This window comes from Aspergillus bombycis (assembly GCF_001792695.1).
Source record: "Aspergillus bombycis strain NRRL26010 chromosome Unknown contig00134, whole genome shotgun sequence".
NCBI lineage: Eukaryota > Fungi > Ascomycota > Eurotiomycetes > Eurotiales > Aspergillaceae > Aspergillus > Aspergillus bombycis.
Window position 1 is genome coordinate 1 of NW_019170136.1, and position 67818 is coordinate 67818.

Consider the following 67818-nt stretch of genomic DNA (forward strand, 5'->3'; position numbering starts at 1 on the left):
TTTTTTTTTTTAGAGAACTGAACGGTTTATTGTATGATTTATGGGATATGAATGGGTTCCATGTGTGGTTATCTAAGAGTTTATGTATGTATATGTGTGTGTGTATGAATCAAGCTAGGCTTGTCCGATAAACCCTCTGTAGATCTCATCCAAAACATCCCGTTTGCGTTTCCGATCCGCTTGCTCCGCTTCCTCAGCCTCGTCCGGCTCCCCCTCTGGTTCCCTCGACACCCAGGTACGGATCGTCCCGTCCCCATGCGCAGAGAACATCTCCACTCCCTCTCCCGAGGCGCCATTGCCACGCCAAACGAGGGAATTGATCCTCGCGGCACTGAGCGCACTAGACCGGCCCCGGAATTGCTGCTGCCCGCCCATGAGACCTGGGACCTTGAGACGCTTGATGAAAGTCCCTTCCCGCAGCTCGAACATAAAGATCTCCCCGCGGTCGTCGTTCTCGCTGAAATTAGGCCACAGCAGCGTCTCCTGCCCAGGACCCATGACGCCTTTGGGGAGGACCAGTGGTGCCCGTTCGGCGAGGTGGGAGGTCGCGGCGTTGCGGACCCGGGGACCGAAGTGGGCGAGGGTGTTTGCGCCCGTGGAGGCGTCCCACACGCGGATCCGCGCGTCTTGACCGGTCGTTACCAGGTGTGAGCCGTTGGAGGTCCACCGTACGCCGGTCACGGCGCCGTTGTGCGCCCGTGCGTGGGGGGAGAATGCGGGCCGGCTTTGGTAGTTGGGTGGTGCGCTGCGTGCTGGTAGTAAGCCCACGGCGTCGTCCATGTCCAGGGCGGCAATGGCGGAGTTGTGGCCCCCGCGACGGATATCGAATAGAATCACTCTGTGGTCGGCCGATGCGGATGCCAGGATATGGGGTCTGTGAGGGGCCCAGGAAACCGAGAGCACCGACGAGGAATGTCCGGGTAGTCCGTGGGTTGATAACCCCGAGCGGAGGTCGAGTAGTCGCACTGGGCTCTCGGACGTGCCGACGGCGATGAGGAGAGGTGAAGCGGGGTGTGAGGACATCGAGTGGGCATATGGTGTGCAGTCGAGTTTGAATGTATGGACTGGGGTGATGGCGCCGGGTTCCAGGGCTGAGAGTTTGAGAGTCCCATCACGCGAGGCTGTCAGTATGGTCGAAGGGACTGGGTCGAAAGGGTATATTGATACAGAGGTGATGGCGTGCGTATGGGCATCTTTATGCGACGATTTTGTGACCGAGGCGATGGATCTGTGGACATGGCCTAGTTCTGAGCCTCTGGATTCCAGGTCCCAGAAGTGAATCGAGGGGTCTGCGCCGCCGGAGACCATACTGGTTTATTCATTTAGTACGGTGGCGGACGGTAACAGCTGGGGGACATACAAGCGTCCGTCATATTGATCTATCGCCAGCGCATTCACCCCGGCCCTGTGGGCATAGAGCCCATCCTCGGAGTGCAAGTGTACATCTACAGCGGACACTGGCTGTTCAGGTTTCTGGAGACTGGAGAAACGGATACCGGGGGCCGGTTCGAGGTGCTGAACGAGACGGCTCGTTTGCGCGACATGGAATGTGTGTGGACTGATGGACCCAAGGGTCCTATTCAGAAGATAAGAATTCATTCATTAGGAGGGTGACCGCTACGATCGTTGTTTGTTCATCGTTGATCGTTGATCGGCTTTGATGTTATCGCCAGATGCGGGGCGGAGAAAGGTTACACCGAGAATTTGTTCTGGGGGTCAACCGAACCCTATACACCATACTGCGCTTCAAGTGTCCTAGATATCCGTGGGAATTGTAAAGGCCAGCGCGGTGCGACTGTTACTGCAATGCCGACGTGGAATATTTCGAAATTCTGCTGTACAGCCCACCGTATCCTAACGCAGACAAGACTACTCCCTACTCGTGCTGAAGCCACCTGGATGTTAGTTAGGGCTTCAAGGGTGGTATGATGTGATTTACGAATGCCAGGCTGTCATTGGTCGAATGTCACCCTCCGCAACGAACATTCACTCCGAACCCCGATGAATCTACTCCGTACGAGCCTGTGCGGAATGATACCCCGAATATCACCTGCAGGTCGGAATAGACTTATAAGAGCACGTCAGATCGACTAACGGTGTACCAGTTATCATTACGACCTGCGCAGGAGATTCTAGATCCTGAGGGGAAGCTGGCGAGGTCAGATTTTAGTCCTGTTGGCTTGTAACGTAGCCATATTTTATAAGGAGCTTGACTGTTCCTGGGCCTGTCATTAGTTAGGACAATCTGATGATTCTAATCAAGGTTAATTCGTCACTATACTACATGACTCCACTGGCTGTATTTGCTGAGACAAAGTTAACCCCATACCCTTGAGCGTTATTTAACTTGGACCACCGCATGGCGATAAGATACCCTGAGTTATATCGTGCTTCTCCAATTATATAATGGTCTCTCAAAAAGTCCAGGTCCGGTCCAAAAGCCACGAAGGTAAGAGGCCAATCCTGCTTGAATCTTACTGTAACTAAGCATGAGCAGACTTACTGCTAGAATACTCATGGTCTCTTCTGGACACCCCATCCACCGGAAATCCATGGCAGTCGGTGGATATAGTCTTCCGGCATGTATTCTCAGTAAATGCAAACGACGCTTCTAATCGCCTCGAGGACACCTATATCCTCGATTCTGGCCAGAACACTGCCCCTCAAAAATATGGACCGGAAGCTTTCGGTTCACATAAAGCATTCCAGTTCTTCCTGCGATGTTTGCGCGCCGCAGCCACGTCCAGGCCACGTGTAGCGAAGCTTATCGTGCCCTTGCAGAAAGGGCATATTGTCCGCTCAGATATTATTCCTCTGCGTCTTCGAGACTCCCAATATGTCGAGACGGCGGTGTCGTTTGCAGAGCCCTTCCAGAGCTACACAGGCTCCGCAATTACACTTCCCGATGCCAGCAACCTACCAGCACTTTTCTCCGCGGCCACGGCCGGGCTTCTTTTGCAACATAATGTAGAGTCTGATTCAGACCCCGGATTTGAGGCAATGTCTCTAGCTGTTGAATCAGACCTTGAGAACAGACTTTCATTTCCGTGGATACTGTCTGAACCCATGCGCCGGAGGATACTGATACTAGTTGATGCGAACAGCAGCCACCCCGAGGACGGAGTGGGCCTTTACCATGCAGCTAGAGTGCTCGGCATCGACATCGTCGTGCTGGACAACGCAGGGCACTGGCTCGAAGGGCCCGAGTATGCGCACTGGCGTGAAGCGTTCATCCCGACACGTCTCACTAATCCACCCGAAGAAGACGTGGTTGACCGGATTGTTGAATCCGTGAAGGCATACGGTAAGCCGGTGGATGGCATTGTTACATTCGCGGACTCGTTCTGGCCTTATATCGCCCAAGCTGCGCCGCAGGTGGGCCTTCAGACAGCTTCACAAGAAGCGCTAAGAATCGCCACGAATAAGTACCGCACAAGTGTATTCGCCGGCCACCAAGCTTATCGTGCGTCGAGTCTAGACGAGGCTCTTGATGTCGCGAAGAAAACAGATATCCCTTATCCACTTATAGTCAAACCGTGCGATGGCTGGAGCTCGGAGGGTGTATCGCGTGTTGATAATCTTGACGCGCTTACCATGGCTGTCCACGCTATCGATGTATCTCGCCATGGAACTGAATTCGTCATCGAGAAATACTGTGACGGCCCGGAAGTTGACGTCAACTTCGTCCTCCTGGACGGCGAAGTCCTCTTTTTTGAGGTCTGCGATGACCTCCCCAAGTCGGCAGATATCAATGGACCCAGCGTAGGCTCGCTGCATAACTTCCACGAACTGAACAGCGTCTACCCGTCCGCACTCCCTTCCCAGGAAATAGACCTCCTTCGAAGAAGCTTCCTGGACACACTACGCAAGCTCGGTCTCAAGGACGGCGTAATGCACCTCGAGGCCGGGTCGAGTATTCATCAGTCGAGTACACGAAACAGAGCAACGTCATCGACCTGTCCCCGCGTGCTCCGACCCAGCAACCACCAACACCCTGGCTTATCGAGATCAATCCCCGTCCTCTCGGCATGACGGGCTCCCAGATTATCGAGTCCACCTACGGCATTGACTACTGGGGTCTGGCTCTGCTCGTCGCCGTCGGTGACAAGGCCCGTGTCCGTGCTCTATCCCAGCCTTTTAAGCATGGACCCCAGTATACCTGTATCATGGCCTTCATTCCGGCTGACTACCCCGTATCTTGCCAAGGCATCTTTGACTCGGAGGATATTTGTGCAGACTTGATAGCCCGCAGACCAGATCTTGCTCGGCATATTAGTCGTTGTGCTTGCCTGGTCAAGCGGGGCCAGAGAATTGCGCATCCGAGTTCGGGGCGCCATACCTTTTTGGCGTATTTTAATATCTTTTCGAGAGTGGGGAGGAAGGAGGCACTGAATTTAGCGAGGGAGGTTAGAGAGGAAGTGAGGTATTCGTTTATTTGAGAGGGATATGCTTTGTATAGCTTGTGATGCTGGAGTGGCTCTAGAGTGACATGGTACAGCTGTAGATGAAGACTTATCAACTAGGGTTAATGCGCTTATAGAAGCTATTTATGGAACTAAGGAGGGGTATGAGAGTTTCTTATTCTAAAACATATTCAAATAGTTGATCTCTGAAATGTGAAATTGATAGTAGATGTAGAGCATGCGAGAGAGGAGAAAGATGGTCTCCTCAGACGCATCTTAACTTCCGCCTATCAGCTCGCTCAAAGATACATGGATAGCTTTGCTGTATACCACGGATAGCACATCATCATGATATAACAAGTGTTTGTCTAGGGGATTAACCCTAACCCCTGGCTTTGAAACATCGTTGCTCAACTATAGTCAGTGGTCAACTCAATCATGACCTAGACCGTCAGCAACGACGTAGAGACAGCCCCCGCTTTCAAGTCAGACAACAAACTGTACTAACATCACAAGTAAACGCTCAGACTTGTTGTCTGTTTGATCCTGGTGTTCTCAAGGAGAGCCTGAGCAAGTCAAAGCCCTACCTCGGCATCAAGTTGGTCTCGTGCGACTGATCCCAAGCGGCATGCGACGAATCTTTACATGCGAGGGCAATAAGGGCTATGCAAGGAAGACCTAGAGCTCACCTCTGTCTAATGGCATCTGCCCAAATACTATATGTCATGGCTGACACGATCCGTCCCTACCTATGGAAATAATAGGACCTGATCATAGTGACCTTTGGCCTAGTTGGGAGCATGCTTGCCCGGCCACGTCACACACGCTCTTGCAATGGTAAAAACAGTTGAAACCAAAACTTGAAGTTTACGGAGTATAAAGGCAGCCATTCTAATGTAAAACTTATCCAACTAACCCCTTTTTCTGATGGAATGTACTTATAATCACAGGCTATCGTAGCTCTGCCGCGCCTCCCATGCTGTCTTGATAGCTGGGGCGGCACGGGTTAGGTCGTCTTCGGTAACGCAGTCGGCTATACTCTTGAGGGTTTTCTCGACAACAGAGATAGGGTTTGCATCTCTCTTGTCATTGCGAAGGCGGTAGAAACACCAGCGAGATTCGCTGTCTTTGTAGCATTCGACGATAGTACCATCTAACGGAGTACGCATCGCTCTTAGGTCATCCCATTCTTCCCGGCTGACGTACATCTCGCCAAAGGGGAGATACTCTTGTGGGGAGAGCATGACAGACAAATGGTAGATAGGGATGACGTTTGTAATCTGGTTCGGTAACGCTGTTGATCTTGCCTTCGGAATCCGGCTTAGCAACAGGAAATTGTAGATGCATGCGGAAGTCAACTGTGTTGTCCGAAGCAGGTTTCCATTTGAGGATATGCTCATCTAGGCCAATATAGTAGGGTGTGTTACAACAGGTGAAGATGAGGCCGTCATTCCCACGAATGCGCTTGACCTTTGGGATAATATCATGGAACATCATTTCGATGTTATAGCTGGGATACATCGACTTCACTTCGATAATAAATGGTCGGCCCTCCTGAGGAAAATCTCGGCACATATCCTTATAGGGCCCAAGTACTTCCGCCTTAAGATATGCTAAGCGCTTGTCGAATGTATCATGCATTACTCTGTGTCCGCCTAACACTAGTATATCGAATACTAGGTACTTCAGCTGCTGCGAGCCGTCCTCGTAGGTATCGAGGACAAGTTCACCGTCTATTATAGTATCGTCATGGATCGACAGGAAAGTTTCATCGTCTGGCTTAGGATAGTGCAGCCCGGATACATAGCGGTAGTCGTTTTTGCGGTCGATCAGGTAATGTATCCCAGATTTGCCGGAGTTAGTGTACCCACGCGCCATGTACATTAGACACCGAATCCCATCGCTCTTCTCACAGACATAATAGTCTTTTTGCTGTAGCTCTGCCAGGTGTAGCGACGAGAAGCTAAGGGGGGCGGCACCAGGGTATCCGATCGTGGTTTGGCCGAGCAGGTTCGCAACCTTGCGGCTGAGGGTCTCAGCTCTCTCGGGCTCGACTTTGACGCCCACCACATTAGGTCGGGGAAGGAGGGGTTCATCGTTGAGAAATGATAGGAGATGTTCCAAAGTGCACTATACGGGCTTGTTCCCTGAAAAGTTACGGCTGTACGGAGTAGAATAGGCAATATAAACAAGGTCAAGTCCTAAGGTGGTGGGGGGTAATGGGGGTCTGTCTCGATCCACTGTGGGCGAAGACTGAAGTACACAGCCCTCCGAATATTCACACGAATTCTGCTACCCATAATGCTCGAACTCACCCAAAGTTGGGGTTTGGTAAGGCAATAAGCCGTAGTATGTAGTCTATACGGCGGAGAAACATAAAAAACAAAACAAAAAGAAAATCTGGCCATTGGAGTTTACATAAAATAGAACCCATCACATACTAAAGGCCACGTGAGATCGAGAGTCTTATAAAGTGAAGGACTGATATCATTTATACAACCTGGTCTATTTCACTCAGGGGTGCGTATTATATCAATGTATCAAAAGGCTTGGATGTTGGATTCGCTTTTTTCTTTCCAAACTTTTTGTCCATGCTCAGCTTTATATGGTGATGGCTTATGTCTTAAAATATATATTCAATGTTAAGTTGCTACCTTCAAAAAACCTCCTGCAGACAGTAGCAGTCATATAGGCATTTTCATTGCCAACGTCCCTTTCACCAGAAACCCAGATAAGGAAGATACAAGAAAGAATGAACGAAGGAGACGCTGTACGGACGTACTCAGTATGGACTACAGACGACAGAGTACAGAGACCGAAGGCTTAGCCTATAATAGAAGGCGGTATTAGTGAGACACCACGCTAGTGGGACCTCCTGGACCTCAAAGCCATGGAAGAAGTACTCTGGAGATCGTTTATACCACTTCTATCTCTACAGAACGGGACATGCCTGACTTTTAAATTGGCCTTGTATAAGTAGTAATCTGGTAGAACACCTATACCACTTAGATTAGGTTCCTAAGCGTTGGCAGACCTACGACAGTGACCCTCGAAAACTATCAACATCCAAGGCGGCCTCTGTGAAAACGTTCAAAAATTCTGCCGGCTGGACTGATCGGAGTAGTTTCTTATCAGCGCCAGCAGCTTTAATGACTACTGTCAACACGTGATTCGCGACAGATGCGTGTCGGACGATAAGAATTGCAATTGACGACTCGAAGTACAATCGCGATAGGTATTTGAGTTCTCGGTGTCAGCGCATGCATCACACAGGCGCACCCGAAGTACCAATGTCCTACGAAAAGCCCCTTGCGTTCAGTCAGAACGCTTTCCAACCTCCGGAGGACGAGGACGACCATGCAGAGGGGCCTTCTTTTAGACGACAGAAGCGACAAGCAACTGTCTACGATGCCGTAGCTGGTTTGGGGGACCAACCCGAGCTTTAAAAAGATTTTTTTTCTGATCGATCTTAGGCCGGATAAATGCACACGGTTTCCTTCCATTAATTCCTTTCTCCTCGCGATACCGTGACACGGCGTCCTCTAATTTTCGACCTGTCCGTCCGGAAGAAGTCCTCTTTCGTCGGCAAAATGCACCGACGCGGTACGAGGAGAATGACTTCTACTTTGCCCATGAATCCCTTCCGTCCGACCGTCCGCTCCCTAGTTCCGACCTGCTAGAAGCTATTCATACCTACTCAGCGGACTACTACGACTACGCGACTCCCGACCGCGGCCAGGATGATTACCAAAGCATGGATGAAACGGCGCTGATTGCCATGGGCATACTTTTGGAGGAGATGGCGAAGGAATCCCTCGGCAAAACGGGTGATTTAGTCCTGGTGGAAGGCGAGGAGATAGGAAGCGAGGAGGAGCAGTCTCGATCCCAGACTGCGAAGCGCGTCGGCCGTAAAAGGGCCAATACTGGTCGAAGTAGCATCCTGGCAAGCTCGGGGGACGAACTCGGGACGATTGTGAGGAGGCAGAAGAGAAAGCGCACAAAAAAGCCGCGACTGGTTCGGACAGCCTCTACGACCGATGCGGACTGAGCCGCGGAGCCCTTGGCGACACATGAATATACCGTGCAATTAATGCCAGCTAAAACCTTTTTTTTTAGGGCATCGGATCATGGATTGGCCTCGTGATCTGAACCTTGTGGCGTTCAATAAAAGAGATTGGCTGTTGGTGATACGCTGCGAAGTTCAAGTTCTCGACTCCCACCCAATTGATCCACCAATAGGCGCCTTGCCTTCCAATATGTTAGCCCCTTATGACCCTTGGAAACGAGCTGTGGCATTCTGTGGCGTCTCGCCTGTCAAATGATACTGACAGCGAGGAGTCATTTGCCTCCCCCCCTCCCAATTCCGGCCAAAGAACGTTGTGGGTGTATTGGGCTCTCTGGTTTACCGTGGTCAAGCATGGGAGATTTTGATCCTTCGGCACTTGGCTTAGCTTCCCCTTGTTGGTTTTTGACGAGTTATCCTCGGTAAACATGGCTTCGAAATGATTTAAGTCTCCTAAGGCAGAAGCTAGAGGCTTGGCCATTACTCGTTCCGGCTTGGACGCCAGGTCTCCATTGGAGGACCGGACGCTAGACCGTCCTTAAATTCCCCGGACTTCAGCCACGGCTCCCATACTGGTCCTTCAGCCCCAGACTTCCTTTGGCGTTGTCCTCTTTTGTGTCTGGGGTACATTCCAAAACAATTAGCCTGAAATCAATGCGCTTTCTTCTCATCGCGTACGACAGCCGCCTTGGCGAGTCCTTTGGACGAATCATCTAGTACTACGTTGTGTGATTCTCGGCCCGCCGAGCCTGTACAGCTCTGGCTCACTTGCCTGCCGGCATCGAGCTCGAGACCAGCTCCCCCGCGCCCTATGGGACCTGCTAGTCGATCTAATCCCATCGTGTCTCGAGAAACCCCATTGGACACGCTTTCTTGGGTCCCCAGCAGTTTAGCCGGACCATGTAATGTAGCGCTTAGCTAGATTTGATAGACGGAAAAATCCCCGGTTGAAACGCGGTCGAACATGGCGTTCTTTAAGGTCGCTTTCCCCCTCATGCAATGTACTGTTACAGGGTACAGGCGTGTGTCTTCAACTCGGTCGTAGAGATTCGCATTTGCCAAACGACTGACCCGTTACTGAATTCACAATGGGTTCGGACACCTTCCAACTTGCCGGTCGGCAGTTCCCCAAGGTGACATGGTGGAAGAATCCAGGCATGAGAAAAACCTATATCTGTCTGGGCATGGTGGTCCTGACGGCGGTACGTTCCCCTGGCTCACTAGTGATAGTCCATCCGACCTCGTGCTCATATTGCATTCCGAATAGGCCACGAATGGTTACGATGGATCCATGATGAACGGTCTTCAAACCCTCGAACCCTGGCAGGAATACTTCAACCATCCCGGTGGCTCTCTTCTGGGAATCCTTAGTGCCATTATGTCCCTGGGATCCCTAGCAGCTCTACCGGTCGTACCGTACATTGCGGATCTGCTGGGACGTCGGATGGGTATCTTGATCGGTTGCTTGATCATGTAAGGTCTTGCCCGTGCGGAGCCTCAATCAGGGTACTTATTATATGCTAGGATCCTGGGTGTTGTCCTTCAGAGCATCAGTGCCAATTACGGCATGTTCTTGGCAGCTCGATTTCTGATCGGTTTCGGCGTCGCCATTGCTCACGGCGCTTCTCCTCTCTTGATCACCGAATTGGTGCACACCCAGCACCGTGCCATCTTCACCACAATCTATAATAGTACGTCTCCGCATCCCAAGTCCTGTCCTCTCGTGTGTTTCGATTAACAAGACCCAGCCACGTGGTACTTGGGTGCCATTGTCGCGGCGTGGCTCACCTTCGGCACCAACAACATTTCGAACAACTGGTCCTGGAGAGCTCCGACCATCGTCCAGGCTGGGCCGTCGGTCATCCAAGTCATCTTTATCTGGTTTGTCCCCGAGTCGCCTCGATTTCTCATCTACAAAGGCAAGCACGAGCAGGCCCTCAAAGTTCTGGCGGACTGTCACGCCAATGGTGACCAAGAGGACGAAGTGGTTCAGCTGGAGATGCACGAAATCAAGGAAACCATTCGGTTGGAGAAGGAGTTCGAAAGCAACAGCTGGATGGAACTGATCCGCACCAAGGGCAACCGACATCGCATGATCATCTGTATTACGGCCGGTTTGTTCTCTCAATGGTCTGGCAACGGTCTGGTGTCCTACTATATCGCTAAAATTCTTGATTCCGTCGGATACACTAGCTCCGTAGAGCAGAACTTGATCAACGGCTGTCTCCAGATCCTCAACCTGATCGTGGCTTTGACGATGTGCTTCTTTGTTGACAAGATCGGGCGACGCAGGCTCTTCCTCACCTCGACCGCCGGCATGTTAGTGGCATTCATCGTGTGGACCATCTGCTCCGCTCGCTATGATATCGGCAAGGCCTCGGGGGCGGCGAATGCCGTGGTCGCCATGATTTACATCTACTACGTGTTCTACAACATTGCTTGGTCGGGCCTTCTGGTGGGTTACACAGTGGAGATCCTCCCGTACAGTATCCGCGCCAAGGGTATGACCATGGTGTGGCTCTGCATTGATGCCGCGCGTAAGTGCCCCTGTACCCTCGTGGTATGCTAGTCGCTGACCCTTGGCAGTTTTCTTCAACCAGTACATCAACCCCATCGCCCTCGATAACATTGGCTGGAAGTACTACATCTTCTACTGTGTGTGGCTTGCAGTCGAGCTGGTGGTGGTCTGGTTCTTCTACATTGAGACCCGTAATACCCCGCTGGAGGAAATCGCTCGGTACTTCGACGGGGAGACCGCCATGATTGGCGGTGCTGCCGCCACCGAGAAGGCTCGAGAGCTGACAGACACATTGCACGTTGAGGAGGTCGTTCCGACGAGTGATACCCAGAAGGAGCAGGGTCGCGTGAGCGAGTTGAAAGTTTGAGGATGGCATCTCCCTGGTGGATATTGTACCTAGTAATCGGTGTTGCTCGGCGGGGATCTCCATGATTTCGATTCAATCTCTGTTCTATATCATCTATCTGTGATTAATGTAGCGACTGCTTTGGCGCATGCGGACCAGTTTTCCCTTCTCCCTCGACGGATGTAATGTAATGTAGAAGATCACGAGTTATCATTGGAACCAGGTGACTGCACCTGACGTCGACTGTCCTACAGACTGAACATCTCCCGGCCTACCACTTGACGAGTACTGAGAGATAATCTGAACCACAGTCCCCCATTCGAACTAACATCAGCTGTACCCTCGATAACCTAGCTCTAGTAACTTACACCATGGTATGTCACTACCCAAGACAAACCCACATAGGTTTCCATCTTACAACAATGCAATGACCCATGAATCACATCAAACTAATGAAAGAAAAGCCCCCCAAACTCACCAAAGTCGAAAAACAAGCGCGCATCGTCTCCCACCTCCGCTCGACCGGAACCTGCCACACGCTCAAAGAGCTCGAGAAGATGCTCCCCTCGATCGTGTCGATCCGTGGCATGCAAGTCAAAGAGTACCTGCACGAATTGGCCGACGAGGGCCAGATCCGGGTGGAGAAGATCGGAAGCGGGAACTGGTACTGGTGTTTCAGTGGAGAGGAGAAGAGGGAACTGGAGCGAAAGGTGGAACAGCTGCAGGAAGAAGTGGATCGACTACGGAGCAGTACTGAAGAACTGGACAGGCAATTGGCGGTCAGGAAACGGGAGATAGAGGATGATGAGAAGGCGCTGGGACCCGGTGAGCGAGAGAGGTTGATCCGGAAAAATGCGGAGTTGCAGAAGGAGTGTCAGCAGTTACGGAAGGAGTGGTTGGCGGTGTCGGCCAGCATGGATGGGGGCAAGGGGATTCAGGAGATGAAGGATGAGGTACAGGAGTTTCAGCGGGAGGCGCAGATGTGGACGGATAATATCTACGTGTTGGAAGGGTTTATGAGGAAAATGGTCGGCGCGATCGCGAGATGATGGAGATGTTGCAACGGGAGTGTTACGGGGAAGACTATGTGGAAGGGGAAGGGTTGCGAGAGTGGGAATGATCAACCTATTCTTCTTCTTCTTCTTCTTCTTCTTTTCTATTTTCTTATTTCTATTTCTATTTCTATTTTCTTTTTTCTTTTTTAAATTTATGTTTGTACTGAATCAGGAGCGCTGACTCCTGAGGGAGTCCGTACTCACTCGAATAACGGGTAGTTATTATAACTCTAAAACCAACAGATGTGGAGGCGCCAAGTCTCAAAGCCCATGAGAACAAAAGCTTGACTGACGGGCCACGCGAATTCGTTGGCTTTTCCACTTCTCCGCCTCTGGCTTATCGCGAACTCATTTCCCTCACTCCACCAAACTCCTCGCCGTTTATCCCAACAAATCACTCGACATCCTCCTGCAGACGGAGCGCTTTCCGACCTGCCCGGCCCCTCGATTCCATTGGCCTTCGCCCTGCAACTCCCGCATTGAATCCTCCCGTGTTGCCTTCGAAAACGCTTCTCTCTCTTTCTCTCGCTCGCTCCCTCACTTCCGGCAATCTGTACTTCCGGGGCTGAGGGCGATACTTGACCCTCTTGCCATTTCTCTCTCAATGATGCGGGCCTGTCATCTCCTCTCGTGATTCTCCTGCGCCTCTTCCACCACCTCCTCCCCTCTCTCTCTCTCTCTCGGTCCCTTCGCCGTCACCCCCCCTCCTCCGTCCGACTCGTTTGTATATAGGATCCCTTTTCCGACCGTCCCCTATCGCGTGTGCAATTCCAGATTGGAGGGACAAGCGAGGAAAACCAAAAAAGGAAGCACTAGACAAAAACAAGCATTGCTCGGTCGCGTGTTTGTTTTCCCCGTCGGCATTTGCGCCCGACGCTGACATTGGGTCTGGTGCGATTGATTGCCCGAAGCTCCCGACTGGCAGATTGCTTGCTCGAGTGATCGATCGGTTTCATTTGGTTGTTAATATCGATCAGTCATTGATTCATCCACACGGCCTTATCTGGCTGCACCGGGGAATTTTGAACGGTCCTTCAGCCATATTGGGCTCACCATCCAACCCCCTTGCGTGGCCGCTCCTCTGATTTCGTTGTCTCTGGTTGGTCGTTCGATACTGTGGATATTGAAGTTGACTCTATTCTTGCATTCCTCCCCTCCCTTACCCTCCCTTCCTTTGTCGCCCCTCTTCGTTCCTCTTTCCCGTTCCTCTCTTCCTCTTACCAACTAGCACCTCCACTCCTCGTGTATGGACTGAGGGAGGTGTGACTGTGGGTCATGTCCGTCAACTCTCCCCCCGCTCAACCCTCCTCGTCGCCGCTTGGTCGGAATCGCAGCTCTCTCTTACACAAGTTTCGCTCGTCACTCGGTCAGCGCAATCGCAGCCTTACTGATTTCTACATCGAACCCGACGACCCCTGGCGTTCCTATTTCCCCGGGGATGTGATCAAGGGGACCGTCGTCCTTACCGTCGCTCGTCCCGTTCGCCTTACACATCTCGTCGTTTGTTTACATGGTTATGTCAAGGTCTTTAAGAATACAGTTCCCTCCGGGGAGACGGCCCCGGATGTGGGATTTCTCGGGCCTGGGCGCGGGCGCCGAGGAGCGGAGTATTTGGGCAATGGGCTGGCCACGCTGTTCGAAGACGAGGTCGTCCTCTGCGGAGAGGGCCGCCTTAAGGAGGGGATCTACAAGTTTCGCTTTGAGATGGTCTTTCCGCCATATGCCCTCCCCAGTAGCATCAGTGTGCGTAATCCATTGCGGCTCGCGCAGGTTCTCCCCCCTCCATTATTCGCTAACGAAATGCGGCGTCTAGTTCGAACGAGGCACCATTACGTATATGCTTACGTCCACCCTAACAAAACCTACCACCATCAACCCTACCGTTTCCTGCCGCCGACGTGTGAACCTCATGGAGAATATCGATATCGCTCCCTTTCCCGCCCCGAAAGCCCGTGTCGTGACACTGGAGCCGGTCTCGAAGCGCACGCGATCGAAGGCAAAGGCGAAGTCGACGAGCTCGGATACGGCACCGGATTCAACGTCGGTCGATGTCTCGGTCAGTGGCGCAGCGGGTTCGGACCATCGCCCTCCGTTAAGTCCCGCTCCCAGTAACGTCAGCTCGTCGAGTCGGATGAGCAACAGCAGCCAAAGTTTCCAAATAGCCAGTGACCCGAGCTCGTCGGCCGGCACTGGACTGCGAAATAGTGAAGCGCGCAGTCTCACGCCCTCCTTAGGAGATAAGACCATCACGCTAAAACAGAGGTTCTGCGCGCGGGCGTCCTTCCTGGAGATACATTACCCATCAAAGTCACCATCAACCATTGCAAACAGGTGCGCAGCGCACATGGGATTATTATCACCCTCTATCGTCAAGGACGAATTGACCTTCATCCATCGATTCCGGTTGGGACCTGCGCGAATGGGAAGAAGCCCGTTTATGAGGACATCTATCCGCGATCCCGAACGGGGTTGGGCGGTCTGACGATCGGCACCAGCCGGACCAGCAGCGTCTTCCGGAAGGACTTGGCGCAGTCGTTCGCCCCGTTGGTGGTCGATCCCACCACATTAACGGCCATCGTGAAAACATCCATCCGCATTCCCGAAGATACCTTCCCCACTATCACGCGTACCCCGGGTAGTATGATTAATTTCCGCTATTATGTCGAGGTCGTGGTCGATCTTCGCGGCAAGCTCACCTCGCCCGAGCGGTTCTTGCCGCGGTTCAACTTGGTCACCTCTGGCAGTAACTATTCTCCCAGCGGCAAGGTCCTGAATCCGACCGATGCCAGCAGCAACGCCATCACGGCGAATTGGGCGGGGAACATCTTAGATACCGATCAAATCCGGCGGGAGAAAGGGGTCGTCGCCGTCGCCTTTGAGGTGGTGATCGGGACGAGGGATTCCCATCGTCGGAAAAACGAACCGCGACGCGCCTCCTCAGCCGCGGCGAGCTCGGATCTACAGTCCTCCGCTGGAAATGCTCAAGGGGATGGGGAACCTTGGCCGGCAGATCAGCACTCCGTGCCCAATGGGGAATCCGAATATCCGTCGCCGGAAGAGTATGGGCCGCAGGAGCTGTTCTGGCCGGAGTACGGGGACGAGTCGCAGCCGCAGTACCAGTCCTTGGGCGAGATTGTATCGACGCCCCAATCGGAAGAACCGACAGACGAAAAGGCGCGCATGCGGCACGCGGAGCAGATGTTGCTTCCCAGTCAACCGCCGAATGAGGCGGAAGCTGGACCGTCGACCGATGTTCCCACGGCTCCTGTGCTTCCCGAGGATGATCACATCAACGGCTACCACCACTTGCCCTCACCGACTGAGAGCACGGTGCCGCAAGCGTTGACTTCGGCTGAATCGGTTCAAACAGTCGTGCCTGGCAGTAGTACTCTGAATCGGCCTTCCGCACCAGGCGATGACAAACAAGAGCTGGAGCGACAACGGTTACTGATGGAGGCGAGTGCGCCAGATGAAAATGGACCGTCCCATAGCAATGCCGCCGATGGACCGAGCGCTCCCGTCTTCCACGACGAAGGCGATCACCAGCTGGTTGGTGGCAATGCGCACGGAGACGAGTCCTTGCCGCGCTATCAACGGTAGCACGACACGACGGGATAGTGATACACTTTGATTTTCTTTATGAGATTTATTTGCATTTACGGTTGGGTTAACCCGGAGATACCACCACGTTGGCATGATTTTGAAGTATATTTATTCTATACTATATTTCTTATTGTCTGAGAACATGGCTTCCCCAGAGGAAGTAGACATCGGCGTTAGGTTTGGCATAGCGGCAGGCTATCTGCTCTGCAGTGAATACATCGTATAGCATACATCTTCACTGTCTCTATTCTGTATGGGTAGCGTCTTCACAAAAGATAGTTCGACTACAAGCTTCACTTATATAATTCACGATAAATACCTTAGGTGAAGAATCTGAATGAATGGCATTTTCTGTCCATATAACCTGGCCTGTAGGATCCAACTCCCACCGTTTCTTCATACTACATCACCCACCCAACTATGTACATTGTCCATAGAACCTTTCCATCAATCATAGCTATCATGACTATACTAGCTCTGAACTCCAACGAAATGCCATCTCATAATGCCCTAGCTGAGAGATCCACAGCCACATACCGAGAGAACCATCTCTTATCGAGACCTAATCCTCCCCCACGAAGGAAAGAAAGGTGTATTCTTTACAAAACCCTAGCCATCCCCAGGGGCCATTTACCAGACGACACACCCATTTCGTCTCCCCAAGGTTCTGCACACATCATAGATCCTGGAGTTTGCCTGATCAAGTCAAACCCAAGTCGAGTCTGCCGAGATCACTAAGTATAACCGAAGACACCGACATCACTACACTGTGACAGTCCACGCCCACAAGAGCTCACTATTCAGGAATCTTGCCGTGTATGCTCTCTTCTCTGGATCCTCTTGCTGTGCCCCGTGAATTAGTGAGTAAGTGTTTGACTCTCGATTGAACGATGGGTAGGTTAACATTGAGCAGCTGCACAACTGGACCATTTCAAAAACATCACTGGTCAACGAGGCACTTTGTCACAGGTGTATATGGCTAGTATGTGCAGAATAGCAAAACCAACAACTCTGGGGCTATACGAGACACCCATATCTTGACTATCCCTTGAGCAAATAAACATCATTTGCCGGGGTGTACTGAACGAGTGGCCTCCCTCCCATGTTAGGTAAACGTATGTAGTCACTGGGAGGGAACGAATGCTGAACCAGGGAGATATTGCTGCTGCCATTGCGGCGCCCCATAACAGCACCTGCAATGGCAATAGCAGCAAGGACAGCAGCCAGAAGAACAGTGGTAGCGGGTTCAACACCTCAACAAACCTACGCAACTTCGATTCTTTGCAACCTTTCCTCAAGGGTAAGGAGCAGTGCAGTGAAGAAATGGCCAAGCTGTCTAGGCTTGATACCAGAAAGAGAGATAGTCGGGTGACATGCTTGATGTTATACTGATGCCCCCCCGCTGGAGGCCCACTCCAGACAAGCCAGCTCCTTCGGCTATAGTGGGTTCTTCATCGGGTGCTGGCCCTGAGTGGCACGCTGACGCTACCGATGAAGAACTTGACCCTCCAGAATTTATCATGGGGTTTGGTATACTTGGTGCAGTGGTACTTGCCGCCAAACAAATTTCTACTGGTATCCGACAGCGGAATGAGAAGAATAGTGGCTATCGCTTCAGCCGGGCTCAACACCCGGTCGACCAGAGAACAGTTTGCTCAGCTCGATGAAGAGACTCTTGAGACTCTGTTGGTCAGCCTCCTCACAGGTTCAGAAACGCTACCCCAAATCCCAAGCAAATCAAACAGAAAAATGGGATTCCCAACCGTGAGGCTACTTGTATTAAGGAGATTGACCATGGGTTTTGGTGAGTGGAACGACATGGAAACTTGGAGTTACTGTTAAGCCTAGTGGAGGTTGGTGGATATATTTTGAACTGAGCCATCAGGAAAGAGACTGAACGACACAACGCATCCATTGAGCTTCAACTTCATATCTACACCAAATAACTATGGACTTGGGTATTTGAGTTGATTCATAATCCGACATTCGTTCTCGAAGCTAGCGCGTGAATCAGAATATGTGCTGCGACTTGCTATCGATGCACGATGGCTAGAAATCCCCAGAACGACAGGCAACTCATACATTGCGATCAATCCTGCCAGGTATACAACCCGACCATCGAGATTTGGAAGCTTGGCGGAAGGGCTATGCTTCTACCCTGATAGGTAGTGTGTGGAGCTGTCCATAATGCATTGTCAACGCACGCTGGCATGATATTTGGCAACGGTGGATTGTTCCACACATTATCCTTTTCTTTACGAAGGACACGAAGATATCTGTGTGAAACGCAGCCTGGGTACCTGTGCTACGCCTAACGCTGGGAAGATCAGGCGGCGAAGGGTAAGGCCTGTACGCATTGCTGCATTATACAACACTTTGTCTTGGACTTCCATATCTCCTCTTTATGACAGCCAGGCCCGACCCCTCAACACTAGGCCCCGCATAGACGTCGAGATAAACCTGGCAAGCCCCCTGTAGTTCCGCTGGGTAACAAGACCTGGGATCTGTCAGGGGTATCCTACTTCATCTTGCGCATGTTGAAGGTGATACAAAAAAGAACCCCGAGGTCCTTATTTCATACTCAGGAAGTCGAGCTTGGGGTCCGAAGCCTTGTGGACAGAGGTACTCGGGACGTATAATAATGTCCCCATACTGAGCATAAGTAGCCGAGACAAAGACTTGGGGGAAGTGACCTACCGACGTTCACGTCCACCCAAAGGTACAGAATGTTGATAGTTCCCCAAGGGTCAGAAGCGGGGGCCGTGATCATCCTGTGCATTGGATGGCTTTTCGCTCATGCCGGGATAGCTCAGACATGTAGGCGTATCCTCCTTGAGCGTCGACCCGATGGCCCGTTAAGGCGTCTTCTTTTCCCAGCCCGAACAGACTACTGGGATGGGACAAAGAAGCGGAAAGACGCCTGGTCACTGCATATTGATCATCGGAATATATCAGCTGGTAAGCTAGCTGAGAAGAACGTTGATCGGTCAGTTTTATGTCTATATCTTCCCCGAGAGTAGGCATTCTCTGCGTGATACAGACAAACACCGCTCTCCCTTCACACTGCCTATCACTAGGGATGGTAGCGTTTATGGCCTGGGACTTTATGCGGTCTACCTATTCGTGCTGTCCAGTCATAGAGGCCATGGGTCATTTCAACATGACCACTCCAGCTGAATGCCTCGGTTCTTGAACCTATGCCCTAAGTTCCGCATGAATAACAAACCACAGTGGCTAGCCGTTCTCCTATGGTGGGCTAAACGCTTTAAACTAGTACGATATCTCTATGGGCTGCTAAACAATGGGGGAAAAGCTAGTTACGTTCATGCAGTATCATGACTTGTCCATCCCTACAACTTGACACATTGTGGACGTGCTTAACAATAGAGTTGCTCAAACAATTCAAACCCCAGGGATACACCAATAGCCTCCAAATGCGATTGATTATACAGATACTAGAAGACGACCAACACACCGATTTGGCCGTATCGGAGAACGTTCATGGTATATCAGCCCACCCGGTAAAATCGATATACTCTACGGCGTGGCATTCACAAACAGACGGATCTTCCGAGATAATGAACCAGATTATTGAGGTCGTTCTTCAGTATGCGGTAGCATCAATGGAGTCAGTTATCGGCTAGCCCAAGGCATTACCACACCTACAGTCTGTGTATAACCGTTCGTCTTACTCGACTACGAATGAAACACCGCACTGTCTAATATATGGCTGGTGCCAGAATAGTGAACGCCAGCAGAACTGCAGCTTATATCAAACTCGGTTTCAAGATGGATCATCAAGGCCTCGAGGAATGTCTCGGCGCCATGAAGAGTAACATTGGTTTATAGCCTGCAAGGGATACTATGCAATGATGGGCGAATACCTGATAAAATGATATCCGTGAATTATCAACAAATCTCTAGGTGATCCGCTCTTGGGCTTTGAGTTGGAGACCGGGGGCTTGCAGTACACTGCCAAATACCTCAATATGGGCGAGCCGATACGATTCCATGGCTTGTCACTGACTATCTTGAACTGGATATGCTGGAAAGACTACCTGGGCTATGATGTCGACTCCCGTACGGCTGTTTATACGCATACTGATGTGAACATTGCGGTACAGCATCCAAGATTTGGCCTCCGTCACGGTCTGTTGCGTGTGAGTATTGTGCTTGTTTTGCATCACGAAGTCTCTGACAATAATCAAGTCAGACGTTGGGTCTTCAACTAATTACAACACGGAACTACGCAATGGCTATATTGGAGACCATTCTCGGTCATGACGAAGGAGCCGTATCGGCGCTTACTGAAGGGTGCTCGTGAGAATAGGCTAGAACATTGCAATCTACCTGCGAAAAGCCACAAATAGATTTATCGAGGCTGTTCGGGGATTACGCTCCCTAACGTGAGTACAATGCATTCCCGACTAGGGAAGTGGGTGCCCTAAGAGGTATTCAAGAGAGATCGATTGGACACTAAATTCGACAATAAGCTGTTTAAATAGCCAGTTGTGGGACATAGCGGCACTTCGGGTATTCGGTAGTAGACACCAGCTGCACCCAGAGAAAAGGTGGAAAGTGGGAATGGATGTTGATGTGGCCAGAACCCACGGCTGCACATGTGTTGAAGATGCATGTGCCACCTTTATCACTCGAGATTTTGAATCCTTTGATATTCGGTCATGGCGAGCAAAGGTTATCTGGGGGCAACTCGTGACAGACACTCACAGGAACCGAGAGACTCGAAGTATTGTTTTCCGCGGCAACTCAGAGTCACCCTACTTGTAATATCCGGCTTCTCTGGCAGCTGGTTGATCTAATCCGATGTCAACTACAAGACGCATTTCAATATAGCTGGTCTAGGCGTATCTGGGCCAGATATAAAGCAAGTTCATGGTTAATGAGTGAAAGCATACCGAAGTTATATAGCAGCACGGTAGGGCTCAGCGCTAGCCATCATACCTGGTCTGGATGGCTTTGACATAGGTCTATAGACCAAATCACCGAGTACATGCAAGATAACCATGTCATATACGGGTTTGATATCAACGTACAACGAAACCATCTTTTTTCGACAGGTGTCCGATCCTACCATAGGCTGGAAACTTGAGTATAGCCCGGTAGTTCTACACAACTATACTTACAGCCAAGGTGTATCCGCAAGTGTACAACAGTCAATCGGTGTTGAAACCATGCAATAAGTATTTATGAGGTTAATTGGAGTCACAAAGGTATTTTTCTCTATCAGTTCCGATTTGGCGATTCCTGTACCACATGCCACAAAACCCTTTATAATGAATATCGCAGAGTTTGTTTGCAGAGGGCGAGTTCTTGATCGGTTCGTTTCCAACGACGAGATGTGCCTTTCGGCTCAGAATGACGAGTGGGAACTCCCTTGGCAACGATACTACGGATTGGATATCCACACAGTTCTTCACCTTTGGCCTACTCCTTGGTCATCTCTAATATGTCCGGTGCATTACCGGGGCACCTTCAATCAGGGTATCTGGCAATCGCCGCCACCCATCAAACACATACGAATCAGGTCTGGACCAGAATATAGGACTCACTATCCCACACGAAGTAACCTGGTGAAACTAGCTATAGGAACTAATATTTCCCGATACTTGTAATTAAACATACTCCCGACAGTCTATAAATTCCGTAGGTCTTGCATCTTATGCTGGTCATGTTACTGTTCCATCGATCGAGGATTTGTCTACACACTGCAGAGGTGTTTCTGCAGAGGATACAGTTGCTATTTCGACTCGGGGTGAATATAGCACTTGCGTGATAATATTGTCTCCTTGTGTAGTTTTATTAAATGGCTGGTTTGCTTGTTGGAGACGATCTATAAGTATATTCATTTGTTTACATACTTTTAAAGCCGTTCATAGCGTCGGTTTATTTTAAACCTGCCGGCAACATTATCCAAGAAGCTATCGATCAAACTCCACCACCGTTATACAGTGGTATAGGACGAGTGAGGGTTGATTGAAACCCGGAGCCTGGGAACTGGGATTGCTGGGTCGTAGATTGGCTTAGGGTTATAGACTTGTTTAGAAACTGTTTAGAAAAAGACATATATATTTGTATCAGACAATTAAATCTTTAGATTTAGGTGTCATTTGCCAGAATCTATATAATATTGTTCTTTCCCGCGCATATATTCTGTACACCGTCCCCTATAAATCATTGAGGATGTCACGTCAGCCACAACAGACCGTCTCAGGACTCCAATGAACCATGGAAAAGAAATAAAAACAAAACTATTAAAAACAGAAACAAGGATAGAGAATAACACCCCAGAAACAAAGCCTCAGCAACGACTACCTGTCCACATAAACATAACCCCAGACCTCACCGTGTAACTCCAGAACCCAAGTACCGAACGAGCATCAACCGAGGCAACCGAAACTCACCAAAGACACCAGAAGAGTATAGGAGAACCTCTTCAGAACTAAGTTAATCTAGGCAACTCCTCTTATCAAATCAAACCCACCGAATCCAAATCCCATTGATAACCGATAAGCCGGGGGAGGATTGTTGGGAACCCAATTCTTCTTGGCAACGCAACCGCATTAAATTAGTGACCACCTCTTTCTTCCTTCCGCCTCGTATACGGGAAATACCACCACCAACCCTCAATCTCACCTCCTCCTTGCACCCACCTTTAACCTCCCACCCGAAACAAACCAACGCGAAAGAAAGCGAAAAAAAAGAAGGCAAAATGGCCTTCCGCACCGGGTCCTTCGCGACCTTCCTGATCGTCTGCCGTACGTTTCCCTCCTCTCTCCGTCTCCCCACCCCCCAGATAACCTGCAATGTAACCCCAGACTAACCCAACACTCCAGCAACGGCCTTCTTCCTGGGAATCATCTTCTCGCTGCTCCCCTACGACTACCCGATTCTCTGGTCCAACCACCCGACGCCGCCAACGCACTATGACTACTTCGAAGCGCACCTCCAGTTCCTGCACGCCTCGCCGCCGCTGATCCCGCGCATCCTGCACATCGTGATCTTCCTGGGCCTCCTGGGGCTCATCCTCAAGCTGTACAAGCCCTCCGAGTCCAACATGCTCTTCGACGGCGCGTCGCTGGTGCTCTACATGTGCGGCATCACGGTGTACATCGCGAACATCGTCAAGGGGCTGCGGTTGGTCAGCGCGGGCAAGTACGGCGAGGATCTGGCCAGTACGGACGAGGATAAGGGCCAGATCTTGGGCCGCGAGGATTCGCTCAAGGTCCTGGCGGCGAGTAATACCATCCTGGCGCTGGTGTTGATCGGGGTGTTGGTGTTGCAGGCGGGGCAGTGGTATGCGGAGCGGAAGGATGCGCAGGAGGTCGAGGATATGAATGGGAAGAAGGGCGGTGCTGCTTCTGGGGAGGAGGCGGTGGTGGCGCAGGGGGCGAGTTCCGGGGTGAAGGGCAAGGGTGCGGCTAAGAAGAGGAATTAAGTTTGTGTTGGCTTGCTTTGGTGGGTGAGGTGATGGTTCTGGATGGTTCTGGATGGATGGATGGATGGGTTGGGGTAGGGTGTGAGAGTACTTGTTCTTCTGTTTACTTTACGGTTTTGTTGGAGGTATGTGTGGCTGGCTTGGGAATATCGGGTTTGATATTTGTGGTCATTGTAAAAGTGCTCGCATAGTAGTCTCCTCGACTACTATCTGTCTATGTACACATACTGTCTCGTTTCACGATCGTCACGCTGTAGGGGAATCATAAGAGAATGAAAGAGCCAACGAAAACATAATTGCACTACATCACCCGCTCCGGCGCAAAGGAAAACGGACTCCGGGGGAGGTCGGGCGATCGCGGACTCAGCGCCTTGGCGAAGAGGTCCTCACCCGAGTCGGCGCTGGACGTGCGCGCCACCGTGCTCATCGACGCGAAGCCGTTGTTGTTGTCGTCGCGGCTCTGCTGCGCTTGGATCGACTCCGGCGGGTAATGCGCCACCGTCCGGACGGGTTCTGGCGCATCGGACCTCGGCGTCGGCTGCTGGATGTTATGGAAAGAGGTGAAGGACGACACGGCGACGTCGGGGGACATGGGGGAGAGTAGATGGTGCGTGGCCGCTGTTGTTCCTGGCTGTGTTAGTGAAACTGTAACGGGTGCATGGAAACAGGACGGCAACCTACCGTCCGACTTGGGAGAGAGCTCGCGCTGGCCCGTCTGTAACCGCAGTCCCTTGAGCTTTTCGCCCAGTTTGCCTCCAGTACTGGGCGAGACGGGCGTGGTCGGGCCCATGGGGTAGCGCGGGTCAGGATTACTCTGGATCGAGTTCCTCTGTGACTCGGCATTCGACCCGACCCCGAAATTCGTCTCAATCCATTCCTTCTCCTGCAGCGCCATGTGCAGGGCAATCCCCTCCGCGTTGGTGAGACATTCCTCCCGAATCTCCTTGTCCAGAGACTGCAATCGTTTCTTCCCCCAGATCGTGTGCAGGACACCCTTCTTGCCGGCGGACCGCCCGTCGGCGCCCAATTCGGGCGGGAAGATGGCCGGCAGGGGGTTCAGCTGCAGGGAGTGTTTTTTGGCCGCCGACTCCGTGGTCGGGGGTTCATACGATAAGGTGACGACCGGAGGGATGGTGACATGCGGTGGGAGGAGGAAGTATACGCGACGGGTGTGGTCGTTGGTTCGTTCGTCGGCGGGCAGCACGGCCTGCTTGCCTTCCCAGGAGACATGCCAGGCGCCGCCCGCGGAGGATCGGGTCAGATCATCGTCCTCCCATTCAATCATCAAGATCTTGGTTCCCTCATTGGCCTTTCCGGCCTCGAATTCGAAGCGAGCTAACGCCGTGATGGAGAGGCTGCCCGTCGGGACGCGGGGCGTCTCGAGGGCGGCAAACTCGCTGTCGGGGGTGAAGGGCGGCGCTTGAGCCATGGTGTCACAGGAAAGATACCACAGGGGACAGGTGAACGAAAAATCAAAAAGGGGAAGTGTGCTGCCGAATCAGGAATAACACGAACTCGATTGCAGGAGGACGCTCAGACTGGCTAACAGCCGGACTGCGAAGATGGACGATACATCGGAGGTAGGAGGAGGAGGTTTGGAGTCAACGAACAATGGGCGGGAAACGCTGGTGGATCACGGGATGGACGTCGGGTTTTAGCGCCACAGCAATTTTCCCCCTGCAGTGGAAATGGCCTTATTATTGCTGCTATTATTCGTCCTTCCAGGGAGGAATGGAGGAGAAAACCTCGCCTTAGGTTTGAGGGGCTGACGATCGTGGGTTCTAATTATAGTTTTATGGTCTCTTGGCACGGCGGCAGCACGACATCATTGTTTGTTTGTTTGTGGCCCAGTCTACGCGCTCTTCTATCCAGAGTACGTATGCCTTGTACAGAGTACTTCCGAGTACAATCGGGAGTGGACTCACCGTGGTCTGTCTGGTTCTAGACAAGTAAATGAAGACAGATCGTCTCCCATCCCACGAGAAACATGTCACGTAGAGCCCCCCATCTATCCGTCTCATGTCAGCAATGTCCGCATCATAGATCGATCCCGAGGCGATGAACCCACCATATCAGCTTCCGTCCATACCCGTCCACGTCATGACCCTCGCGGCCTGGGAATCTGCCTGGGAATCTGCCTGGAGAAAAATCAGGATAGAGGAATTCCACCCCTAGATCTCCACTTCCTGTAACATCTGGCTCGGAAACCCCTTCGATCGAAGTCGTCACGGTAAAACCCATCTACAGGTATGATACCGTATCGTACAGAAAGACCAGAATCTCCATTCACGACGATCCAACGCGGAGACCAAGAAACATATCAGACGAGATGAGCGGCAATCCGTGGTGACAATGCAACCATAGTCGGGGCCAAGAATGTGATGCGATCCAGAGTGAACCCCGTTCTGCAGGGGAAGTGCTTAATTTAGCATAAGTCGGGGCCATCCACGCCATATCAGTCTGGGGATCTGATACAGGAGAAACAATGACACGATCTCATTGGTATGCCCACAAAAGCTCAAGGAGAGGGGAAAGAATTCATCTGCAGTGGACGTGGGAATGATGCACCCCTTATCACAAGTGCTGGCTTGGTATAGCCGCCGTGCGCTGACGGTGATATCAGTTGAAGCACTTGATGAACATGGTTGAACCGGGAGATCTCCACCTAGGGGCTATTTGGCGTTAACAGGAGCTATTCATAGAATTAGCATGCTGACTTAAGGCTTGGAGAAAGCAAACGGTATGCAGGAGAACTGACCATTGCCCGGTTTCTACAATCGTCACCCCGGCACTAGCCATGGAGGGGTCTGGTTGGGGGACCTTCTCAGGACATTTCGATGATATTGACTTTGGTAGGCTGAGGAGCAAAAGTTTGAAGTTCGCACAAGACTCAATCACCCTCATTGGCCGTATGATTCCATACGGACGGGCTACACGCATTCCAATAATCGCATCCTCATCCTCATGGCCATCCGCACAGGATACATTCATTGTATATAGCAACCACCAAAGCCGTATCCAAATTTAGAGCCACTGGATATCGGGCGTTACCAAAAATATCCACCCTGGTCTACACCCACCACTAACACCCCCGGTCCTCCAGAAAAAGAATCGCCCAAAATAAGTTCCTTAGCCTGTGATGAAAATAGAAAGACTGCAGGGAATACATGCCCTAGTGCTGTAGGCATGTACAGGGTGTGTCTACCCCTCCCCCTCCTACGCATGGCCTTCCCCTCTTCCCCTCCGTCCCTTCGTCTTTGACATTGGTCGCTAACCGTCTCTTCGACCTTCATCACAGTCGAGGGGCATTCACACCGCGGTATTGGCTGACCAGGATGCAGTGACTCCCCGGTCGAAATTCATCACAACGATCTGGACTAAACAGTAGCGCCGGATTGGTTGCTTATTCCAGTGGATAGAATCCTTCCATGGACGGTCGACGCGCGACGATCCCTGCTGGCCGGCTTCGATGGTTGATATCACGGCGGCAATGCAGGGTTAATTGTGTGATGATGTACCTCATTGGACGGCGTTAACCGACAAGAATGAGGAAGTGCATTATTCTCATACATTCTATTGGTCGAGCCTGTTCTGAAGGATCCAACAAGTGGGATCGCAATTGAAAAAGCAAAAAAGAAAAAGAAAAAGAAAGAAAAAGAAAAAGCAACAAGAAAAAAGAAAAGAAAGTCAGGGGGACAGAGAGACGACAGTGCCAAAATGCCGAAGACAAAAATAGGAGTGTAGCGCGCCGACTTCAAGTTGTTCGCCGTCGTCACATTTCCCACGTCATCCGTCGTCCCCACACATTCTCCTGCCCCCGCTGCCAATCATCAGCCGTTGGCCTGCGGACCGTCGGAGGGGAACGTCTCCATTCTCGCCCTAAACCAGTCTAGCGCCGGCGCTTAACTGCAGGTGTCCATGTCTTTGGTTGATTGGCTCTGATCGGACCTCTTTTGGTCAACACTCAGCAAGCGCCGCTACTACTACTCTCACAGTCATTTCCTTTGCCTCTTCCTTCCCTCAATGGCCGGAATGGACGGATTGCGGGCTGGAGATGGAAAATGATGGGCAAAAGTCAAAATTGAATGTCGTGTAGCCCCTCCGTCTTTGTTCTCTGTCAAGTTGGTACTCCCGCGAGTTGGGACTTCGGTACGATAGGCACCGTTAGGATCCAGCATGTAGACGGTCATGCAGGTGCCCTGCGGCATGATTGCGGCGCAATCTCTACAGTGTAATCGGCTGAAACACCTGCTTTGAGAAGTCTTCCATTGACCAGGATCCTGAAGCCACCGTCTTCTAGCCACCCGCCGAAGAATGTAGCCCCCCTACCTGTGCATTCTGCAGAGCACATGAAACGTCGAGCGCGTCTTCTCTACCAATCAGGGCGGGTAGACGACCGGAGACGATCACGCTTGGCTTCGCGGTCGCCGATTGTGGAGAGACTCCAAGGGTTGAGTAGACTGCTGATTTGCAGGGGCGAAACACAATCAGCCACCAGAGGTTGCTTGAGATTAAGTCAATCGGCGGTTAGTTCCAGCTTCTCAGCAAGCAAAGTTTACGGTAGAGTAGGCTTCCTGAATCCTTCCACCATGACTGAGTAGGGCTGGCGCCGTATCGTGTAAATTACATTCCGGTAAGATTACATCTGCCGTATTCCGCCAATACGCCAATGGACGAACGATACCATCAACCAGAACAACTTTCTACTGTCGGACCAACGTCCACTCCAACCTTCTTGACCTGCTAGCCAGTTTTCATCACACTCGAATTGGTGTGTCGCTGGCCTTCGGTGGGTCTGCGTTGTATTAAGTCCCCAGGCTGCCGAATATCCTTCACCAAGGAAGCCATGGTGCATCGAGTTGGGCAACAACGCGGAGAAATTCGTCCATTGCGTCGGGTGGTAGGGTAGGAATACGATAAGATGCATGTCAGCGCGCCTGTTTCGCTGCTATCTCTTCCTATTGTTCCTTTTGGCGGCTTCTCAGCACCCCTCAGCCTCAGCCGCATGTCCCTCCGGAAGGGAAGCCCAATCGCCGCCGTTACCAGATTCCCGGGTCTCGCTGGCGTTCCTTGCTCGATCCTATCCAAGGATCTCGCCATGGGACTGGTTGCTGTCGAGCTAAATGAGTGGAAAGAGGCCAGTGGTTATCTGTGTTAGACTAACACGTGTGGCCACCACAGACGAGAATGAGCCCGAGCGGGGCATCTGGTAAACCTATACGGCTTCATATTGGATCCAGTCTGGCGGGTCGACACTCCAACGCCAATAAATCGGTATCGGGATGTCGTTTGAGCTCGGGCCTTCAAATTCAATTCAACAGGACAAGTCATCAGGTCAAAGCGGTTCTCGCCCTATGATAAACCGTCTGGCGGACATGGTTGCTCTTGAAGATTAGTATGAATATCCTGTTATGCTCAACACAATTCAAAATGCATTAGAGGAGTTTCGAAGGAACTTCATGCTTGCTTAGCAGGCCAAGGCCAAAGACAGTTTGTAACCACATAATTCATAATAGAAATTAGTCCACAGCATATCATTTACATTCCTGAGGGCAAGAAGGACAAGGCATTGGCAGCCACCAGGGCAACAGGTCAATTTTCTAAGAACATAGTAGAGAAAAACCCCCCGCATTGAAACGAGACCAAGGAAAAATCAAATTAACCATCGCTTAGCCGAAGTAAAAGCATCTTCCTAAACACCATAACGCCGAAAGCCTGCGCTAGTGCACCTGACCGTTTCCAAAATAAACTTTCATGAGACTGGACATTAGAATTTCTAAGGCTCATTAGAGTCCTCACGCTTTCTCCGCTTTCCCTTAGGAGGGTCCTCGAGCTGCGTTCGTTTGAAGGTTATGGTATGAGTGATGACATGCCGTACGCTGAATCTTCCACTGGGAAGTGCGCTGTGCGGGCCGTCCCAATAGCGCATTCTCCAGTCCGATGGAGACGCAGAATAAGGTGAATAGAGGGTGTTTGCACTTCTGGGAGCCTCAGTAATCGGCGAATACCTGGGAGGCGGCGGGATGCGTAAAGCCCGCAGGCTCCTCGGGTCTCTTCTCACTGAAGGTGCTGTGTACGGTGTTGGTGGTGGCAGTGAAGCGGCGGCTGATCGAGACGATTCACCATTGAAGCTGAAGGTACCACTGACTGCACTGGTTGGGCGTGATGCGGGCTGGGATGTTGGAGAGTTTGATGTGGTGGAGCGGCCTTCCCTCAGGGTGTGGATCTTGGAAAAGTCAGGCTCCCCAGTGATGGGGGATAAGATCGGTTGAAACTTCTTGAGAAACTCTGTGTAGGCCGCAGGAGGTGTGATAGGTGTCGAGAGTGGTTCATCCCCCCTTCCGTTGCCTGCTGAAAGGCTGGAAGATCCTGAGTCTTCCTGGAGCTCGGATGGAAAGACCATAGTCCGGGGGGTCTGTAATGGATGGAGAGTGGGTTTGATAGAAGGCATCTTGGGCGAAAAAAGATCGACAGTTCAAAAGAACACCAAGAAGGTCCAGAGAAGTGAATGAATGAGCAAGGACGACTTCAGAAGAGAAGAAAATAAAACCAAATAACGGATGACAATGTAGACCACGCGCCTGACCTTACACGTGCGTGGAAGTAGAGAGTATAGTAGGGGTCATGCAATGGATGGAGCAGACCATATAAGTCAGACCACAGAGCGAGAGAGTTGGGCCGTTGTGACAGACGTTCTCGAAGGAGAAGATATTAAGGAAACCTCTTTTCTTGACCTCTCGCTGGTCCTCAGTAAAAGAAAGAGAGAAAGTTAGGACGCGGAGTGAGATTTATGTTATAAAGTTGAGTTGCAAGGCAGGCGGGCGCTGCAATACAGGTAATAACGTTCACGTCGGTATCGATACAATACCGATGTTGGGTAATCTTTCACCAGAAGGGTCAGTGTCACGCCTTAGCCCGCAACGGGGTTAGTGCATCGCCCTCCCTCCGAAGTGCGCGGCTGCAGTCAAGCAACAACAAGAGCAACAGCAGCTGAGCACCTCACGAATCAGAGCATAGACTCACCAAATGGTAGGATTGGTGGCAATTCTTGGCCAGAATCTAGCAGTGCCGCTGCAAAGGTGCAGAGGCAACGACCGTTACGGCCAAAGCAAAGGCTTGATCTTCAGCTGTACTCTGATTCACGAAGCTCAGGGAGCTCGACAGCCAGAGGAGGGAACAATGATCGGTGATGTTTGAACCTGGAAGTAGTCTTCTATCCTCTGTCGTCCTCTCTATACCTTAACCGACTAGCGATTGCGCTTTCTGCTCCCCAATCCAACATATGTATACCCAGCAACCAACAACATACAAGAATCCTCTGGCGCCTTTCCTGCATCAAATCCCACATTGAGCACGAATCGCCACATGGGCACTACCTTATCACCATAGGCGACTATTAATCATGCTTCCTCAAATCGCCAATTTCGGGGCAATTGTCCCTTTTGGTTCGCTCAACGTTAACGCGGACCGCAACACTAGGGATTAGCGGCGGCTCGCCTTCGAACCGCAACCTTCACAAAGTCGTGGCTCAAGTGGACTGCATCATGATTTACCCTCATTTCGTTGCATACTTATTCAAGCTGTTAGACCCTTGATACGCTGTTTTTGTGAGCTTTATTGCCCGAAGGAGTGGGCTGGCGGTTACGACCCGTGTTAGCGCCTCCATGGCTTTTCGATGTAGCACACATGGCTGCCCCGGAGTATGTTGGAGCTTGCCCATCATACACTAACACAAGATATCTTTCAAGCGTGGAAGCTACAGTAGTTTCTCCACTGATCCAACGGGGGTGAACTCTAGTGTCTTGCTTGGCGTCTTGCTAACATGTCACACCAACTCTTGCAGAAACCTTTTGATTCGGCGATACGTGCTTGCTGATCTAGACTTCGTGATCACCTCCACCCATCTATCCTCCTTAGTTATGGCGGTTAGATTATTAGTCTTGACGCCGTGAATTCCAAAATCGCGAGTTTATCCATGTCTGGTTGACAGGTAGTCACCTTCATATGCAAGCTGACCAACCTTACACGGACAGCATCCGTGTTACCATTGCGCTTTGCATCGCTACTGGTACTAGCGCATTCTTTCAGCACTTTTATTTGGCGCGTTGACCTTTCCTAGCCATCTAGCAGACGCTTCCCCTGTCACCCGTGTGCAAAGCAAGGGGGAAATGCCGATAGTATGTTGGGTAAAGCAGGCCATGTAGTCCAATGGGTGTTGACTGTAACCTGCTCCAAGGCCATTCTAGACGGTAGTACATGCAGTAGTTCCTGATGGAGGGAGTTGTAAACTGCTCATGACCTACTCTCCCCCCCAATCAAACAATGGCCTAAATCTGTAGTTGGCTTTTCTTGACCTGTTGCGTTGCTTCCGACATCTCCATCGGTTACTGTTGTATGCCTCCAGACGCGGCCAAGCATTGGTAATGAATTCCCCCTCCTTCCCCCGCCAGGTGCGTTCCCCTCCATTCCATTTTTCCTTCTTCGGTTTGCTTTGGTGGGTTCTTTTCCCGTCCTTTTGGCTATCTCTATTGAATCCTTTCTTGCTTTATTCCCTTCCAAAGATCCGAGGAATCCAACCATTCCTCAGGTGGCTTGATTGCAGTAGGCAAAGCTCAACAGACTTGACATCGTGAATGAGCACGGTCATGAATGATATCACAGGTTCAGTCAATCAAGTAACCCCAGGAATATTGCAGTTTGTGCCATGTAGTGAAATAACGAGTAGACTATATAGCCTGCTCTTTTCTTCAAGGTCTCGCACCCCCTCCCAATTTTCTTTCTAACATAATCGAGCACCCCCAGTCATGGTAAAGGATGTATGTCTGCCTGCCTAGCCACTCCACCTCAAACGGTATCCTGGGGTTATCTTAGGACTACCTCTTAGAGAACAGATGCCCTACCAATACAGGATTATCAGGAGCAGCCGAGTCAATTCGTCATTATGTCTTCCCCTGTTTTACGGGACTGGGTCTATGCCAGAGGGCCTCGACAAAGGCATGCACAGGGTTATCAAGTAACAGCGACTCGAGTACTATTACAGCCCTTCGGATCCTAGACCGTTTTCCCTCTAGCTCGGATTGGGTATAGAGATTTCATTGAGTGGTTCGATGGAAACTGACTTAAAGAGCACTGCGATCGATTTTGTCCAAATGGTGCATATTATCCGTGGATATAACGGGGCCAAGTCGGAGATTATTTCATACTCAATTGCAGACATTTGTGCCCCCGTACGACTTGCAAGACACCTCCTAACCATGAGCAAGCCCAAATTGAAGCACTACTACTGGGCACAGTTAAGTTACCAAACACTTCTTTCAATCGGCTCCTTATTAAGTCTTAATAGCTCTCGAGTTCCGTTCAGGCATAGGTGCTTTGACCTGGCGTTGTAAACAGTTCCTCCTAAGTTGAATCAACATCATCATACTTGCTCATCACCTTTCAATCAACCACCGTAATGTACATGGGAGCATGTCCTGGCTAAGGTAACACGCCTACCCCGGGGACAACCTATCATCGCAACGGCGTTTGACAGGCAATGGATTGTCACATACAAGGGCTATTATGCCTTGACAGGACAGTGTATAGCGGAAGGATATCCATATCTAGTCAACAGATACCCAGGAGATGTACTGGAGTGTGGAATGTCCGCCGATAACAACTACAGACGCGATTGAATTTCGGGATTCGCCAGTGCAGGTCACACTAAGTTTTATATCGTTGTGTCGGTCTCCCGACAGCGAGGAGCTCGCCCATCGCCGGCAGTTCAATTTGACCGGTAGGAGCAACGCGTCGTGGACTCTGAGTGGTTTCTTATAGAGTACTCGGTTCCATGGCTAACCACAAGCGTTGTCTCAGGAGCACCTTAAGGAGGGAGTATGAGAAGGTTCTTGCTGCCATACATACTGATGCTCCAACTGTATTGCACGTGGCAGGGGCAATTAGTGTGCTCGATCAGAAAGGCGTTCGCTAATGTTTCAACATCCTCCATATGGCTCACTGCAGCCAATTATCCCGCCCCAGCCATTCCACGAAGCCACAATGGATTTCATGTAATCATTTATCCATTCCTCTCGAGAATCTAAGGATGGTAGAAGAGTTTATCTCAGCACCAGATCCAAAAGCCTTGGTCTGTTGCATTTCCGCGAGCTCATAATACATCCGTCTGCCAGTCACCAAAAACCAACAATGGAGATCAGTACTGGCAAACTTCAGCCTCTCGCATACTACTATAACACATACGAGGTTCATGTCGAACTTTTGGAAAGGCTTGCTTCGACAGCTCGGTACTAACCATTTTTATTCTACCGCAGCATATCCCCAGACCGATGAAAAGCTGGAGCGAACTATCCAAACCATCAAAACAATGATGCATCATAGAAGGACATATCAAATGTCATGGAAGTCTATGATACCGTCGAAATGTCAATCGAGCTCCGACATATGAAGGTGTCGCAGAGCTTGTCAGGGGGGCTGTAGATCTCACAGTATGGTGAGGTCGACCTGGCGAGCCATGGCTGTCACAACAATCGACCGACCGACTTTACAAGTGTACTTGGAAGCTGAAGATGTCGTGTCAAGATTTCTGAAGAATAATTATCCCAAAAGGCCAAGAATGGACACAACTGTGTCGAAGACACGCTTGCGACTAGAGAAGTGTTGCTTTGATGTCCACGGCCGCATTCGAGACGCATGACTACAGAGGATGTAATGCACGATTCACAAACGGAGAGGGAAATGCTAGGGCAAACTAGGGGCTCGGAGTAAAGAGATGATAGCTTTCGGTGTGAGGATGAAGAGCTTCGGCGCTCATCATTGACATATACAGACAGGCATGTCCGTCTCAGATAGTGTGCCGCTCCGTACATGTCTGCACAAGGACTCCATAGGCTTGTCAGCACAGTGTTCCACGACAGCAAACTCTAAGACGCTCCGAATGTCAGAAATGTCCACTAGGCGTGAATAGCCGATGCACCTACAATACCAACCGGTTGGGTAAAGCAAGTAACACGCTCTTCATCGATACCGAGAGTGGTCAGGCCCAGTGAAGACACCGGTCCTTTGGCAACAATCTGCATATCCTCTACGTCTTTACTCTGCTTGTGGATCTACACCGTACTGAAGGAGTAACCCCTAGTGATATCGTGATTCTGACATCCTATGATTTGTAATACCGGAAGTACCTGGTGGCCGGATCTTCGATTCAACAAGATTACTGTGCGTGAGATCAATACCTTTCAGGGCAGAGCTGCTGGATTGGCAAGATTATGTGGCTGAATCTAACCTGTCTTCTGCATTATATCAATGCCTTCTGGTTAGTAGCCAAGATGCCACTGTATTTATTGACTAGGCTATTATAGGACTGGAAGTCAAACTGCGTGTGTTCTCTTGCTCATTTCTTGAGCTTCGCTTTCTCGTTCTGGACCTCGGACCTGAGTCTAGTGCCGACGCGGAAGCAGTGCCTAGGCAGAGACCAATGCTTAGGTAGAGATCAGTGCCTAGGTTTGCGGAAATCACAGTCTGGTATAAGGTCGATCTTATACCATACACAGTCCGCATCATTTCTTGTAGTTCAGCATCAGGGCTGACCTACAGACGAAACAGAATTTATTGTTATAGACAAATATTCTTAATGACACCGGCAGTGATTTCTTGGATTGTTCCTGCTTGATGGCAACCTCACCCCCGCAGCTTCACTATATGTTCACGACCGACAGAATCGATTGCGCCATGAAGCCCCTGCTGCAAAAGCAGTTAGAGAGGGCTACAGAAGCTGAGGAGCAATCTTCGCTACGCCTTGAGTCTCTGGTAGGAGCCGGTCCACCAATGTCGCAGAGAATATTCCTATATCAAGACTGGAAATATTCCACCATACCGAAATGCCCCCTTGCGGTCTTGGGTCCATATCGAGTTGTTTACAGTCGGTCCATGAGACCACAGCTGGATCTCATATAGTGTATGGTTTACTATATCAATACCTCCATCCTGGATAAACTCATGAGGCTGACTTGACTGTCAAAAAGTTTATTAATGGATTCAGCTGCACTGGCAACAACACCACTGCCCAGAAATTATTTACAGTGCTAAGGGAAGTATACTTGCTACCAGTGGCCCCGAGTACCAAGCACACTGGTGTCTTAGGGCTAGATCTGTCACTGAACGCTCAAATGGATTTGATTCGTTTCCCCCTCTATAACAGCCCTAATCCAACCGTGTGCAATACAAAGATTGCGACCCAGTATGAAATCGTCTTGTCTTACTGTTACCTACCACGAAGTTCTTCGAGTCCAACTACACGTTCTAAAGCCACAGTAGTCTTTCTATGTCATTGCGCTTGCCTACTTGAAGGAATGAATGATGTGGCTGGCAAGACCTTTTCTTTTAAAACACAGTGGGTACCGGCGAATGCACAAGAGACGGTCAGCTGCACCATGGAACGAATTATAATGTCAGTGATGAAAATCGATTCTAGCTATAAGAACTACATCTCCTACCTCTTCCTGAAATCCTTTTCAGCTCTACCTACTACCGATCTTCTGACCCCAACACCAAAGGATAATACAGAAGAAGTCATACAATACTCTACTCTAAGTACTCTAACACTACCGGCCGGTATGTTCCAACTCCACACTGAATACTATTTGCTGGGCGCGGACTTCGGTGTGACTAGTGTTATCTTACTATAGCTTCCCGCTAACAGTCCTCCTTCTCCCTCCCCTAGGGCTCTCGTGTGTATGAATGCTCATGGGATCGTGGTTCTCCTAAAGAATGAGGACCTAATGCATGGATGCCCTTACAGTTTATAAGGATGGATTATTCAGTGATTAAGCTCACAATCATTCGAAACGGGCAACGCCGGGCACTCGCCCTTAAAAACATGCTGGAGGAGCAAGATAGGTTGGCCACCTTTCTCGCATCTTTTTGGGCCAGGCTTACCTTTCTATGTGGAGAACAGGCTCTCTAGGTCTATGGATACTCAGGTTGTATGTCCATCGGGGCAAAATTACTCATCATTGGGCATTCGGTGTCAAAGTCATGGCAGGGTGATTGGTGGATCGCTCTTGTCCTATTGGCGCAGATACAAGCCTTAAGAGGATAAGATTGATCCGATAGTTGAAGTTATACAGATGATAGCTTTACAATATCGATGGCCCGAGGATTAAGACAACAGGCCTCATACATGAACAGATCTAGCTGCAAACATGGCTTTATTTACACCTACGAGCCTATGTTGTTCTTATCAGATGCAGCACGGCGCGTCTTTGATGGCATGATTGGGACGACTAGGAGGCCAGAACTCCACGTCAAGTGGCGCCACTACATGAATCTCAGGACATCATGGCCCAAGAAATGCGTCTCCAACAGTCCTTTTTCCGAATGGAGCAGCATGGCCTGTTAGACGAGTTGGAGACACCAACGGTCCCCACAACGGATTCAATATAGGCAAAAGGAGGCTAAGGTTCTAATTCACGATTGGGTCGTATCAAACGCTGTCCATATCTCTGATTTGGGATTTACTGTCAACGGCCAGAATGAAATATGCCTACAAAATTGCATACCAAAATTGGTACGGGGTCTTTTGGTATTCGACAAAGGTGACCGTGGGATTCTCAGGTCCTTTTACCGCTACTAGTAAACGTCCCAGATTCGCCTCTACTTACAGTCCGCCAGCTCACTTTTTGAACCAACTTTTATCTACATCGCTTTTCATCGAACCCCGCTCGCATTCGACTGTATTATGGATTGACCAAGATGTCGTCCCCGAACTTGACTCTCCAACGACTTGAACTTACCCGAAGAGAAGTGTTCGATCCTCATCTCTTGCCAGGCCCGACCTCCTAATGCGATGGTACATCTAGGTATAAACCAATTATGGTCTATTACTGGAGAAGTGATACCACTAGGCTTGGTCTTATATGGAATCTAGTTAGATATGGATGGGCCTGGCACTCGTCGAGAGACCCGGGGCTGTTGACGACACCTCCGAGGAGCTTAACATCGGTGCAGACCAAACCAAGAAGATATAAATTGAGAATACGGGGCAGCGCCTTGTGGGTCGAGGGGGACATTGGAAGTAGAAAAAGGGGGTTGATACGACGGTCACGGTAGGATTCGTATGCAAGAAACCGCAGAGTTTGCTGGCTGGCTGACGAAGTCATACAAGCCGTGGTGTGAGCTTTTCAATGGGCGGCGGCTGGATCCAGATCCTTCAAGTAATGAGAATGCCGAACTAGCCACAGTCAAACTGAGCCCGACTGGCTGGGAGGTCTTACAGGATATGCTATGCCGACCACAGAGGTACAGTATATCTGACCAGAATGACTGAGGTTATGAAAGACCTGCTGCCAGAATCCGTGGGAATTGGCTTGAAAGCTATTCCCACAACAGAGCGCCACAATTATCTAGGCAAGAAAGCTGTATCCACGAGACCCTAACCATGCCAGTTCATGCCATGCACGCCTTAAGGCTACCACCGACGAGATTCCGTTTGGCGTGAGGCTACCTGAGTTCACTGCTCAGATCTCAGATTCAAAGAGAAGTACAACCTTTGTCTCGCTTTTGTCCTATGTTTACGTCTTGAGCTTGAGATCGCTAGAGATATGGGCTTGCAGTTTGATAACTGATATAAGCAATCTGGGCTTGAAAATGTAGCAGAGTCCTGACATTCCGTCTAGTGATATCTTTGGTCATTACAGTTGTTGACTAGGTGCGGAGAGGCGGTATCCTTGAAAAAAAGAAATCCTGGAAACGAGCGCTGCTTCCTATCTTGAGCTGGGAAGAGGTGGTAGGGCGAAGCAGGCCACTTGGTGGCGAGAAGCTACCTGAAGATAACGACGTGGAAAGAAAGAGTGTAACCATGACCGAGAGCAGTAGACATTACCAACTCAGTGCAGGGCTTCGATCTCAAGACATAGGGCGTGGATGCCCTTGGCCTCTTGGACTGCTGCAAACTAATAAAGAACACCGTGACTGAAGATATATCCATTAAGTCGTCGTCTCAGTAGAGGTAGACAGAGAACTACACTGAATCGACCGGAGCGTTTTCTTTTTTGTTTTCCTATATGCGAACGGACTGTAGCAGTTCTTTCCTGCACTATAATTGAACAAAGATATATGGTGTTACATAGCCCATACTGAACAAGCACGAATGTATCCACTGATTACAGTCCATTAAATCAATTCAAATCACAATGCATAACTAAACACAATGCCAACAACACATAGTATGGTTTTTTTTATAAACAGGTATAGTCCCAAGGAATGGCCAATCCACTCCAAAACGCCGAAAACACCATGTGGGGGGTATGACTGTTCGCGCCTCTGCAACTATCGCCACAAATCCAATGCTTCCTCATAACCTTTCGTGACATGATTTCCCTGGCCAGCAGTGAAACAGAGCCAATAATATATAAAGAATGGAGACACAGATCCAAGAGCCGACACCAAGCTGACACAGTCTAGGATATATGGACGTTTCCTGAAGGCAAGCAGGACGGAGCAATAAGCTCGGGAATGATGGTATCCAGCCATCACTCGAGCTTGCATTCATTGATATATCCCCTTGGCGCAGATTATGACTCTCGAGATCTCCGAGTTGGTCGCATATTCAAGCCCGCTTGAATGGGTCCCTTTAAGGGACGCGTAAACGTCATAAGATGCAATCCCATGGAGAGAGAGGGTATCTAAATAATCTAAATCAGAAGGTAGTTCCACCCATTTTGTTGTAAAACTTCGCGCCAATGAATCTGCGGTTTCTTGATCTCTTTCGCCGTCCAGTCGGTACAGATTTGTTCGGGGGACTCGGGTGCCTCAAGCTTGACGACCTGGCTCGAGCTCGCTGGGGAAGATTCCACCGGGGTCTCTTCTGCCTGGCAGAAGGTGTCGATCGGGTCATCGGTAACTCTCCACACTTCCTGCAATACGCGGTACATACGGCCAAAGCTTCCGAGGTCGGCATGGTGCCCCAGGGCAGCACACCGATCAGCCAAGATGGTCCTGAACTGGCTGTTTGGTTGCGAGAAGGCCCCAGTAACAAGAAGTGGCCACACTAGAGAGCGATCATATCCATTCTGACCGGCCGGGATATACTGCAGGGTATTCGCTACGGCTTGGACGAGGTTTATATTGCTTGGTTGGCTTCGGTCAAATCCCGGAACCAGGCTGCAGAGGTAGATTCGCGCGGCGATTCGAAAGACTGCCGTCATGTTCTTGGTCAAGATATCGGGGCGAAGGACTCCCATAGGGGTATAAGGGCTCTCGAGCGTCTGGTCCGCAGGTTCGGTAAATTCGAGTTGTCTTCCTAAGGCCGAAACATGGGAGCAAACCGCCATGGCGTCAACTCGTCCTTCCTTCTTCAGCGCATCAAGGCACGCGATCTCGGAGATCAGGTACATTACACGGTCGTCGCAACCCATCAGCTCCCGCAAACCCAAGGACGTGCCACTCAGGTGCTTGGAGCGGTAAGTATGAGCGAACTCAGGGGTTCTGCCATGCATGGCGGAGCCAAGAATATCAATCCACGATGTCAGTGTCATACTAAAGGGGGGGAGCATGTATGGATTGCCACAGGGGGGCGTGGTTGGCAGGCCGAGCCGGCTCACCAAATTTGATGCCGCTTGGAAGTGATCATACCAGGGGATGTCGGGAAGGTAGTCGTCCGCCGGACCTACGGAGCAATGGAAAAATATCATGGCTAATGTCGCATCAAGGATCTCCTCGTGCTTAGTGTCTTCGCCCAGCGCGAGACACAACTGGGAAACCGCTTCGAAGCGGTGTCGCATGATGTCGTGGTCGATCTGTTCTCCCACTATCCCTTCGGTTGTCTTGAGATGGATCGCGGCCACACTGAGGCAGCAGTGAAGGTAGGTTTTGTTGGTCTCCAGGGCTTGTAAGATAGCTTGTGCTCGTAAGTGCCCGCGCTGATGTGCCTCTAATATGGGGAAAATAATGCGCAAGACGTTGTTGATAAAGTGGTCTAGCAGGGGGCGGTCGTGGTCGCTCACCGGGATATTCGACTGCAAGAGGGCGTAGGTCTGCTGGATGCTCTGGTCACAAAGCGCCGGGTCGATACCAGGGAGTGCCGGGGCCTGTGGGAAGTACTCGTCGGGAAACCACTCTTCTTGGGGGAATGTTGGTAGCGGTGCGTTTAACTGGGGCGGCGCAAAGGTACTGAACGTTGAGCTCATGGAGTCATGTCGCAAGGGCACATCATTGACAAATGTTTGTCTTTCTGTCTTGACGTCAATCTCGAATCCTGGGCAGGGCTCGTATATTGGCTGGGTCATGGCTGGCGTCGGCAGATGCGACGCGAAGATGTCCTGTTGTTCCGCAAAAATGGGACGGTTAAATTCAATCTCAGGGGTCGTTGGCGATGTCGCAGCCAAGCTGCGACTGTGGCCAGATTGATCTACTGTCCATGGTCACGGAGGGTCAGTAGGCGAGGTGAAGACCAGACGGGGGAGCTCAACCCACCAGTTAGGGTTCCATTGCGTTCATTCATCTTCGTCTGCTTAATCTTGTTCTTGATGCGCTCCTTCTGGTCTCGCCTTTGCTCTGGGTTACCCCACCAAATGGGGCGCTTGTACTCGCATTTCACACAAAGATTAATACAGGCACCACAGGATGGGTGTTGCTCATCGCACTTCTTCCGGCGGAGGCGGCAGGTAAAACAGCCTACAGAGACCACCCACTTTCCATTAAAACCTAGGCACTAAAGTTGACCGGTCTTCAGCTTGAACCTACCAGAGCGAGATCTCTTGTGCGACTTGTTGTTTGTCTTTCCCGTAGTCCTTGTGGAAGGGCCTTCACTGGACGAGGACTGAGCGGAGTCTGTGGCGGCTTTGTTCGCCGCCGGTGTAATCGGAGTGGTCTTCTTCCTCGATGTCAACGGCATGTTGATGAGGGAGTCGAGGGAGAGTATTGTGAGATCGTCCGTGCACTCCGGTATAAATTGCGATAGGCTGCGGAAGTGACCGGTTTTCAGTCGCCTGGCGAGCTATTGCGGGTATATGGATGGGGAGTATCGTGGGGCAATCGCAAAGCTGAACCAGCAGCCTTTGCTATCTAATTAAGTATAAGAAGAAAAGGAAAGGCGCGGTTACAAAGGATGCGGCGACAGAGAACTAGTGTGCGAGACAGTGAACCGAAAAACTCCATGGCGGCGGGATAGACGAAGCTTTAAAACCAAGGTTTCCCGACTGACAGGCCATGATGTTTCTATTTTGGACCTCAGATCGTCGGATGCAAGTGAGCAGCATCGGGTGGGAAACGCGGCGGTGGGATGGAGCGTCAAAGATAGCGGATTGGGGGGATGATCGCAGGACGGAACCCTGGCGGCTGCCACTAGCAGGGGGGTCGCAACAACCTGCACGAGCAAGGAACGAGACTAATTTTGGATAATTTTGGAATCTTTTTTACCTTTCTTGTTGGCGCCCATGCAGGTCATGAAGCAGTATCATTGGTGACCGTCTTCTCGCCAATATTGGCGGCTGGGAAATTGATTGGGTTTGGATCTATCGCAATGTATCTGCCCGAGTTATCCCTGGAATTAAGTGGTATTCGTCCGACTATAGGATTGTTTTTTTTTTATTTAGTTTTTTTTTCTTTCATTTTTTTTGATTTATTGATTTCATTCTGACTTTCTGGGTTCCATTTTCAGATCCAAGGTACCGTACAACATCCCCAGGATCATACTACCAAATACTACCAATGAGCAGGGGGACATCACCGGAGTATTTGGACACCCTCGCTTACCACATCCTACGCCCGATTCTTGAGCGATGGCCTGCTATTTTTCCGCTTACCCGCAGTTACCACCGCGTCCAACGGTCTATAGAAAAGGTATTAAGGGTTGAATGAAAAGGGAACCCGCCGTTCATGGCCTGGTAGTATGAATCACAAAGAGACCATCCAATAGTGGACCCAAATAGCGATCACTTTAGCTGGAGTTACCACAATTTCCCCCCCCATTGGGCAGGTATTCTACGAACTAAACCCCCACATGATCCGAATTCATACATACCTAGTAGTATTAACGGCTACACGAAGCGAGTCCGTCCTTTCTCCATAGGCTGTCGATGGCACGGGTGTGACCTTGCCCGTACAGAACGAGAGGACGGACTATGCCCAAAGAGACTTGGCCAAAGTAACACCAAATGTACATAGAAGACGCCATTCATCAAAGCTGGCGCCAATCCAGTGTCGATGTGGTACTCGGACGTCTCACGGAAGCTTTGCGGGGTTCTTGAATGCTCGACTAGGCAAATTCCGCATGGAGTCTAGTTGATGTTGATTGATACAGCATTAGTGTTGAACGCTAATCGAGTGGGGTGAGCCAAGCTTCCTTTTTGCCGCGGTGATTCGATGGCCGGCTAATACTGTCCATGCAGAACGGGAAATCCGCAGCCAACCGTCCGTGAGTGGAGAACCACCAAGTGCCCCGTGCGACCCCGACAGACTTTGCGCCAAGATGTGATAACATCTTAATTAGTATCATTTAGCCGCCCATCTGCCCCTACAATCCGCCATAATTCCTCCCTCTGAAGCGCTTTTGCTATTAATATCGCTCCCCCTTCAACGTGCCATAATTAGCTCTGTTCGGCGCCAACTAATCCAAATTCTTCCCATCCCGTGCATTGGCCGCTAACCTTTGCGTTCCCATGATCCTTTCCCCCTCATTCAGCAGGATCTGGCAGCCACCGGATTTTCCCCACCCGGGATGATTCGACCTGGAAGCTCACATTAGCTTTGGTTAATTCTGCACCTTCGATCCTCCAGTCACACTTGTCACGCCGGCAACAAATCCGGGATAATTTTCGGACACAATTGACTCATGGACCAGGTTGACTGTATCAATTCTTTTCGAGAGTCATCCGTGGTGAGTTGTTGCCTCACAGGATGTTGTTATCTCTTTTCGTTTGATTTTTCATTGTGATTTCTCTAGTATAGGACAGAATACCTCCAATCATCTCAGGACCATGACCCTGGCGACCCTAATTGCGGGACAGGGTGCTGACAAGGCTGGAAGTCGTCACAACGCTTCTGCCGGACCTTATCACATTCCTGCAGCTGCACGCTAACAATTAGTATTGATTTAGTAGCCGTAATTAAACGGTTCACCAATCACCTTAGAAGAATGTGAGGTCAATCTGCAGACACCCTGGTCAACAAGCACAAGCAGAAACTGTGATATGGATGTGCATCGTGACATGCCACAACAGCGGTTGAGCTCGAGTCACTTTCGCGGATATTTCGAGATCTCAATGCGAAGGCACGATTTTCAATAGTTCGTTTCTTCTTCTTTGCCTTTTTCTTTCTTTCTTTCTTTCTTTTCTCCCTGTCTTTTTTCCTCACTCGCATTACCCGTTTCCAGTCTGTAACTAAATCCTGGAGCACGGCCGAGTGAAGCTATGCAACCCTCACTGAATAATGCCCAAAACTACATTTGTATGTATGTTTGTAGTTCGGTAGCACATGTATTATGCTGTACTTAGTCCTACGCTTGCACAGAAAGAAGACATTGCCGACGTGATGGGCACACACGGTATCTCGTCTACCGTCTGCAGTGGACCCCCGCCAGGCAACGTACGAGCGAGACTAATTACTTGCCTTGGGCTCGTCCATGACAAATTATGAGTCTATTTATTAATAGAAATTACCAGTGCTCCGAGAATGGCGATTTAGTGTTCGTCCATCGGGTCTAACATGCGGGGTCGATCAATAACGAACAGCACCTTAACGCTGCTGTCCAGTCTACCGGAGATCTAAACGCAAGTATTTTTATCTTGATCGTGTGCAGGTACAGCGCAATCAGAATGGAGCATTTGAATTCCAACCGTTGGATCCCACAGCGCTTGTTTGACGGCTGGTTCCTGTCGAGCATGTCACATCCTAACCCGGCGTCTCGACCAGCGTGATCTAGGAAACACATCCATGTTCCTAGACAATAAGGCAAGCAAGCAAGGTCCATGTCCTACAGGACCTGCATGGTATCTGCTTAGATGTAGCCGCTGAACCTGTTCGACCAGATTCGCCTTCGCTCATGCAGAGTGAGCACGGCGAAACGATTCCTGTGCCTACAGGCGGCTAATGATTGAGTCACTTTGAACCATTGAAAGAGGCTGAGCCGCTACCTTATCTCTGTAGACCCATAGTTAGATTCCATACACTGGCCGTTTCAAGTACATGGTTTATTGGCTATAGTTGATCGTGTTCTAGATGCCTGTGAAGTGTTGGACGTCACTGCGGCTCTGAGGCTAGCCACTGTTCCCAGAATAGCGGCGCTTACAGTGCCCAACTCGGATTAAGTTCTCGAGTAGGGCTTCTGGAATAGTTTGTTTCATGCCCTTTGTGCGAGTACCGGACCATTGGATAAGAAGCCATGTTGAGCGTCGTTTCTGAAGCAATAGTACGAGTCCACTCTCATCGCTGTAGCATGCCAACTCAGCGTACTAAATAACGCAATTGTATGACTTAGCCATAAACCCATGATCTGGTGGCTTTTGAATGAAGCCGTACTTCTAAAATTAATGTTGGACATATTGCCCCTGGTTTTTTGTTGGGAATATTGCATGCTGTCGTGGACATGTCGGTGTATAGCGCCATGATCAAACTTTCAGCAAACTGCGCCCAACAGGTCTGCAACGCTGCAGGTATAATGCGTGGCTTGGAATATACCCAAAGTGTAATGTTGGGAGTGCACGAAGCTAGACTGATTTGTTGATTGAGACGCAGACATGTCACTTCCCACAAGCTGAGCAGGATACTACTTGAGTAGTATAGTCATGCTACCCTTGGTAAGTAAGTGCAGCCTCCGGGCTCATTTCTTATAGTCAACTACTGGCTTCCATTGGTTCTCATAATCACCAATCATGCATCGTTACCCTATCACAGGGCAAGAATCCATGAAAACAATTGACTACCACGATAAAGGAATCACTGTACAATTTTCTAGCCCCTGTCGTGTATAGGGCATATCGGTGCGCTATTAAAGATGCAAAGCATTGTTCGGCGGGCTTGCCTTGGGGCCAGTATGTTACCTTACATTAATTGAATGATATTGTGTCACGGTGGCTGACAGGGTGCCACGCTCACGGGATATAGCTGTATCAGATGCGACCAAGGCGATATCATCCTAGGGTCTGAGTTTTGTGATCTTTTGGTTTAGTCAGGAATGGACTTGCCTGGACACCGGCTCTTACATTTTGAGAAGCACTTGGGATGCGGTGGAAATACTTATTAGTCCATTGAGCTACACAGTTTGGTTCAGTAGTTAATTCTTTTGATACCTCTGGGAATATCACAGTGTCTATCTTCGAGGTAGTAGGTATGGCACGTTGAAATCTTGAGGACCAATTCTGCGGCTAAACTATAGTTCGGGCTATACTCTTGTGACATCTTGAGCGGAGCTTTGAAATACTTGAGAGTTTGTAAATCACTCTATAGATGTAGGATATATATTAATCTCCTATATATATATATGGTACATCTTTCAAGTAGAGGCTGTCAATATAGAATATCACACAAACCCAGAAAAATGGAAACGAAGTTCTTAGATTATGGAAGTGACAAAATATATATCCACCTCGACATGAAAGCGTACGCCACGTAGACGAAGGCGCCGTGTTAATCATTGACTCGTTTGCAGCGCTCCTGATTATGATGTTGATCTACTGAATATAGGTCTGTTTGTATAACCTCCTGTATGTAGGGCCTACGACTATTTACTATTTTCCCTGTTTTGATGTCGAGGTGTAAATGATATCGTGCTGATTGGTCCCCTCCGTCATAGGGAAACCCAGGGATCCACTGATCTGTCGGGCCCAACTGGAATAGCTTCAGCTCGCTACTCCGCCGTGTTGGACAATAAATTCGCTTTTTCTTTTCGATCACGGACTGCCCTCGGTTTAAAATGCAAAACGGTCCAAGATGTTACGCCTACAAATGAGGAGTACACTTTTGCACAGCTTTCCCCGGTTATCGACCGCGTCACCTTCCTCGCTCCTCCGTCGCATTCCTCCCTCTACCTCCAACTCCACGCCGCTCGCTCTTCCTCGATCCATCTCGACATGCCTCTTCCCTCGTAGCCGCTCCGGTTACTCGACACCCTTCTCTCGGACCTTCCGACACCCATCCAGTTCGTTCCGCGGCCGACCATTTTCTACCTCCACAAAGCGAGGGTACCAATATGGAGGAAACCAGTATAGGAGATTTAATAACCCGAGACACGAGCCGCTCTTCATTCGCTTGGTGAAGGATGCCAAACCACACCACTTTGTTATAATAGGGCTGGGAATTAGTGGGTTCTACATATATAACACCGACACGGTAGAGGTGCGTCCCCGGTTGTTGACGCTATGTGATCGACAGCGTCACTTGCATCAGTGGGGTTAGCATCGCACAGGACGCAAGGATGACCCGACATTTTGTTTTGTACTCGGTACTGATACCTTTCGTCTAGATGACTGGCCGCCGACGGTTCAACTGCGTCTCCGCGCAACGGGAACTCGAGATGGGTAGACAGAGCTACCAGGAAGTCTTGAACGAAAACCGTGGAAGCATTCTGCCCGAGTATCACCCGCTCACCATACAGGTGGATCGTGTTTTGCAGCGCTTGATTCCGCAGGCGCCGATTGAAGGCGCAGACTGGAAGGTCCACGTCATCAAGGACGATAACATGCTGAACGCATTTGTTCTTCCTGGGTGAGAGCCTCCTGCTTTGCTATCTCTTATGTCGTACTTGCTGTCCATATACTGAACGAAAGCTCAGTGGAAAAGTGTTTGTGTACACCGGTATCTTGCCTATATGCAAGGATGAGGATGGCTTAGCGGCCGTGCTAGGGCATGAGATTGCCCATGTGGTGGCCCATCATCCGGCGGAGCGCATGAGCAATAGCTTTATTACCATGGGAGCTGCCTTCCTGGTCTCACTGTTGTTTGACATCTCCGGCCAACTTCCCTCATTGCTTATGAACCTTGCCTATAGCCTGCCAAACTCACGAACCCAGGAGGTACGTCTGACATAGCCATCAGTTGGAAGGTCACTCAACTAATCACTTGATAGGCTGAAGCGGATGAAATCGGGTTAAGTGCGTTCGTTGTTCTACCGCTGGTGTTACATAGCTAATGCATAGTAGTGATGATGTCGAAAGCGTGTTTCAACCACGAGGCCGCAGTCGAATTGTGAGTTGCAAGCAACTCTCCAGATTTACGAGCCATATGCGACCAAGGCCATTGCTTGTATTGAGAAACTAACACTCTCTTAGGTGGGCACGCATGCAGGAAGCTGAGAAGGGAGCACCGCCCCAATTTCTGTCAACACATCCCTCGGTAAGCCTTCACTAGAGTTAGAACTGGTTTCCAGAACATTTGCTGATGTGTTGAAAGAGTTATAACCGTATGGAGGCGATCCGTGAATGGTAAGGGTGCTGTGGGTACTACTACGACTGGGATGTTCTAACTCGACTCTAGGTCCATTAAAGCGGAAGCTGCATATGAAGATAGTGGGTGCCATGCCATTGGAGGCTTCAGTAAGACCCCATCCTCTTCATTGTACGATGCAGAATGGCTAATGATATACTGATGTTCAGTGCCTGGATTCCGACAAGCCGCTTATCATGACCGCTGGTGACAGCTGCTATGTAGGTGGACATGGGTGCCTCAGGCCCAGGTAATCTTTTCTGTAAATTAGAAGGACTGACTCAAGACCCTGTACAATGAATATAATGACCAATTCCCATCTCAATCAATTGTATGCAATGTAGAACAACATTAGTCAGTGGCCCAAAAGGGAAATGCCCTAGGGGAGCCCCTCCGCGTGCAAACCAAACAAACATCCGCCGCCAGACCGTCTCCAAGCTCTCCGTCAAAAATTCCCAGAGACAGCTTCAGGACAGCGTTGTGGCTGATCTACTTATCATCTTCCTCTTTCTTTAGGTGCATAACTTGAGAGGAAGTCTTTTGTCATTATGTCGTTGTCTATGCCTGGTCCCTCCCAGGCCGGGCTTTTCAAGCCTGGCTATCAGAGGTAAGCGAAGCCCACTTGTGGAATGTTCCGCCTGATATCCTCTGAAACAAAGACTCCAGTCGGGGTACTTGAGGGGAGTCAGACGGGGTCGTACGTTACGAGATAGCTAATTCTGGAACCTGCAGCCACGATGCCGAAGATGGCGCCGTTATTCGTAACATCGAAGCCTGCCAGGCTATCTCGCAGACCGTCCAAACGTCGCTTGGTCCTTATGGCCGCAACAAGATCGTCATCAACCACCTGCAGAAGATGGTTCTTACTTCCGATGCCGCTACCATTCTGCGGGAGCTGGATGTCGTACACCCTGCCGCCAAGCTACTTGTCATGGCCAGTCAGCAGCAGGACGTGGAGATGGGTGACGGTACCAACCTGGTCATCATTCTGGCTGGAGAACTGTTGAAGAAGGCTGAGGAATTGCTCCGCTTGGGATTGAAGACGAGCGACATCGTTCAGGGTTATGAGAAGGCACAGAACTTTGCCCTCAAGGTGCTAGAAGGTGGGTGTGACCACGTCTGCGATGGCTCATCGTTCCCTCAGGGGCTAGCGTTGAATGCGGCCTCCTTTTGAAGTTAAAATACTGATCGATTGTCGCATGCGCAGACCTCGAAATCGATCGCCTGAAGGAACTTCGCTCTCAGGAGGAGCTCAGCAAGGCTCTTCGTACAGTCGTCGCTAGCAAGCAGTCCGGAACGGAGGATACCTTGGCCTCGTTGGTTGCGGAAGCCGTGCTCGCAGTCCTGCCTAAGAACCCCGCTAATTTCAACGTCGACAACGTTCGTGTGGTGAAGATCATGGGTGGTAGCTTGGAACAGTCTCGTGTAGTGAAGGGAATGGTCCTTGGCAGAGAACCTGATGGCAACATCAAGAAGGCTTCCAAGGCCAAGGTCGGCGTGTTCAGCTGCCCCATCGACATCTCTCAGACCGAAACCAAGGGCACTGTGCTGTTGAAGAGCGCGGATGAGATGCTCAACTTCACCAAGGGTGAGGAGGAACGCCTCGAGACCGCCATTAAGGAGCTCTATGACTCCGGTGTTCGCGTCGTTGTGGCCGGTTCCTCCGTTGGTGACCTGGCCATGCACTACCTCAACCGCTTCAACATCCTCGTGATCAAGATCCTCTCCAAGTTCGAACTCCGCAGACTTTGCCGTGTCGTCGGCGCTACTCCTCTTGCCCGTCTGGGAGCCCCTATGCCCGACGAAATGGGTAGCATTGATGTCGTTGAGACCACTGAAATCGGCGGTGATCGTGTGACCGTCTTCCGTCAAGAGGAGGCCAATGCCGTGACCCGCACAGCTACCATCGTTTTGCGTGGAGCGACACAAAACCACTTGGACGATGTCGAGCGCGCCATCGATGATGGTGTGAACGCGGTCAAGGCCATCACCAAGGACCCCCGTCTGGTTCCCGGCGCAGGCGCTACTGAAATCCAGCTCGTGGAGAAGATTTCTGCATTCGCCGATCGGACCCCAGGATTGCCTCAGTATGCCATTCGTAAGTACGCCGAGGCTTTCGAGGTCATCCCCCGCACCCTTGCGGAGTCTGCTGGTCTCGATGCCACCGAGGTTCTTTCTCGTCTGTACACAGCCCACCACCGCGCCAGCACTGGTGCCGAAGGTTCGTCAGAAGAGGAGTCGGGTAGCTCTGAGGAAGAGGAGCCATACTGGACAACCGGTGTTGATCTGGAATCGTCTACCTCGGCCGGTACTCTGGACACCGTTGAGGAGGGTATTCTCGACCTGTTGGCTTCCAAGAGCTGGGCTATTCGCCTGGCCAGCGAGTCCGCGCGGACAGTCCTCAGTGTCGATCAGATCATCGTTGCCCGTCAAGCAGGTGGTCCCAAGCCACCAGGCCCCAACGCCAACTGGGATGAGGATTAAACATGAAGCGTTACATATTTAATTGGGGGTTAAAATAGGAATGTGATAGATACGATATCATGAAAAGTCCATTGATCAAGGATTTGACATAAGCGTGTTGTGAGAGTAGAGGTAATACTGGTTACTATGTATAATGCGAGTCACATTTGGCTATATTATTCCTACCGTCCGTAGCACGAATTGTAGTTATTTTACAGTACTTATGTGTTGACCCGAAGCTGTTTTGTGGTTGATGTTTACTGCTGAAGCGTTCCGGTGCATCGGCCGGGCAGCTCACGTGACCGAGACCTGGATTTTCCGGACCGAAACTCGACTTTCTTTTTCAGTTCAAGACTTTCGGATAGCTCTCTGGTTCGGTTTGATTGAGCAGCGCCTGATTCTCTCCATCTCCTCTACGCTCGTCTGTCTCCTCTCCGGTCACATCCCTTCACAGCCATCATGTCAATTTCTTCGCAGGTCGCCGCTCGCTGCTGCAGGCAGATCGTCCGCCCATCCGCCGCTTCTTTGCGCCTCTCTTCCTCGACATATCTGTCTCAGCGGACACGGAGATGGCAGTCCACCGAGGCGGAGGCTGCTTCCCCTGTCAACCCTAAGATCAGCCAGATTGTTGACCAGATCAGCACATTGACGCTTTTGGAGACCGCCGACCTCGTGGCCACCCTCAAGGTTCGTTCGTTGTTTGCTTCTTTCCGCATATCGCAAACCGATGTGGTGCACTGTTTTTACTCGCGTGCACCTCCCCCCGGGGGGGAGATGGGATACCTTGATAGGATCAATTGATTTGAATCTCCCATGCTGATGTCATTGTTTCCCCTGCAGTCCCGCCTCAACATCCCCGACCTCCCCGTTGGCGGTTTCGCCATGGCCGGCGGTGCTGCTCCCGCCGCTGCTCCCGCCGAGGAGGAAGAGGCTGCTCCTGCCGCCCAGGAGAAAACCCTCTTCAACCTGAAACTCGAGTCCATCGACCCCGCCTCCAAGGCCAAGGTCATCAAGGAGATCAAGTCTCTCCTCGGCCTGTCCCTGGTTGACAGCAAGAAGTTCGTCGAATCCGTGCCCAAGGTCCTGAAGGAGTCCGTGCCCAAGGAGGACGCCGAGAAGATCATCGAGACGCTCAAGGCCGTCGGTGCCAAGGCCATCATGGAGTAAACGGGGGATTAATAATTTCGATGAATTGATTTATACCTGGTGATCTTTGCCCTCTTTCCTGGCTCTGGCGAACGGGGCGACGGGGATCAGGAACGGCCGGGACGTTGTGATTGGACTGCATCATCGAGCTGGAGTTTTGTCTCTCACCACTTATTACTGTGTTTTTAGTGTTTTCTTTTCTCCGTCGTATATCTCTTGAACTGTTTCTGATATAACCGGAAAGCGGGAAAACGGCGGCAAATGTACATTATCATCTCTTGATTTGGACAATTTGGATCCCTGATGGACGACCGATCTGTATCTGTTCAACTCTTCTGCTGTCTATTGCGCTTTTCCACGGCGGATGGACGATAGATATGCTGTTTTACTATTATGAAGTTAATCATGGGTTTCTTAGTTGATAGACGATGCGTAGAGCTCCAATTGCAGGCGAATCAAGATCACACAAACCAGACTTCCAAGATAGATAGACATCCATAACCCAATCCATTCCAGTATCCACTCACAGTTACATCGCCAGTCAAAGCGTGCAGTGCAGTAAAAGTACCAGTAAACAGCTCCACCGAGACACAAATCTCTCCGCCTCACATCCATAACCTCCAACAAAAACCCACCTCACTCTCTCCAAAACAACCCACCACCACAAAAATAAAATGTCCCTCACAAGACCGCTCCGAAAATGCCCACGCCTCCTCCCTCGCCTCCCCTACCACAACGCACATAACCACCAAACCACCACCACAACAACAACAGCTCCACGCATCCACCAATTCCACACCACCCCTCACGCCAACGCCGCTCGCTCACCCTCCGTGCGCCGCGCCGAAGCAGCCCAGAAACGGCCCCAACAGCCACGAGTCGCAAACACCTACACAGAAGACGGGCTCCTCAAGACGCCAGCACAGGGCGACCTGGCCCAGCGCCTGCGGTTCCTCGATACCGCGTCGAAGACCCTCCACCAGGAAGCTCGCCGATATGGCGGCGTCACGGTCGATCATGATACCTTTGTTCGCATCGCGAAGGGCCTGTTTAATACGGCGTATGCGCATCCGCCGGCGGCGCAGCTTGTTTTACGGATTTCGGATGGTGAGATAGTTACTTTCACTCTTGCCGAATGTACAAGTATCTAGAGAGGAATTTGGGGCTAACGTGTTACAACCCGGGGGGGGGGGAGGGAAATGCAGACGTAGATGAGGTGTTCAGGATAGGCTACCACATCGGAACAAGCGACATGGGATTCAAGGAATGGGTGCTGGCGGCGTGCAGTCTGGCCGGGGGGCGCGTGCCGGTGTTATACCAGACGGCGCGGTACCTCACGATCACGGAACGACGGGGCACAGAGGTCCGACAGACGGCCGTCATCGATCGGCTGGAGGAGATCGGACGCACGAGCAACGATCCCCGCGCGCTGCAGCTGCTTGCGCAGGTGCAGGGTCGCCGTGGCAAATATACCCAGGCCCTGGAGCTCATGGAGGCGGTGCTGGCGCGAATTCACCCGTCCAAGAACGCGCCGCGCGGGGCGGAGCAGTCCTACTTGATCTCTGAGGTGATGGAGACGCCGTGGCGCGTGTATGCGTGGCTGAAGGAGAGGACGGGGGAGCCGATGGGGGCGGATGAGGTTGTGCGGAGCGCGGCGCTGGAGTATGAGGATCCGCGGGCGTTGCAGGATCATGCGAGTTTGTTGATGCGCGAGATGGATCTGGAGGGCTATGAGGAGGGTATGAGTAAGGCGGCGAGTTCGGGGGATGCGATGGCTTGTCTGAAGCTGGCGAATTTCTACTATCTCACGTCGAAGGGGTGGTTTCCTCGGCGTGGGGTGAAGGTGTCGGAGGGGGATGACGCGAAGGCGATACCAAGAGCTACGAGGACGGTTGATCCGGCCAAGCCGGTGGAGGAGAAGAAGCCCGGCGCGCTGGGCAGGTTCTTCTCGTTCCTTTCTGCGGACGTCAAGTCGCACGCTGAGTATCGGAAGTTGGCGGTGGATTGGTATAACCTGGCGGTTAAGCATGGGACTCGCGGGCCGCGTTGCTGCTCGCTATCGTTGAGCGTGAGGATGGGAATTATGAAACGGCGTGGGAGCTCTTCTGGTCCTCGCGCACTGCCGATGCGAAGGAGTTCATGCCGACGTCCCAGGATGAGCTTCTGAAGGTCTGGCGGGATGAGAAGTTTCGGCCTGAGGTGCCGCTTCAGTTGCTAGATCTTTGATGGAGCTATCTCGATCTAGATAGACCGCTAAGAGATGGTGAGGTGTGGTTTGTTTATTGTGTTTGGTTGATACCCGTGTGCTATACGCTGTACAACAATATCAATTCGCTATGCCCAATGGCTATCTGGGTGTAGACACTTGATTATTTGCTATCATTGTATTATATCACAAATGCTTGAAATCAGGCTGGCCAGCTATCCAGCTGCGCCAGGAATAGGAGGAATACGGGTGCAATATCTCCTAGAGGGACATCCATTGTTATGTACTGGGTACACTATAAATGCATGAACTTGCTCGTTCAAAGATGGACCCGGATACATGCGTAAGGCTCTGGGTCTCAGGTCTGCTGTAGGTTTCCATTTTAGCACTACATCGGGTCCTTCATATAGAGTGGAGCCGTGATCAAGTTCATATGCCTCTAAAGGCATTTCTTTTTTTCATAAGCCTTCATTAAGATCGTAAAGTTGAGTATTTTAGAAACAGGCATGATGCCGGAGTGACGGTGTTCTGAGATATCGCAACGCTGGGAAATTGGCCCAAAGACGGGACGTTCATTCATAAATGGCCCTTGATAACGTCAACGCTTCCTTCCCTTGCCCTTCCCCTTGCCCCTTGTTTTTAGTTCGGTAAACCCGAGCTCCTTGAGTCCCTCTGCGAGCGGGGATGAATCTCGCATCCCGGGGAAGTCCTTAGCTGGGTACACCTGGAATGGCTCCGACCACGCCTCCGCGAGGATAGGCATAGGCTGACCGGTATCCTCCACGTGGCCCCAGTTCATGAGCCGAAATTGCAGCCGATACTCTCCAGCTGCGTGGATTGAAAGATCGGAGAATATGAAAAATGTCGCCGGTTGTTTCATTCGTACCAATCCTGCAGAGGTCCTCTGCGTCACGTAATCCTCACTAGTCGGGTGGGCAGGTGCCGTCGCAGGGTCCGGGTCTGCATCAACATAGAAAGGAGAAATGAACGCCTTTCCGGAAAGCAAAGGCGTTGATTGACCTGGGCTCGCAGTAGATCCAAGGCGACTTTCACGAATGGCCACCCTTCTCTCCATATCTGATGAGGCTTGCTGGGAAGATGTCACCGCAGGGAATAGAAGACAACCAACAGCAAATCTCGGATCTTGCAAGATATCCTTATCTTGATCTGACACGGGGTCGAAGTCGGTTAGGAGCAATTGGATGATGGGTGGTGGATCAACAGGTCGCCGATCTCTATCACCAAACCCGCAAGCTCTTGCCGCCATTGGTTGCTGTCGAATATGTAAATGATAACGGGAGGCTGTTGAAGGCCGCCGCGGGGGTGGTGACGGCGAATGGTGAAGCAGGTTCTCAAAGCCCAAGGGTACGCCGGACGTTGTCTGACGCGGCGGTTGCTGTGCTGAATACTTTGGCATAGGGTTGGTGGTGAACATTGCCGTGCTCTTATCAGAGTGGACGGGGCTTGGAAACGTCGTGGATGAACTACTATATCTGATCAGGTCGAGTTAGAACATCGAAAAGAATGCATCATAAGGCTCCCCTAGACCGGAATTCTTTCTTTTAGAGCGAGTCCAGATCGATCCAAAGACAAGAACAGGAGCGAAAGTCGCAAGCTAAGAAAAGGGAGAGTTACAGAGATTCCATGTCGTTCGCCCGCCCCGTGGAGCCTATGGAGCCACGGCCTTGACTTGATGTTTCATGATAGGAACTTGATGGCCCACTGTAGTCAGCGTTCTTTGATATGCTCAAACGCTGCGCTGCGTACGGAGCAAGAGGCCCACTCGCGCTTGAGGAGACGCTATATCGATGCTCCGCGCTATCCCGCCTTGCGCCTTCAAATACAAACCTAGGAGGAGTCGAGGTACTGGCAGTAGGATCATAGCCTTGACTGTCTGGAAATAGAAACCGCGGGGGTTCTTGAGTCGAATATGCGGGATTTGGAATTGCTGCTAATCCTCTTCCTGCATCGTCACCGACACGAGTGCTCGTATCGGGGTACCGGCTGTCGGGAAGGGAGTGCGTCCATTGTGGTAATGGCGTATTCGACATCTATGCAGAAGTATACAAGGTTGGGTATGTTATCACCTATACTCTCCTTCCACTTTGCGTCTAGTATTGGCAAACGTCGGGCGGCTAATTCCCGATTTTTGCAAGGCGGGCATCAGTCAAAATAGCAAATAAGATGGCGGCCTTGTTATCGTAAGCGTTCTAAGAGATGATATAATGCCGGTCTTTACAAAGACAATTGACGAGGGATCGACGACGAAACAAAACGGGACGGCCAGATGCCATATACACAGATCCGGCAAACAGACAGCTGCGACTTGGGACCAACAACACGATGGCTTGGACTCCGTCCTGAAAGAACAAAGACGTGAGGATGACTACCCACCGGGGGCCGACTACTTGAGTGTATCAAGAATGCTGATTCGAGTAACATGCATCAGTTAGCCCAAATTAATTTGCAAGGCAGAACAACAAGGCAGCTGCACGAGGGGCACGCCGAAGAAAAAGAAATAACCCAGGAAAAAGAAAAGCGCGAAGCACCGTCCAAACAGAATGGATGAAAGTCGGTACAACTCACACTAGGAATGACAATACCAATGTACAAAAAAAAATTTAAGTGTGTGCAACAGAGCGTCTGATGACCAATTCAGTCCTGGCAAAAAGAGAACAGAAGACTCGCAACGGTCGTACCAACCTTGATGACCGAGAATATTCCACCCTTTCTGACTCTATACCAATCTGTGACTGTGCAGAGGAAATAGCAGATATGAAGAGTCGGACTGGGCGATGCTTTTGTGAGGACGTGTGCGTGCCCACTGTGTATGTGTGTGGCATTGACGGGCGAGTCTAACCCTGCAGCGGCGTTGCGTGCCTGACAGGATTCTGTTAAGAATATCCCCGAAATAATTCCCCCGGTTCGTTGATAAATAAAATGGAAACGAACAAAAAAGGAACGATAAATAACAGCGACAAAGGGTGTTCTCATCCGGTCCCGGTTCTCCTTCGCTATCAGAAATTGAAGCTTGTATGGAAGAAAGTGACGATAGAGGTGTAATCGTCGGCAACTGATGAAGAAGTGGGCCAATGACAGATGGTCTTAAGTCTCAAGTGCGGTCAGTTTAGACACTATATAAGTCAGTCGAAACATTGATGTCCATTTCTCGGCGGTAGTCCCTTGCAATGACGCTACTAATCAAGAGCCGTGTTGGTGGGTGGGTAAAGAGGATTCCAAATTCGGACCAGGGCGATCATGTACTGGTTGAGAAGGCATGATTTGAGTGTCCCCAGTTAGGAGCACGCCGACAGACTGTGACATGACCAATCATGGTCTGGGATTCTTGGTCTGCAATAAGTCCAAGAGCCTGGTTCAAAGGAGGGTAGAGTCCTGGTCCAGTCCATCCCTCTCAGCACCCCGTACTTTCTTTTTTTTTTCCCTTTCCTTTTTTTTTTCTTCTTTTGTGTTTTTGGGCATTGTATTTCTCAGGGAACGAGGATGTTGTCGCTGATGCTGAGCTAGCCGGGACACAAATGCACAGGCGATCATAGAATTAAGTGTATCAAATCTGGGGCTGAAAGTGCAGGCGCAGTAATCCCCATCCAAATTATCTGACGACCTGGCGATGGGCGTAGATCAATCGCGACGAACGCCAACATCCTCAGGTGCTCCACTTGACCCGAAGTATTGAGATCACGGTGGAATGACCCAATTCTATGGTTACGAGAATCGCCTACCAGGATCGCTGCCCCGCTAGCGACTGCAGCTCGTTCACACCGTGCAATGATGATATGGATCTTCGAAGAGTATATATACAGATTTGTGGGGATCTAAGCATCAGACCCGCAGTCTTGGTGTAGGAGTAGGAGACAATCAGGTCGATAGAGAGACCCTGTCTTCCACTCCTAGAGAATTCCCCAATCTTGCCGAAGGCTCAAACCTCAACTGACTGTGTTGGGTTGTGGGAATCCACAGTGGCCCCGAATATTCGGCATGTCAGTCGTCCAATGAGAATATGAATACATAGACAACACGGCGGATCCCGTTATGTCCACTGATGTGCAGGGTTGTTGACCGCAATGTGGACAGGTGTACGGAGTACCTGTCAAGTGTTTACTACAACAACCCTTCTTCCCATTACCTGGTAGATCTGAGTCACCCAGCTTGCAGGGTAATGGTTATCACCCCCAGCTCAACATGGGCCATAGTGTGAACGTTTGAAAGTCAAGCCGCATCAAGGAACCTGACTGAGGCATGGACAAACACTGAATAACTAGCCGACGGCCATTTCTGTTAGTAAACTAAAACTTACTCAAGTTGTGTATACAATTCTCCGCGATAATCACCCAGGTAGCAAACACTAACCGAGTAGGGGGGGGAAAAAATTCCCCCAGTATACCTCGGCTTGGCAAAGTTGGTCGAGAATCCACTGCTCTATCCTTAGTGGTCTGATCTGACCAATTCCTTGCTCTAGTCGCTGTGGCTAACATCCTTATGGTGTGGGGACCATAACAGCGGTCACCGCCACATTGCCATGCGTTCTCAGCTGAGGTTTCTCTATGGACTCCTCCATACAGAAGTCCGTGTGAGAGTAGGCTGCCTATGCCTTAGGTCAAAACGGGGGCGCTACTTGTGCATTAGCATTGCAACCGTTCTTTTCGAGCGAGAAAGCTACTGCATGTGCGGTTGCCTTGCCGGCGATAGCGAGTTATGTGTCATACTTTCGGCCAAACTTCTGATTCTCACAGTGGCATTGGATCGTGAGAGTGTGGGACGCGAATGGAAGTAAACTCATCATAGCTTGCAAGTAAAATATTCAGCAAGCCATGTTCCAATTCCCGGAATATTGATGTGGCGCATGTCTGTGTGACGCCTCCTATCCCTGCAGACTCAGATAGCGTCGGTCCTATCTCGCAACCAATATCCCAGAACGACTAGTGGATCGACCGGAGAAGCATAGCTTCAGCCTGCGCGTACTAACGTTGTGGATGAATCACAATTGAGCTTTTATAAATTGCACAACTGTGTCCCTACAAGGCAGGAACACATCATTTAATGCATCAATGTTCGTTCCATAGAACGGCCGGGTGTTGTAGTCGCCCTATACCGTTAGACAAGTCTTACCTTCTCAACCAGGTACAAATCAGCTTGCTTACATGGTAGACAGTATTGAGGAGAGGTGGGGATACAACCAATAGGCAAATGTCTAGCTCTCAACGTTGGAATCCAACGGACGACTAACATACGAGAATGAAGCCATCCCCACCGGGCCGAGCCCAAAAAAGCAGGCTAAGGATGCCATCCAATCACAAAAGCCGAAAAAGGTTGGGGATGGCGGCAAGGCGACGCGTCCACTTGGATACTAAACTAGTCGACTAGTAGTGAGTAGAAACGGAGGAGGCAAAGGAAGAGGGAATCCGAAAGAGACAGTGGGTTGGTCAAGTGACTTGACCCAGAATGTCGGGATGATCACGGGCGGGTAAGCCCTTTTAACAGCGACTTAGTATTATCTACCATTGTATGGGACAGGGCCTCTGGGTTGCCTGGAACTACAGGGCCCATTGGTGTCTTCTCTCCAGTACTGACTTTTCAAGCAGATATCCCAGGCTAATACCACCGGTTCTATCGTCCTTCGCATCCAGTGCTTAGTACATAGTACACCCTGCGTGCTTTGCTTTGACTCTTGAGCAAGCTCTGCAAGAAACCAAGTCACTACGACCTGCTGCACTAAGATTCCTTCGCATGGATTTACTCTTTCCAGGACTAGTAATGGAGCCCTCTGATTCTGTTTAGCCTACCAAGAGACAAATAAGAAGGGGCTCCCCGATGCAGAGAGCGCATTAACCTTTCACTAGGTGAAGGCAGGGAAGCCCAGGAACCAATAGTGTCGAGAAAATGAGGTGACGATCGCAAAAGACTAGTACGTGCACTCATTCCTTTTTCATTTTTTACTCCAATGGGGGTAACATGGCACCCAAGGCTGTGCCAGGGTATGACGGTATGTCTAAGGACGAATGGACGTCATAGGTCATGTATTGGAGTACAAGTCCACGGCGATGGCGTTCTGTATCTGCATCATGGAGGTGCCCGGTCCCCTGTTCGGAAGGCACGTAAATAGACCGGGTAAGAAAGGGCTTCAGCCATTTCATAATTCAACCTAAGGCTCATGACCCCCTGAGCGTGACCCAATATGTAGGAGATGGGCCGCCAAGGTGCTATACTGTGTACAGCCTGCCGTTCCTTGTCGGGAGTGTCCCATCACGTTTAGGTCTGCAGGACCGAATCTATTGATTTCCAGGTTTTCAGGTGCTTTAACATGCGTACCGACCCACAGTGATGGACAGTAAAGTCCTTAATTAGTCTATAAATCCCACTTTGTCCGCCACCTGCAAAGCACAGGGCAACAAAACGCTGTGGGGGCCCCCTGTTCTTGCAGAGGTCTATGCTCACTCGGGATTTAAAGGGCGTAGCAGGGGTGACACAGCATTTATGAGGTCACTGGCCGACTGATAATGTATAGTCTATATGTATGGCTGGCATATGTATGTGAGCTCGGACTTCTCCGCCCTTTCCTTCCTGCTGGGCAATTTCCACTCAATTAGGATGTAGGGAAGAAATCTCGAAGACATTGAAATCAAACCTTTCTTGACCGCATTTTGGTCTCAGTCACGGTGTCGCGCCACTCAGAATCAAAGGCACAGATTCCAGTATATACTTACATTACATAAAAGTGACTTATATGGAGTAAATCAAGCGTGCTCTCCATTGCAAGTCTGCCTGGATCTAGCAAGTTACCACAAATGGCCATTTTTGGTCTTACTGCGTTTCAAATGGGTACATTGAACAGACAATCCGCTTCAAGAATAATATTATACATCCAAAACCAGATGTCGTCTACTGCGTGTTCACCTCCGGCATAGCTGACCATGCTGGCACGCAACTCAACTGATGGAAATAACTGATACACTGACAAAATGACATCATTCCACAATACCACCTGGGCATGTGATTGTATTCTTTTCTGGCAGTATATACGAGAGAATAGAGTCGATCCACTTTGTCGACACCAGAAAGCCCCGGGTATCATTACGGAAATAGAAAGAAAGAAAGAACGAAAAAAGGGTCCCAAAAGGAGGCATCCCTAAAGCCAATGTTAATGAATGGCTGAGATTGTCAGGCCCCACGAGATCGCATGCCATCTCCATTTTGTAAACCTCTGGGCGAGTAGAAAGGTCATGGTATTTCCACGGCACTATGCGCGGTTACCCAGCCGTAATCCTAACTGCACCCGCAGATGCCGCAGGAGATCTAGATCGCCACTTACTGGCTGGCTGAGATTGGGTTCACTAGTCCATTAGTTTCCAAGTCTTAGACGGTCTATGGGGCTGTAATTGAGGCCTGTGCGTTTCTCATATCCCAGGGTATTATCAAGTACGGGTCAACGCGTGGGATCAGCTTGTTGTTTCGAATACGAGATCTGGCCCTGGGTCTGCATCCACATAGTACACTGGGTAAGAATGTCCAAATGGAGGGTTGATGCCCTTCTGGTCGGGTAGATCATTTCCAGGAGAGATCCTCATAACTGCATCGAGGCCAAAGAATGGGTTTGGAACGATCCACTGTTTCTCAGCATCTAGAGCTCCACGGCATTTCCCAACAAAAACGGCAACGAATCGACCAAAGGTACGGTCCCAAGTCACGATATGGCCTGTCTCTTCCCAAGTTTGGGCCGATTTGGGTCTCGCAACCAAGTAGCCAAGCTGCATCAGATGTAGGCAACATTCAGGCACTAGGGATATCCCATGGCTGTGTGGCCTGACACGAAGTAATCCCAAAACCGAGGACGGCCGCGCACTAGACTGGTCAATTCCTACTGGCAAAGAGTTGTTTGGCAACTCAATCGGGGACCGCTGAGGAAACCAAGCGAAGTCATAAGGTGCAGCTTCCTTATACGGTATGGGGATATGAATCTGATCCCCTTCAAATTCGTCCAACAGGTTAGCGATCCTTTCTAGCTCCAGCATCGATTTTGAGCATCCGAGTGCTTCAATCTCTGCGATTAGGCGCGTACTGCTATCATACCCTGCACTGTCGCCATCGATTGTCAGGAGTGGTTGTTCAGAACTGATGTAGATCGGATTGGAGATGCTAGTATGGACTGATTTCCGTCTATTCCAAGTGATTCCGAGTCTCTTCTCCATATCTTCTAGTTGCGCTTCAAGAATGCTAGTGTACTCCTTCCCCGCAAGCTGCGGAATTGCATTGGCCACTCGTTCGGCTGCGAGGAGACCTCTTAAACCCTCGAAGTTAGATAGACCAGGCAGATTACCATTGGCGCATTTTGATATCTGTCTGAGATAGGTTACAGCTTTTCTATGGCTTCCAACCTCGACAAGAGCTTCCACACAGCCATAAGCTGACTGGAAAGTATGAGGTGAATCAGGACGTAGTCTTTTCGTCGTCCGATCCCATACGTCTTGTAATGTTCTGTCGCTCCGTAATCTTGCGAGTAATGACAAATACGGCCCAACGGATTGGGTTGAATCATGATGATCGGCCCAACACATTATACTGTGCAAATTGTGCTCTGAAAAGCCCCCACCAGCACTTTCTCCCGTGACTATACTTCGCATCTCACTGGTATTATGACCTGGCTCCTGGAATGGCAAAAGTTTGAGGGAAACGAGAAGAGCGTCCACAAGGGGAGCGCACGACTCTAAATCCAGCCGCGGGAGACGGAGGGAAATATAGCCTTCGAGGTGCCGTTTCAGAGCTGATGCCGAGAAGGCAAGACAAGAATAGTACATCCCTATAACAAATAGTGAAGGCGACACGGGTGCTCTTAGTTTCTCTAGCCTCATGAGGATCCCATTAATGGTTGAGAGTATTTCTCCATAAGCATTAGACCGCTCACAGCGTTCTAATGCCTGGGCTAGGAACCTACAATGCCCTGTTTGCAAAAACATCCCACCGAGTGGATCGTTGACATTTCTTTCAATCAATGAGCGTAGGTGGTTCAGATTCCGAATATCTTTTTTCATACCTCGTAACACCTCTGTCTTACATGGAGCTAGGGTTCTTTGTTGGAGAGAGCTCCACAGAGGTGGAGGAGGTGACGTGCTCAAAGGCCATTCCTCTGAAAAGAGTTCCTCTAGATGTCTGTCCTGGGCTGTTTTCGGAAGTACTCCATTATGAACCGGTTGTGTACTCCCTGTCAAAGCAAATCGAAATAGCTGAGATGGTGTGGGTTTGATGAGTGACTCTAGAGCGCCCCGTTTGGCATCGCCCGAGGCATGTCGGAGAGATGATTGCGACAGAGAGAGTCGGGAACGCAGTCGTCGCCTTGGCCCTAGCCACAAACGATAATCTAAGCGTTTGGACATTGGTTACATCCAATGCCCAATGGCCACCTTTAGAGTCGCACGCTTTGTGCCTAGAACATTATCATGGTAAAAAGCACATAAATGATGATGGGGGTCGGAGCACGGGCGGTGAAATGGGCGGTGGGAAAAGCCATCGTAACGTTAAGGTTGCGATCTCGCGCTTCTGCTGTTCTTCAATCTCCCATCTTATCTCCGATTATCTACAACCAGACGTCAACTTGAAGCTGAAGGTCTTCGAATAATCTACCGCCGCTTGCACCGTCCGACACTAACCGCTGCACTGGTGTTATACCATCATGCCTACCGAGCGCAGCACTAAACAACCTGCGTCAGAGGTTTCCGACGACAATGAGCCCGCTTCTGTCACAGCTAAGGAACCAAATAATGCCGCCGAAGATTCCAATGCTAGTCAAAAAGAATCTGAAGGCGCAAAAGCTTCAGGAAGTTCATCGATGGTAGCGGATCCCGTGAAAGGAGACGATACGACTGCAAAGCGCGCCAGAGACAGGAAAGATTCAAGGCCCTTCAAGCTCGTGCAGTATGTTTCTTCTTTTTCTTCCTCTGCTTTGTTGCCTAAGATTTCTCATATGGTCCCTTTCCCAAGCTCACTTGAATATAGAAATCTGCGACCGAACGCAACTTGAAGGAAACAGCAGCCGAGACACAACGTCTAGCCACCGATCCATCGCTGCTTTCGTCATTGTCTCGTAAACATGCGTTTGCGTCACACAACCTACTTAAAGCCGATACGGAAGCCGCCGGTGAAGATTTTGAACGGAAACGCGCATGGGATTGGACGGTTGACGAATCCGAGAAGTGGGATAAGCGTATGGAGAAAAAACAACGCCATCGGGATGATGTCGCTTTCCAGGACTATACACAAGATGCACGCAAAGTCTACAAGAGACAACTGCGCGAGATACAGCCAGACTTAGAAGCTTACGAGCGAGAGAAGTTAGCAGCTATCGAGAGGGCTGCTGCTAATGGCGACTTGGAAATTGTGGAAACCAATGATGGTGAAATGATCGCCGTCGATAAGAATGGCTCTTTCTATTCCACTGCCGATACAGTAGGCTTCACTGAGAATAAGCCTGATCGAGCCGCTGTCGATAAATTGGTGGGAGACCTTAGAAAAGCAGAAGAAGTTCGGCTCAAGAAGCGGAGAGAACGCCGTGGCGGCGAAGAGGACGCCGATGTCACCTACATCAACGAAAAGAACAAGCAATTTAACCAGAAGCTGGCGCGCTTTTATAACAAGGTATGTTATAGCCTAATCGCTGGTTGACCAGGATCGCTGGCTAATAGTCAATTAGTACACTACGGAAATTCGTGACAGCTTCGAACGCGGTACCATGATCTGATAGAATACATGAGACTATATCTATAATACAGCGCAGGGCTTGCCGATTAGCGTCCAGTCATGTTTAGGACTATCAGGCCTGCGATCTTAAATTGGACAATCACTCAGGCTACTACCTGACAGCCTGGCGAAGTAGCCAGGAACTGGTATTACCTTATTTCCCCAAAGTTGAACTCATAGCATGCTTTTTCTCCAAGCACTCGTGGCCAGAGCTTCGATTTTCTTCGTTCCTACAGCACCACGCACGGCCTCATCCTCCATCGCCTCAACCACGGCCTCACCTACCATATCCACCTGAAAAGGTTTGGTTACCATTGTGCCGAGAAAATCAAGTCTATTGCCCAAGAGCTCATTGAACTGAGACCCGATGAAGCCTCCAAGTGCTATTGGCAATGTAAATTTTCTGCTTGAGTCGTACATAAATGGGGCTCGGATGAAGATACTCCGCAATTCCGGTATTCTCGTTGATATGGTTGTTTCAGCTTCTCGTTTGGTTGTGATATACCTGCTCGGAAGAACAGGCGCTCCTGCTGCGGCGGAAATGAATACAAAAGTTGGAACATGCTCGTTGGAGGTCTCTTGGGCTAGGGCAATCGCTGTGTTCCACTCAGTCAGCACTCTGTCTTCAAAATACTGTATAGCATATACGGACCAGAATCTCTGTTCATGAGTTCATAAGTCAATTGTCCATCTCTTTCCTTTGCTGTTAATGGCTCGCCTTCCTGCCTTTGTAGGGGATTTTGGCTGCCCAGTTTCGAGGAGCTGAAGGCCCTTTGTAGGCCACTAATAATGGGTTCCCTTCCTTGCACCACGCCTTTGTAGTCGGCCTCTAGGAGAATACCCATGGTGTGTACAACAGCGGTAGCGCCGCTCAAGAAAGGCTTGTAGGTTTCCGGTTTCAGCATATCTGCTCTAGCCCATTCTACAGAGCCCGCCCAACTAGGGCGTTCGGGCGAACTCGAAATCGCATCCCAGCGTGGTTCTCCGGACCGGCTGCGACACAAAGTATGAATTTCGACGGACAATCAGATTCGGTTTTATTGGAAGAACTCGTACCTGAGAGAAGTTACAGACCAGCCTCTGGCTACCGCAGACCTGCATATCCTAGAGCCTGCAAATGAGGAGAGAAAAAATACAGTCAGCGATCTATAAGTCCTAGCCGACACTGCAGTAGAAAAGTATACCAACCTAGAAAACCGTTTCCGCCCGCAACCACTACCCTTTTCGTAGCCATTTTCCGCGTTCTTCTCTGTCTGTTTAACGCTAGGGATTGAAGCGATAGGAAAAACCAGCGTAAATCAGAAGTATGTCCGGTAGATCATTGCGAGCGCATCTGGTCTGATCTTCGGAGCTTCCAAGCTCTGGAACCACCGCTTCCGACAACACCCCATCGTCATGATTCCCTCCGCGCTGTCACGTGCAGCTGGCAATTCCCGCGGTGATTTCGCGACAAGACTAGATAAGATCTAGGCACTCTAGCGCACGTCTAAGCTTCATCAACCTTCTTTCTCGTTTTCTCCAGTACATTAGGTTATTCTTCAAGGCGATCGCATTTCACTAATCACCTTCTGCTATGCCTTCCGCCACAGGCACGAAGCGCGTGAGGGTAAGTAACGGATTGCCTCCCAAAAGGAAACTACAAGCTAACGACTACATCTACAGGGTGTCTCTATCTTCAGGCCCTTTGGTACGTCATCCTAACCGCCGACTACATCCAACTGATCCGACCTTTAATCGATGGAACGCACTCTAACCATTCCTAGTATTCGGCAGCGAAGCTCAACCCTTCGACCCAGCCAAGAAACCCCCCAACGCCCCCACCGACCACACGCATCAGTGGCGCGTCTACGTGAAAGGCGTCAACGATGAAGACATCTCCTACTGGCTAAAGAAGGTTCAATTCAAGCTGCACGAGACATACGCCCAGAACATCCGTACCATCGAACAGCCCCCGTTCGAGGTAACGGAAACAGGATGGGGTGAATTCGAGATCCAGATCAAACTCTACTTCGTACCGGAGTCGATGGAGAAACCTCAGACTCTCTGGCACAGTCTCAAATTGCACCCGTACGGGCCAGATGCGGAAGCCATGAAGGAGCGACGAGACCAAGTTATCAGCCAGAACTATGAGGAGATTGTCTTCAACGAACCTGTGGAGCAATTCCATGAGCTGCTTACGGGGGGTGCTCCGTCGGCGCAACCGCAGAAAGGAAAGGGGGGGAAGAACACTAAGCAAAGCGGTCAGCGCAATGTCAGGACGGCGGAGATCCCTCCGAATGACTCTCCGGGGAACCCTTATAGTAAAGCAACCGAGAACAAGGAATTAGATCGCTTGGGGGAGGCTAGCAGGACGGTGGATCAGATGATTAGGGAGGAGAAGGAGCGACTTATTGAGCGTGAGAAGAGGCTAACTGAACTGCGCGAGAGTGAAGGAGTGCCCGCCAACACGAAGAAGCGTTAAGCTCCGCGTCTGCTTTGAATGTCGTGATAAAGACACCACTCGCTTCCTTTCCGAGTCATGCCGCGTCTCCGAGACACTTCGCTCGCTGAGCAATACGATGCACATACATTGGATGGGGCGCCACCTACGCTCGCAAGTCACTAGCTTGGCGAAGATACGATCAGATGTGACCGCCGACGGCTAGGGCACTTGACCGCCCCTGCCCGTGTACCAGAATGGGTATCTTATACCCAAATATTCTCCAGAACGGATTACGTCCTTCATTTCCTGTATGGGAACAACCAGGAGAGCCCATACCATTCACTGAACCTACGTACAGAAATGGCCTAGACGACCTAATGAATAGTCTAATATTATCTTCTAGAGGCTGCAAGAGTCACTTGATTTCAATTGCTCGTGTAATCCATAGTAATTAATTTAGCTAGGAAAGTAGCGATTAAACGGGCCCTACGCTATCCCACCGCTTACTTTTCATTAATCGTAAGCATTAATTGTTATCAGCAATCACAACCCTAAGTGCAAGAGAACTCCGCCTGCACATCCGTATCCGCCTCCGTCTCCGGGCCCGAAGGTAACCATGGACCCCCCCAAACATCGGGTGACAATTGTGGGCCAATTTGAAAGGTCAGGGAATACCACGGATCATTTATCAGAAACGGGCAGTGTGATGCAATTTGAAAATCACAATGGGGGTCCACGTAGTGTACGTAACCTCATGCGGCACCCTAACAGGCCAGATGGAAATGGGCTGAACCGCAAATAAGCAATAAAGGGTCCCGTGTATACGAACGAGTATATCCAAAGGAAATAGCGTTCAAGTCTTCAATTAATCGATTTCAATTATAGAACAGACAATAGATATATTCCAAGACAGCAAAAGAGCTAATCCCGAGAGTCTCAAGCCTGCACTTAGGCTCCTCAATATGTACATTATATTA

General features: G+C 50.4%; 19 protein-coding genes across 19 annotated transcripts; 11 read left to right on the forward strand and 8 right to left on the reverse strand.

Annotated features, from left to right (window-relative positions):
* Positions 1-114: 114 nt before the first annotated feature.
* Positions 115-1308, reverse strand: ABOM_010938 (WD repeat protein; the record flags this gene model as incomplete). Its single annotated transcript, XM_022538066.1, has 1 exon — positions 115-1308. The coding sequence occupies one exon, from the start codon at positions 1306-1308 to the stop codon at positions 115-117; it is 1194 nt and encodes a 397-aa protein (XP_022384432.1).
* A 1098-nt stretch (positions 1309-2406) lies between these two features.
* ABOM_010939 (ATP-grasp domain-containing protein) lies at positions 2407-4439 on the forward strand (the record flags this gene model as incomplete). Its single annotated transcript, XM_022538067.1, has 3 exons — positions 2407-2449; positions 2498-3888; positions 3942-4439. 3 exons carry the CDS (start codon positions 2407-2409, stop codon positions 4437-4439), a joined length of 1932 nt encoding a protein of 643 aa, XP_022384433.1.
* Positions 4440-5347: 908 nt separating this feature from the next.
* Positions 5348-6499, reverse strand: ABOM_010940 (putative mRNA capping enzyme alpha subunit; the record flags this gene model as incomplete). Its single annotated transcript, XM_022538068.1, has 3 exons — positions 5348-5710; positions 5763-6429; positions 6471-6499. 3 exons carry the CDS (start codon positions 6497-6499, stop codon positions 5348-5350), a joined length of 1059 nt encoding a protein of 352 aa, XP_022384411.1.
* Positions 6500-7693: 1194 nt separating this feature from the next.
* On the forward strand, positions 7694-8451 carry ABOM_010941 (uncharacterized protein; the record flags this gene model as incomplete). The annotated part of the gene is made up of 2 exons (XM_022538069.1): positions 7694-7823; positions 7877-8451. 2 exons carry the CDS (start codon positions 7694-7696, stop codon positions 8449-8451), a joined length of 705 nt encoding a protein of 234 aa, XP_022384410.1.
* A 1103-nt stretch (positions 8452-9554) lies between these two features.
* ABOM_010942 (hexose transporter protein) lies at positions 9555-11351 on the forward strand (the record flags this gene model as incomplete). Its single annotated transcript, XM_022538070.1, has 5 exons — positions 9555-9668; positions 9734-9939; positions 9991-10157; positions 10215-11003; positions 11053-11351. 5 exons carry the CDS (start codon positions 9555-9557, stop codon positions 11349-11351), a joined length of 1575 nt encoding a protein of 524 aa, XP_022384409.1.
* Positions 11352-11782: 431 nt separating this feature from the next.
* ABOM_010943 (putative GAJ protein) lies at positions 11783-12379 on the forward strand (the record flags this gene model as incomplete). Its single annotated transcript, XM_022538071.1, has 1 exon — positions 11783-12379. One exon carries the CDS (start codon positions 11783-11785, stop codon positions 12377-12379), a length of 597 nt encoding a protein of 198 aa, XP_022384408.1.
* A 1281-nt stretch (positions 12380-13660) lies between these two features.
* Positions 13661-15985, forward strand: rim8 (pH response protein PalF; the record flags this gene model as incomplete). The annotated part of the gene is made up of 3 exons (XM_022538072.1): positions 13661-14128; positions 14199-14589; positions 14646-15985. The coding sequence occupies 3 exons, from the start codon at positions 13661-13663 to the stop codon at positions 15983-15985; spliced, it is 2199 nt and encodes a 732-aa protein (XP_022384415.1).
* Positions 15986-22718: 6733 nt separating this feature from the next.
* Positions 22719-23444, forward strand: ABOM_010945 (putative secretory component protein shr3; the record flags this gene model as incomplete). Its single annotated transcript, XM_022538073.1, has 2 exons — positions 22719-22764; positions 22843-23444. The coding sequence occupies 2 exons, from the start codon at positions 22719-22721 to the stop codon at positions 23442-23444; spliced, it is 648 nt and encodes a 215-aa protein (XP_022384414.1).
* Positions 23445-23745: 301 nt separating this feature from the next.
* Positions 23746-24873, reverse strand: ABOM_010946 (uncharacterized protein; the record flags this gene model as incomplete). The annotated part of the gene is made up of 1 exon (XM_022538074.1): positions 23746-24873. The coding sequence occupies one exon, from the start codon at positions 24871-24873 to the stop codon at positions 23746-23748; it is 1128 nt and encodes a 375-aa protein (XP_022384413.1).
* Positions 24874-29220: 4347 nt separating this feature from the next.
* Positions 29221-29895, reverse strand: ABOM_010947 (uncharacterized protein; the record flags this gene model as incomplete). The annotated part of the gene is made up of 1 exon (XM_022538075.1): positions 29221-29895. The coding sequence occupies one exon, from the start codon at positions 29893-29895 to the stop codon at positions 29221-29223; it is 675 nt and encodes a 224-aa protein (XP_022384412.1).
* A 9238-nt stretch (positions 29896-39133) lies between these two features.
* On the reverse strand, positions 39134-41334 carry ABOM_010948 (Zn(II)2Cys6 transcription factor; the record flags this gene model as incomplete). The annotated part of the gene is made up of 3 exons (XM_022538076.1): positions 39134-40851; positions 40914-41114; positions 41184-41334. The coding sequence occupies 3 exons, from the start codon at positions 41332-41334 to the stop codon at positions 39134-39136; spliced, it is 2070 nt and encodes a 689-aa protein (XP_022384417.1).
* A 5033-nt stretch (positions 41335-46367) lies between these two features.
* On the forward strand, positions 46368-48069 carry ABOM_010949 (M48 family metallopeptidase; the record flags this gene model as incomplete). The annotated part of the gene is made up of 9 exons (XM_022538077.1): positions 46368-46772; positions 46900-47141; positions 47209-47449; positions 47503-47527; positions 47576-47621; positions 47705-47768; positions 47826-47857; positions 47910-47968; positions 48029-48069. The coding sequence occupies 9 exons, from the start codon at positions 46368-46370 to the stop codon at positions 48067-48069; spliced, it is 1155 nt and encodes a 384-aa protein (XP_022384416.1).
* A 337-nt stretch (positions 48070-48406) lies between these two features.
* On the forward strand, positions 48407-50342 carry ABOM_010950 (chaperonin-containing T-complex subunit CCT8; the record flags this gene model as incomplete). Its single annotated transcript, XM_022538078.1, has 3 exons — positions 48407-48465; positions 48591-48961; positions 49066-50342. The coding sequence occupies 3 exons, from the start codon at positions 48407-48409 to the stop codon at positions 50340-50342; spliced, it is 1707 nt and encodes a 568-aa protein (XP_022384422.1).
* A 438-nt stretch (positions 50343-50780) lies between these two features.
* ABOM_010951 (mitochondrial 54S ribosomal bL12m domain-containing protein) lies at positions 50781-53693 on the forward strand (the record flags this gene model as incomplete). Its single annotated transcript, XM_022538079.1, has 5 exons — positions 50781-51008; positions 51162-51484; positions 52156-52574; positions 52673-53487; positions 53541-53693. The coding sequence occupies 5 exons, from the start codon at positions 50781-50783 to the stop codon at positions 53691-53693; spliced, it is 1938 nt and encodes a 645-aa protein (XP_022384423.1).
* Positions 53694-54271: 578 nt separating this feature from the next.
* ABOM_010952 (velvet factor family protein) lies at positions 54272-55724 on the reverse strand (the record flags this gene model as incomplete). The annotated part of the gene is made up of 2 exons (XM_022538080.1): positions 54272-55166; positions 55309-55724. The coding sequence occupies 2 exons, from the start codon at positions 55722-55724 to the stop codon at positions 54272-54274; spliced, it is 1311 nt and encodes a 436-aa protein (XP_022384424.1).
* A 5403-nt stretch (positions 55725-61127) lies between these two features.
* Positions 61128-62537, reverse strand: ABOM_010953 (uncharacterized protein; the record flags this gene model as incomplete). The annotated part of the gene is made up of 1 exon (XM_022538081.1): positions 61128-62537. The coding sequence occupies one exon, from the start codon at positions 62535-62537 to the stop codon at positions 61128-61130; it is 1410 nt and encodes a 469-aa protein (XP_022384425.1).
* Positions 62538-63355: 818 nt separating this feature from the next.
* Positions 63356-64420, forward strand: ABOM_010954 (pre-mRNA-splicing factor SYF2; the record flags this gene model as incomplete). Its single annotated transcript, XM_022538082.1, has 3 exons — positions 63356-63601; positions 63679-64317; positions 64373-64420. The coding sequence occupies 3 exons, from the start codon at positions 63356-63358 to the stop codon at positions 64418-64420; spliced, it is 933 nt and encodes a 310-aa protein (XP_022384426.1).
* A 173-nt stretch (positions 64421-64593) lies between these two features.
* horA (ubiquinone biosynthesis protein COQ11) lies at positions 64594-65324 on the reverse strand (the record flags this gene model as incomplete). The annotated part of the gene is made up of 2 exons (XM_022538083.1): positions 64594-65015; positions 65072-65324. 2 exons carry the CDS (start codon positions 65322-65324, stop codon positions 64594-64596), a joined length of 675 nt encoding a protein of 224 aa, XP_022384427.1.
* Positions 65325-65992: 668 nt separating this feature from the next.
* Positions 65993-66880, forward strand: yaf9 (YEATS domain-containing protein YAF9; the record flags this gene model as incomplete). Its single annotated transcript, XM_022538084.1, has 3 exons — positions 65993-66025; positions 66082-66106; positions 66183-66880. 3 exons carry the CDS (start codon positions 65993-65995, stop codon positions 66878-66880), a joined length of 756 nt encoding a protein of 251 aa, XP_022384428.1.
* Positions 66881-67818: the final 938 nt, after the last annotated feature.